The sequence below is a fragment of the Vulpes lagopus genome, chromosome 3 (assembly GCF_018345385.1).
Source record: "Vulpes lagopus strain Blue_001 chromosome 3, ASM1834538v1, whole genome shotgun sequence".
Classification (NCBI taxonomy): Eukaryota; Metazoa; Chordata; class Mammalia; order Carnivora; family Canidae; genus Vulpes; species Vulpes lagopus.
Genome location: NC_054826.1, coordinates 164,157,799 through 164,229,887, shown reverse-complemented (window position 1 = coordinate 164,229,887; position 72,089 = coordinate 164,157,799). Strand labels below are relative to the sequence as shown.

General features: G+C 39.6%; 1 protein-coding gene across 1 annotated transcript; it reads left to right on the top strand.

Annotated features, from left to right (window-relative positions):
* Positions 1–19,507: 19,507 nt before the first annotated feature.
* On the top strand, positions 19,508–29,267 carry LOC121487176. The gene is made up of 3 exons (XM_041748586.1): positions 19,508–19,663; positions 19,721–19,899; positions 28,922–29,267. The coding sequence occupies exons 1-3, from the start codon at positions 19,508–19,510 to the stop codon at positions 29,250–29,252; spliced, it is 666 nt and encodes a 221-aa protein (XP_041604520.1). The 3' UTR covers positions 29,253–29,267.
* The last annotated feature ends 42,822 nt before the right edge of the window (positions 29,268–72,089 follow it).

Below are 72,089 nucleotides of genomic sequence, written 5' to 3'. Positions count from 1 at the left end.
GGCTGATGGATTAAAAAAAAACAAGATCTAGTTATATGCTGTCTGTAAGAGAGTGACTTTAGTTTTAAGGGCACATATAGGCTAAAAGTGAAAAGTTGGAAAAGGATATTCGATGCAAATGATAACCAAAAGAAAGCAGGAGTGGCTGTACTTACATTAGACAAAATAGTCTTTAAGTAAAAAACTGTCACAAAAAGTATTATATAACGATAGCATAGTCATTCATCAGAAGAGATCACAATTATAAACATATTTGAACCCAACATCAGATCACCTACATAGGTAAAACAAACATTGGCCCATCTGAAGGGAGAAATGATAGCAATTCAGTAATAGTAGGAGACTTTGATATCCTACTTTCAATAGTGAGTAGAACATTGAAACAGAAAGTCAATAAAGGGACAGTGGACTTCCATAATATTATAGTCCGAATGAACCTAACAGACATTTACAAAACCTCGCAACCAATAATACAATAGATATTCTTTTTAAGCACACACAGAGTAGAGTTCAGAATAAATCACAAGTTAGGTCACAAAACAAATTTAAGAAGATTGAAATTATACCCTGTATCTTTTCTGACTACAATGGAATGAAACTAGAAATTGATAAAGAAGGAAAACTGGAAAATTCACAAATATATTGAGAATTAAACAACACACTCCTGACCATCCATTTGACCAAAGAAGAAATCAAAATGGAAACTAGATATTACAAAATATCTCAAGATAAATGAAAATGAAAACACAACATACCCAAACTTTTGGGATGTATCAAAAACAGTGCTAAAAGGGACATTCATAGTGATAAATGCCTACATTAGTAAGAAGAAAAATTGCAAATAACAATGAAACTTTATACCTCAAGAAACTAGTAGAAGAATAGGTCCAGAGTTAGCAGAAGGAAGAAAAATAATAAACATTAGAGTAGAAATATGTGAAATAGGGAACAGAAATGATAGAACAAAATGGATGAAACAGAAGAGCTGATTTTTGGAAAAGGTAAACAAAATTGACAAACCTTTATCTATACTGGTTAAGCAAAAGAGAGAGAAGACTCAAAGAAATGACAGAAGAGACATTACAATCGAAGTCACAGATTTTAAAAAGGATCATAGAGACAATTATGCACGATTATATACCAACAAATTGGATCACCTAGAAGAAATGAATAAATTTCCAGAAATATACAACCTATCAAGATTGAATGGTGAGAAGATAGAAAACCTGAGCAGACTAATAACAAATAAGAAGATTGACTCAAAAGCATTCTAAAAAGAAAACCCCAGAACCAGATGGCTTCAATGGTGAATTACACCAAACATTTAAAGAAATAACACAAATTATTCTTAAGCTCTTACAAAAATTTGAAGAAGAAAGTGCAGTTCCAAGCTTGTTTTATGAGCCTAGCATTACCCTAATACCAAACCTAGATAAAGACACCACAAGAGAAGAAAACTCTAGGCCCATATCTTCAATGAAGATAGATGCAAAAATTCTCAACAAAACACTAGAAACCAAATTCAGTAGCACATTAAAATGATCATACATAGGTGATCAAGTGTTATTTATCCCTGTGATGAAAGGATGGTTCAAAAGAGGAAAATAATTTCACACACTGTACTAAGAGAATGAAAGATAGAAGTCTCATGGTCATCTCAATTGATGCAGAACAATCATTTGGCAAAACTCAACACCCTTTCATGATAAAAACTCTCCACTATCTAGTTATAGAAGGAATTTACCTCAATGCTGTAAAAGTCAAATGTAGAAAGCCCCCAGCCAGTATCATACTCAATAGTGAAGAACTCAAAGCTTGTCCTCTAAAATCTGAAAGAAGATAAGAATGGCCTCTTTCGCCAGTTCTAGTCAACATAGTACCGGAAGTCCTAACCAGAGCAATTAGGCAAGAAAAATATACAAAAGTCATCCATATCAAAAAGGAAAAAGTAAAATTTTCTTTGCTTGCAGATAACATGATCTTAAATATAGAAAACTCCAAAGACTACACAATAAAAGTTGTTAACAAACAAACTCAGTACGGTTGTAGGCTGCAAAATCAACGTATAAAATGGTTCATTTCTATACATCAGCAATAAACTTTCAAAAAAGGAAATTAAGGAAATTATTCTTTACAATAGCTTCAAAAAGAACAGGAGACTTAGAAATAAACTTGTACCCTGAAAATCATAAAACTTTGCTGAGGGAAATTAAAGACACAAATAAATGGAAAGACATCTTGTGTTCACAAACTGCAAGACAATATTGCTGAAATGTCCACACCACCCAAAGGGATCCACAGTCTCACTGTGATCCCTATCAAAATAGTGATGGCATTTTAAACAGAAATAGAAAAAGAAATCCTAAAATTCATATGGAATCACGACTGACCTCAAAGAGCCAAAGAAATCTTAAGAAGATCAAAGTTGGAAGTGTTACACTTCCTCATTTCACAATATATTATTAAGCTGTAGTAACTATTTTAGTTACTATTTTAGTATGGTACTGGCATAAAGATAGACATTTAGATCCCTGGAAATTTTTTAGAGAGCCCAGAAATAAATCTATGCATAAACGGTCAGCCGATCTTTGACAGGGAAGTCAAGGATATGCAATAAAGGATAGTATCTTCAACAAACGGTGTTGTGAAAATCAGATAGTCACATGTAAAATAATGAAATTGGATTCTTACCTTACATAATACACAAAAGTCAACTCAGAATGAATTATAGATTTAAACATAAGACCAGAAACTATTAAGCTCTCAGAAAAACACATCTGGGGCAAGCTTCTGGACATCGTCTTGGCAAGGATTTCTTGGAGATGACATCAAAAACACAAGTAAGAAAAACAAAAATAGAGTGGAACCACACCAAACTACAATCCTTCAGCACAGCAAAAGAAGCAGTCAACAAAATGACAACGAGACCTATGGATTGGGAGAAACTGTTTGCAAACCATATATCTTATGATCAGGGGCTCATATCTAACATATACAAGGAACTCCTGCAACCCACAGAAACAAAACAAAATCCCACAAATAACTTGACTTTAAGATGGGCAAAAAGTATTGAGTAAACATTTTTCTAGAGAAGTTACACAAATGGCCAATGGGTGAGAAGATATCACTAATCAGCAGGGAAGTGCAAGATAAAACCACAATGAAATATCTCCTCACACCTGTTCCAAGGGCTAACATATCAAAAAGAGATAAGTGTTAACAAAGATCTGCAGAAATTGGAACCCATGTACACTGCTGGCAGGGATGCACACTTGCGCAGCCACATGGAAAGCTGTACAGAGGTTCCTCAAAACACTCAAACTAAAATTAATATATAATCCAGCAATCCATCTTCTGGGTGTTCAGAAGAGCTGACCCACCTATACTGTCTGTGAGAAACTCACCTTAAATATTAAGTTGCTGAGGGAAATTAAATAATTTAATAAGAAGTTTATTTAATAATTTAAATAATTTTTAAAAATTAAAAAATAATTTAATAAGTAAATTAAATTATTTAATAAATAAATAATTAAAATAATGTAATAATATAATAAAATTAAATAAAATTACTGAGTACAGTACAGGAATGAATAATTACATAATAATATAATTAAATATTATTTAAATATAAACATTAATGATTATTAATTATAATATATAATTATTAATATAATTATACAATATTATTGATATTATATATTATCTATATACATAAAGTGGGGAGAGCAGAGATCAGCAGTGAGCCCGGATCTTGGGTGGCTTCCTGAAGCGCTGCACCAGCCCTGGACTTGGAGGAAACTAATGTTTATAGATGATTCTCTTTAAGGAGATGCACGTATTTTACTTAATCCTCGTACCAGCATCTCAAAGATAAAGAAATGGACTCAGACTTTGAGTAGCTGGCGGAGGTCGCACAGCTGGTCTACAGGGGGGCCTCGGGAGGAAGCCTGGTCTGTAGCATCCATCCTGTCACCGGCATCGTCACTCCGTCACTGCGGGGTTAGCCTATGTACTTGGTTCATTAACATGTTTGCACTGGAAGTGTTTTGCCAGGTCGAGAATAATTCATTACATCATTTTCAGTGACCGTAAATACTTGCTCGTGTTTGTAATTTATATTTTTAAAAAGTGGTGGAGAACAAATAAGCCCTTTGACCTGAACGCTGAAGTCAGAATAAGGTTCGTTGTATTGCTTTGACCTTCATGCATCGTTTTGTGTGTGTGAAGTTCTTTTTTTTTTTCTCCCCCCCCTCCAGAAAAATAGATCTCTGGCTTCTTAAAAAACTTTTATTTCTTTGCTCTGTAAAACTGGTTACCAAGATATGATGCTAAGCACAAGAAATGTACAATTGGGAAAGAATTGGAGAGATTAGATTAGAAGGGAGGGATGTGCATTTACTCAAGGAGAAGCATATCTTGAAGGCTAATAAAGAAGAAAGACATTGCAGGCTATATTTATGTACCGTTTGTCAGGGATGGATGAGTCCAAATGATTTTGTACTATCAAGATATCTTGTACACGTTTCTGGGAGGTATTAAACTCAGGATCCTGCTTGCTTGGTGTTTTTTTTTTTCTTTTTTTTTTTTTTCCCAATCACCTTTGTCTTAAACTTTTAAAGTCAGGTCTGATTTGAGGGAAGTATCATCCATCTGTTTCTGGTTTATTTCCACTTTAATCATCGACTTACTATTTTATTTGCAACATAATTTCTGAAACATGGAGCCTCAGGAGCAGCTAAATTCAATTTTTTTAATCTCTCATAATGAAAAACATTAGAACTCAAGAGTCCAAAAGCCCTAAACACAAGGGTGTAATTGGTATCTATAGGTATCCCTTCAAACTGGCCACTTGATATCAACTGGAGCCATTCAACTGGTAAATTCTTCTTTTTGGAAGATTGTAATACTTTCCCAGTAGAATCAAGGAATTGAATTTTTATTCAACTCTGGAAGAATTTTTTAGAGTTACTTCAATTATTGAGTACTGACAAGGGCTCTTTTGGGAATAAGAAAATTATGTTAGTCACATTCCGGACCCTCAAAGTAACATCAAGATCCATCGGACAGGTCAGACGTAAGTGGCAGGTCGGAGGATGAAAAAGGTGTTACTGGCCTGGCAAGGAGAGCTGTAGACATTTTGCGGGTTTATCAGCGAGGAGACATCAGTTAGGGCCCCAGGAGATGCGTGTGTGTGTGTGTGTGTGTGTGTGTGTGTGTGTGTGTGTGTGTGTGATTTGGGTTAGGGCCTAAGAGATCATTAAAAGGTTTATATATGAATAAAAAGAAGGCCAAAGTTTGGGGGGGCAACAGGTGTAGAGAGCATTTCGTAAACCGTTACAACATCAATATGATAGATATTGGGGAAAGAAGGTCATATACAAGGGAGGTTTGTGGAAGATTTGTGTTGGGGAAGTAAAATTTTATTCTCTCTCTATTTTTGTCTCTCAAATATGACCTTTACCTGGGGATTGGTGACTGCTTTATATCAAGTTCTCTTTTAAAATCATATAACTTTTCTCTCCTGTTTTTACCACCTTCAGTTCCCTTGAGGACGCAGCGAAATTTGTAACCTCTTCAGCATGTCTTGGCCTGGTAGAAACTTTAATTTAAAATAATTTAAACTTTTATCTAAATCAACGTTTACTATAAAAAACAAACACCCTTCCCTCCCCCACAAATAATTTGAGCTTTGGAGTTGCTGCTTGATTGTTATAAAAACTGATTAACTTCTCTCTCGTAGGAGAAGCTCTACAGAAGACTGCAAGGTCATTTAGTTTTCCAGTTTCACTGAACATTTCTGTTGTCAAAATATATTTGGGGTAAAGATGGGCCCCTGAAGGGTACAATTCTGAAAGAATGCAGAGAGGTTCAGAAAATCCAGGATCTTAAAGCTCCCCAGGCTCTGAGTAATACCGTCCAGGGATGAATTTTACATGTGAAATCGACACTTTTGTGCCTAAAGTTTTTTTTATCCACTTGTACAGGGGAAATGTGTGTGGCGTTGAAATTCCCAATTCCCTGTCCCCGCAAAGTAGCTGTAGTCAGAGGAGGGTAGAGAGGGGTGGGGAGTAGTTTCCATCATTTGTAGGACTGCGGGTGTTTAGCAGGATGTAAAGTCTCTAAAATCCCCTCGCTGCAGAGGTAGTGGCAGGTGGACTGGGAATCCATCAATAACGAGAGCTGAAAAATTCAGGAGACTCTGGCAAGGAACATAAAAGAAGTTCCTTGGTTTTCCCTTTATTTATTTTTTCTAAATGGTGAATCACAGTAAATGTATCCTTAAACTTGTTTTAGGATCGCAGGCCTAGCAAGTGCAGAGTGCGGGCCGTGATGTACAAGAACAAATAAAAAAAGCACTCCTCATTAAAAAAAAAAAAAAATTTTATTTTGAACCCCTGTCCCGTCTGCTGGTGAAGATGAAATCTTTGTTTAATCGTTTCGGGGCACTGGCCGTCCTGCTCATCGTCCCTGTACTGTGTGTGGGTTCGGGAGGGCTTCGGGGGTCAGAGAGGGTTTCCCCTCATCCTTGGTTCTTGGTGTCCACGCACAGGACACGAGCTGAGACGTGCGCTGCTTCTCTCCCTGTCAGTAACCAGTGCCCGCGTGTCCCTACTGTGTTCCCGGACACACGTGGGCCTGGGCCACAGGGCCTTGGAGTCGCCCTGGGGGACAGAGAAACTGGAGCTCGGCTGCTGGCCCCGGTGGTGGGCGAAGGGTGGAGGGTCCAGCTGGACAGATCCCGCAGGAGGAGGAAAGACCGTAAGTCTTGTCTGGTTCATGTGAAAACAGGACACAGACCGCCTGTCCCCTCACACTTCAGGGTGTCTCTGCCTCCCCCCCCCCGCCCGCCCCCAGCCTGAAGGCCTCGTTCGCAGGGGGCCAGCAGCAGGCAGCCTTCCTGCCCTCACTGCCTTCTCTTCTTGCTCCCCCTTCCCCACACCCCCACTGTCACAGGGAGGCTTAGGGCCCCGGGGTAGCTCAGCCGGTCCCGCTTCCTCGTCCCAGCTCCGGCCATGACCTCAGGGTGACGAGGTCGAGCCCCAGGCCAGGGTGCTGCGCCCAGTGTAGAGTCTGCTTGACATTCTCTCCCTCTCCCTCTGCCCCTCTCACTCATGCTCTCTCTCTCTCTCGAAAACAAATAAATCCTTAAAAACGAAGGGGTCTTTATGTAGTCCAGACCTTTTCTTTATTCTTTCTAAATTATCATTTAAAGCATACATTTAGTTTATTAAAAGATTTTTTTCCTATTTTCATGTTGCTTACTTTCTTTTTTTTTTTCTGTATGTTGGCAAATTGAACACCAATAAAAAATACATTTATTATTAAAAAAATAAATAAAAGATTTTTAAAATTAACATATTTTTATTGAAGTGCAATTAACATACGGTGTTACATTGGTTTCAGGTGGACAATATGGCGATTTAACAATTCTATCCATTACTCAGGGCTCATCGAGTTAAGGGTGCTTTGAATCCCCAAGCCACCACCTGTCCGGCAAGCATTTGCATTTAAGAATCTGTTTTTTATTTGTTTGCCTCTTTTATCCTTTGTTCATGTGTTCTGTTTCTTAAATTCCACATATGCATGGAAATCATGTAGTGCTTGTCTTTCTCTGACTGACTTACTGCACTTGGCATTATACCTTCTAGCTCCATCCATGATGCTATAAATGGCAAGATTTCATTGCGTTTTTATGGCTGAGTAATATTCCATTGCACACACATGCCACATTATACATTTTATTTTTCACTTTTTTTTTTATTTCTTAAGATTTATTTATTTATTTTAGAGAGAGAGAGAGAGAGAGAGAGAGAAAGGAGAGCACAAGCAGAAGGGGCAGAGGGAGAGGGAGAGAGAATCCCAAGCAGACTCTGTGCTGAGTGCGCAGCTGGAGGCCGTGCTCCGTTTCACAATCCTGAGATCACGACCTGAGCTGAAACCCAGAGTCGGGGGTTTAACCAACTTTGCCGTCCAGGTGCCCCCAGTTTTACATTTTTAAAAGCCCAGGTTTCAGAAACTGAAACCCTTGAAAATTAAATGTTTCAGGTTTTAAAACTCAAAGGCCACAATCACAGGATAATAGAGTGACTATATCAAAATGTATCGGTTAACAGTTGTGCTATTAGCAATATTTAGGGAAATGTTTATTCTTGAGCGTCTTAATTTTAAGAATTGTGAGGACTCTGGGATTTTACCCTCCTTAAAATTAACAAGTTAGCCTGACACAGTCTCATGAGAGACGGTAGAAGACATAAGGCCCTGAGTCAAAGGCCGAGGTCAATTTATTACTCACAGAAATAGCAGTAGCCAGAGTATCCATCAACATTTTTGGGCCATTCCTGGAGCCCCAATTCCTGCAGGATACTGCCAAGAGGGACAGATGACCCTGGATCTGTAGCACATTATTTTACGGGAGAGGAATCTTTAGCTTTGAGCATCTGAATGTTTCATAAAGGGCAGCACACACCTGTCCTTGCTTCAGAGAGGGGAGCTGTCTTTATCTTCCCAGACTGTACGCAAACTTGTCCTTTGCTCTGAACAGAGACACTGTCTGTGTGGCTGTTTGTTATGCAAACATCGTTGAAAATATGTAACAAAGAGCAATCTTAGAAGTGATGACGGAGTGAACTTTAATTTACGTTTTTTAGAGTTTTATTCATTTAAGTAATCTCCCTACCCAACGTGGGCTCCAATCACGACCCCACGATCAAGAGTCACGTGCTCTTCTGACTGAGCCAGCCAGGTGTGTCCCAGGAGTGAACATTAGACGATGAACCTTAAATGACTAATTCCGAATTAGTCAGGAGGGTGAAGGCAGGGAGATGATAAGTCTAGGCTGATGTGAAAACCTTTCCCTTTTCTTTTCTTGTTTCATTTCTTCCTTCCTCCTCTTCCTATCATGGGTCTCACCTTCCAGACTCTGCCTGCGGGAGTCGTGACATCAAGGTCCTGAGTGGCCCCACACCCCTGACCCCAGACACAGACCACGATCGCTTTTATTTCATTGCCTGAAGCAAGGACCATGGTCACGGCTGCCTTTGAGGGGATAGGAAGCATAATTCAACCAAATACTCAGAAAGAGGAAAGCTAGATATCTGAGGAACAAAATAAATGCCTTCGAGGATGATTTATGTGCTTAAGGACTTCATAGTTTTGTATGGGAAGTAGGACCCATTGAGATGTCTGCCATTGAGTTGGTCACACATGCTACTAAGCTCCGTATCATGCTGTTGATCAAGGAGGTGGAATCTGTCATTGCTTCCTGTGGGTGGTCGGGTAAAACCGTGATGACAAGGTGACAGCTGAGCGTCGCCTTGAGGAATAAAAAGGAGACTTCCAGGTGGAAACATTGCACGAGAGAGAGAGGGAGGGAAAGGTGTCCTGAGGAGGGAAGAGAAGATGTCATGAAAAGTCATATTCGAGGCTCAGGAGCTTGGATGCGGCATAGTGCCTAGAGATAGAGCAGGTGTTGAGGCCCGAAGATGAGTAAAAGAGACACGTGCCTGCCCTGTATGTTGTTGAGCACAGATTTCAAAAGAGTGGGTAGAAATCAAGTACGTATGTAGAGAATTCACAATTTAGTAGTAGGCTGGAGGAGCGCTTTGGAAAGAAGCACCGTATGGAAGGACCAAATTCTGAGAACGTGATCTAGGCCGGAAGGTCATGGAATAAAGGTGGTAAGCGAAGCACGCGGAGGGGCAGGGGTGCACCTGGGGACATGGTCCAGACACAAGAGCATGCGCAGAAGTCCCAAGGTTGGGAGGAATGTGGCCCACTGGTGGAGCTGAGGGACGTGGGTCTGCCCTTCAAAGTGGCACCAGATGAAACTGGAGAGCAGCTGAGGCCGGTCGTGAGGGCCTGTAGACACTGTTTAGTTCCGTTTTATCCTAAGGTGAATGGGAAGCCAGCGGCATGTTTTCTGTAAGAGCCACGGGCATTTGCAAAGCTCCCTGTGTACAGGGCAGAGAAGGGATCGGACGCTGTGATACTGTGATCTACAGGAAGAAATACGGGTTTCGTACCTGTCCCATTTCTGGCACAGAGCCCTAGTACCTTTGGAATTTTCTTTTTTTTTTTTAATAATAAATTAATTTTTTATTGGTGTTCAATTTACCAACCTACAGAATAACACCCAGTGCTCATCCCCTTTGGAATTTTCTAAGGGAAGAGAAGAACAGAAGTGTCCTGTTAGGTTAATACGGTGACGGCTGTACAGCATCTAAGGATGGGGGCTGTGCCCGGGAACCAACCAGCTGAGGAACGGCAGGAATTTTCGGCCCCTTTCCCTCTCTGCCCACCCCGACCTGGGGCGCCCTGGCCCGTGTACCAGCACACCCCCGGCCTCCCCATCCCCCCGGCCTCCCCCTCCCCCCGGCCTCCCCCATCCCCTCGGCCTCCGTGGGGGCCCGTCCCGCACCGGCAGGAGGCCCCGCGAGCAGCCCGCAGGGTGGGGGGGCTCGGTGCGCGGGGCGCGGCGGGCAGGGCGGGGGCAGCCCCGGGACCAGGCTCCACGGGCGGCCTCAAGGGTCAGAAGATCCGCGCAACTGGACTGTGGGGTGGGGGGGCTCCGGGCAGGCGGGGCGCCGCAGGACCCTGACGCCGACCAACGGCTCTCTCTGCCCTTCTAGACGCCGGACTTACTAGCTTACACGTTACTAATTTATCTACGTTCGCGATTCCGGGGTCCTGAGCACGGTGTCGTGTTGGTGCGTGCGGCCCGCACGGCGCACACCTGCACGGTTAGTGGGCGCTCGGGGAGGCAGGTGTGCTCGCGGTCCCGTCACCTGCAGCTCACCTGCAGCTCACCTGCAGCATCACCTGCAGCTCGCCTGCAGGGTCGCCTGAAGCGTCACCTGCAGCTCACCTGCAGCGTCACCTGCAACTCACCTGCAGCATCACCTGCAGCATCATCTGCAGTGTCGCCTGCAGCTCACCTGCAGCGTCACCTGCAGCATCACCTGCAGTGTCACCTGCAGCTCACCTGCAGCATCACCTGCAGCATCATCTGCAGCATCACCTGCAGCTCACCTGCAGCATCGCCTGCAGCATCATCTGCAGCATCACCTGCAGCATCATCTGCAGCATCACCTGCAGCTCACCTGCAGCGTCGCCTGCAGCATCACCTGCAGCTCGCCTGCAGGGTCACCTGAAGCGTCACCTGCAGCTCACCTGCAGCGTCACCTGCAACTCACCTGCAGCGTCACCTGCAGCATCATCTGCAGCGTCACCTGCAGCGTCACTTGCAGCATCACCTGCAGCGTCACTTGCAGCTCACCTGCAGTATCGCCTGCAGCATCACCTGCAGGTCACACTGCCCCCCCCCCCCGCCCCGCCCCCGGAACTACCAGTCCATTTTCTTTGTCCCTTTTTTCCTTTGCTCATTGTTTTTGGTTCTTAAATTCCCACCTGTGAATGAAATCATCAGTATTTGCTTTTCTCTGACGCACCTGTCTGGCTCCGCATCACACTTTCCAGGGCCGTCTATGTTGCAAATGGAAAGATTTCATTCCTTCTTAAGGCAGAACAACAGTCCAGCATCTTCTGCACCCACGGAGCTGTCCACGGACACCGGGTGCCTTCAGGTCTTGGCCGCTGTGAATACTGTTTCAAGGGACGTGGGAGTGGGGGTGCGTGTGTATCCTCCATAGGCTGTGCTCACTGCCCTCGGATGTGCACCTGCAAGGGGAGCTGCTGCCCCGGGTGGGGTGGGGGGCTCTGTGCTGTTCGCTCGTGGCCTCTGCGACCTCTTGTCCAGATGACAAGACACCATCTGGGTGTCTTTCGGATGACACCAAGGGGTGGGGGCGTCTCCCCAGCACTTGGATCTGCATTTCCCTGATGATTAGTGAGGCTGAAAATATTTTCATTGTACTTACCGGCCATTTGGATATCTTTGGTGTAAAAATGTCTGCTCCGTTCTTCTGCCCATTGTTAGATTAGACTTAAAAAAAATTGTTATTGAGTTGTGTGATTTCTTTACATATTTTGGATATTAACTGCTTTTCTGGTATATGCTTTGCAAATATTTTCTCTCATTTTGATAGGCTGCCTTTGGTTTTGTTGATTGTGTCTTTTGCTGTGCAGAAGCTTTTATTTTTAATTTTAATTTTAATTTTATTTTTATTGAGCAGAAGCTTTTAGTTCGATGTGGTCCCACTTGTCTATTTTTGCTTTTTTTATTCTTTTTTCTTTTTTCTTTTTCTTTTAATTTCGGTATAGTTAAAATACCGGGTTATATAAATGTTAAGTGTACAATATACGGATTGCACAGTTTCGTACATCATCCAGCGCTGATGACAAGTGCATTTCTATTTATTTATTTATTTATTTATTTATTTATTTATTTATTTATGAGAGAGAGAGAGAGAGAGAACAAGCATGAGCAGGGTGGGAGGAAGAGACAGAGAGAGAGGGAGAAGCAAACTTCCTGCTGAGCAGGAAGCCTGGCTTGGGGCTTGATCCCAGGACCCTGAGATCATGACCCCAGCTGAAGACAGACACTTAACCAACTGGGCCAACCCAGGCACCCCGACAAGTGCACTTCTTAATCCCCATCACCTATTTCCACAACAACCCCACCCGCCTCCCCTCTGGTAACCATCATTTGTTCTCCAGAGTTAAGAGTCTTTTCTTTTCTTTTTTTCTTTTTTCTTCTTTTCTTTTCTTTTCTTTCTTCTTTTTTTTGATTTAGTTATTTATATTAGAGAGAGAGAGAGAGAGAGAGAGCACTCGAGTAGGGGGAGAGGCAGAGGAAGAGAGCATCTCAAGCAGATTCCCCACTGAGTGCAAAGCCCCATACAGGTCTCCATCCTAGGACTCCAAGATCGTGATCTGAGCCAACATCAAGAAGCAGCCGCTCAACACACTGAGCCACCCAGGCACCCCAAGAGTCTGTCTCTTGGTTTGTCTGCCTCTTCTTTTCCCCTTTACTCATTTGTTTTGTTTTTAAATTCCACATGTGACTGAAATATGGTATTTGTCTTGCTCTGACTCCTTTTGCTTAACATTATACTCTCTAGATTTTTGCTTTTGTTGCTTGTTCTTTGGTGTCATGACTGAAAAATCATTGCCAAAGAGCTTCTTTCCTGTGTTTTATGATGTCGAGTCTTATGTTTAACACTTTAATCCATTTCAAGTAATCAACATTGAACACATTATTTGTTAAATACCATGGTGGGCTCTATGGGTACAAATGTGAATTAGATAGGATCCCTTTCATCAAGGATCTTATTGTCCCATGGGTAGGATAGTCACTATACGTGGTAAGTGATAAGATACACACGCAAACACTGGACAGGTTCAATGTTGAGTGAAAACTTCTGCAGGAAACGTGCCCCGGAAGAAATTGAGGGATGAATAGGAGTGTTTGAATCGAGGAGAGATGGGAAAGCAAACTGCATTAACAAGGCATCAAGGTGTAAGATGGATGGTACTCAAGCTCCAACATCACACTTTCCCCTAAAACCTTGTTTATAACTTCCCTTCCCCAAACCTCTTACTTGAAGATGGAAGATTCTATAATAGAAATGATGATCTGTTGCATTTTTCCAAGATCCCAGGAGCAGTCAGCATATATATGATTTCTAAGGTCAATGCTTTTTTCTAGTGTGATGCTTCAATGCAAGAAATGTGCTAAAGCTACGAAGTTTAGTGACTTTGCCCCCCGTGCTTCTCTGATTGCTTGCTTTCTTATCGGAGAGTCTTGTTATATAACTTCAATCCTGGACAACATCAGGATTACTGCAGAGCTTTGGGCCCTCAGATCATCTCACTGGTATTTAAAAACAAAGTTCCTTTTCCTGGAATCTTAAGATGTAGAAACTTTGAATAATGTTTATGTATATTTTCTAAGAGCAAAAATGACTGCAGTTCTTTCTTGAATTACATGGAAATCTCTTTCAGTAAAAATAATTGCCGATATTATCTGTGTCTTTTTTAAGGGCTGCAGTCATGTTTCTATGAACCCTACAGTTTTTCTCTGGAAACATGCAGCAGTTCTGGGAACGATATCAAATGCAGTAAGCTGATTATGTGGCAATCCAGAAAGTTGGTCTCTGTGGTTGTGTGTCTTTACTTTGATAGGCATTCAAGTTACAAAAAATTTATTTGAGGCTTTGTCAGGTCTTCCTGGAAGGCAAGATGCTGGTGCAATGCTTGTAGAGAAGCCCTGTCTTCACCTGTTTGGGCAACTACAGCAGAATACTGTGGACTGAGTGGCTTAGAAGCAACAGAAATTTATTTCTCACAGTTCCGAGGCTGGGAGCTCCAAGATGAAGGCCTTGGCAGGTTGGTGTCTGGTGAGAGCCTGCTTCCGAGTTCCTCCTGTAGTACAAGGTGCAGGAGACCGTCTTGAGGCCTCTTTTGCAAGGGCACAGATCCTATTCGTGAGGCCTCTGTCTTCAGGCAACACATCACATAGGGGACTGTATTTCAACATAAGAGTTTTAGGGGATTACAGTGTATAGCAGTCCCCTTTCCAGGTTCTTGGGTAGGAGTGGGCAGCAGGCGAGAGGCTTTACTAATATCATTTATAGTTCTTTGCACACAGTGGGATCTCAAAATGTTTATTAAGTGACAAAAAAAAAAAAAGAAAGGGTGAATGAAACTCCTATCAGTAGACTGGTGTGTGTGTGTGTGTGTGTGTGTGTGTGTGTGTGTGTGGACCCACACACGCGTGTATTTTCAATAGCTTCTTACCCCATCTTTCTACTTTTGCTTTTGTCTCCGACAGTCCATCCTACATAAGCACACAGAGCGATCCTATTTAAACAGAAGTCAGATGATGTCCCTCCTTGGTTTAAACCCGTTATGGTTTCCCATCTCACTGAGCGTAGAAGTAAAACTCCTCAAGCTGTGAGGCATTGAACGATCTGGCCTGTTACCTCCCTAACTTTATCTAATGTGACCGTCATCTGAGTCACTCCTCTCCAGCCGCACTGGCTTCCTCCTTACTTCTCAGTAAGTAGGATGCCTGGTAGGCTTCTACCTCAGGGTCTTTCACTTACTCTTCCATCTGCTTGAAATGCTCTTCGGACCTAAACTGATAAACACTCTGTAGTCTTTGCTGAAGTGTCATCATCTCCACGAGGAGACCTCTCCTGGCCGTCTGATTTAAAGATGCAGCCTGCCTCTCTCCCCAACTCCTACCCATTTCCTTGCCCTCTTATTATCATCTAACATCCTATGTATTTACTTGTGTTTATTTTGCTTATCGTTTTCCTCTTCCCTAATATCTACCCCTCCAACTTAATAGAATCGATTCCATGGGGGTTGGGGTTTTAATATCTTTTACTTGCTCACGTATTCTTCCTTGCCCAGAACATATTCGTGGCCCAGAGGTGGACCTCAAGAACCCCTGGTTCAACAAATGACAGGATCAGTATGTGTGCGTGGTCTTTAGTAATATCTTTAGATGTTCACAGGCAAAGCTTCTGTCTGAGACTCTTATTTTCTATGTCTTCTTCAAAGCCCAGGGCAGAGCAGGAGACAGGAGGAAAGGAACAGAACCAAAGTGACCCAGTGTTTAGCTGAATGGTTTAAATTAGACCAACTGAGTCATGGGATGAAGGTCAGAAGAGGAACCAGACAGAGGAAGAGAAGGGGGAGGGAGAGCACATGTGCCAGAAGGGAAGAGATTCCTGGCACTCCTGGGGTGGCAATGAGGCAGTGGGAAGGCCGGGGGCTGGGGTGTGAGAAATTGCTCCGCTCAGGTTCCGGCCCTGCTGCTCAATATCTGGGTGACTCTGGGAAGCCCTTACCGGTAAGACAATCCCAAGGCTACCCTGTGAGGTGCTGTGAGGGTTGTATGAGCCAATATAAATCAAAAGCGTGGCATACAGTAGGTTTCAACAAGTGTTTTTACCTTTCACTGAAAACTCCCTCCTGAGGCCCAGGAGTGGTCACTGTACATTCCTAGTTTCAGACTGAAACATACGTAGGAGGCAAGTGGATCATAGGTGGCCCAGCGGGCCTGCCTCAGGCCATGACGAAGTTCCTTCGCAGTTTAGACGTCTGAATATCTCGTCTCAGAATTTGTTGACTTCGTGTTTTATAACTAGAAGTCTGGGAAACATTGGTTCAAAAGATTCAAAGACTGAAGAAAAAAAATGATTTCATCTACTTTTTTTCCTTTCCCCAAACACTAACCGGCGATCTCGGCTCACTGGTTTCACTGCTCTCGGTCTATTGTGCTGCACGTGGTGGCTCGTATATTAATCTCCAGGTATTTTATGGAGCAAAAAATGTTAGAAAATATCATCTTTAGTCTGTAACTTTTTCTTTTTTTATACCATGGGTTTTAGCTCATGGTACCTTGGGAGTTTTGAAAAAAAATTCTTCACGTGTCCCCTGAACGTAAATCATAAAGTAATTAGTAAGTCATTGAAAGGATACATATTTACACATGCGTTCATTCAACAGACACTTATTTATGCCTCTATTCATCCAAGAAACAGTCGTGGAAAATTTCCTATTTCCTGGGCACGATTCTCGGGGCTGGAGTCCAGCGGGGAGTGAAAGCACACTTCCGTGGTACAAGCTTCCTGACAGGTTACTGCAGAATTGTGGAGGTTTTCTGGCTGACAGAGGGCATGAAGCAGAGCAAAATCCTCTAATTTCACAACCAAGCAGGCTGACGTCCGAGAGCTCGGTGACCTCCCACAAGGTCACCCGCTTGATGTCAGAGGTCCACCTGGCAGCCTGACAACCTCCCCGCAGCATCCTACCAGCATTCTTGCAGCAGTGCCCAACGCTACCCCTCTGCGGGCCCTGGTCTGGGAACCGCTGCCCCCCAAGGGCCCGACAATGGGGCTGCACTTCAGACGCTCACAGTTAGGGAAGCTTTCCAGCTTGTTATGTTTTGTGATGGTTTTTACCCATCTGTCCTAAAATACGTTCACGCATCCCAGACCAATTGCCATGATAAAAAAAGACAACACCCACCTCTGACGATGACACACGTGGCACAGAGTGAATCCTGAGTCACCCCGGTTGTCTGCTATCGAATGTCATAGACATTGGGCTGAATCACCCCACACATTTAGCTGCTTGTCCTTCATGAAGCTGATTATTTCTTCTGGAGCCAGTAACTTCCACTGCCCCGCAGTTCCAGCGTCCAGGTGGGAAGTCAGCTGTCCACCTTCATGTGGTGAGGTGGCGCCGCCGGTCCAGGGCTCAGGGCCAGTCCCTCCTGGAAAGTGGCAGCGAGGGCAACTCTGGGGTACTTCACTCTCACCGATCCGACACATCAGCAACCTCTCTGGTGCCTTCCTCGGTCCTGCTGGAAACTTGGGGACAGAGATTGGGAGGAGCAAAGAGGCAAACTGTTGGACCTGGGGCTTCTGTGCTGCTTCGCAGGGAGCCTGTGAAAGCCAAGGGACCCATATGTCACCATTTACTGTAACCGCCCTGGGAAATAGGAGATCCCAGAACACTGGCGTGTCTGGCCCTGAAGGCAGCAGGTGGTTTAAATTCACTGCCTACTTACACTCACTTTGAGGCAGATTTTATCAGGAACTCCTGGAGACCTGCATCAACCTTTATTAATATACAATGAAAGAACTAGCACTTCCTTTCTAAAACCCCATGACAGCAGCATTACTGCAACATCAGTAAATGCTACATGGGACAAGCTGTGTCTGTGGGCTGCATTGCGGCTTGGGCTGGATGGAGGGCCCAGAACCCTCTGCCACAGAGGACCAAGTCATGTTACGGGCCAAGTCAGAGGAAAGGACGTTTCGTCTGCACCAGGCCTCAGATGCCCATATTCCTTGTTGCCCTCGGCCGCCTTTCCATGTCCCTGAACACAGGACACGAGGGAGAGTCAACTCACAGGAAGAACTGATCTCATCTCTGCAAAGTGGGCATCTTTTCACCGTGGTCCTCCCTGGACTGGAGTGGTTTTCTCCCCGGAGCTGCTACAGGCATCTTACTCTGCAACTTTCTCATTAAAAGAAGGAAAAGGAGCTCCTGGGACAGAAGGTAAACTAGCCTCTGACCTTTATTTTTATTTTTTTAAGGATTTTATTTATTTATTCATGAGAAACACAGAGAGAGAGGCAGACACAGGCAGAGGGAGAAGCAGGCTCCCTGTGGGGAGCCCAATGGAGGACTCGATCCTGGGACCCCAGGGTCACACCCTGAGCCCAAGGCAGACACTCCACCATGGAGCCATCAAGGGATCCCCAGTCTCTGATCTTTAATGATGCAAAAAAGCATATCAGAGTTCTTTGATATTAATTAAAAAATATGTGTGTATATATATATATATCATATATATATATATGATATATATATATATTTTCCCCTACATAACCTACTTTGGGAAAATAAGACCTACCATAAAACAAAAAGTGACTAGTGCGTAAGTCTCTGCAAGATGATTTTCCCTTACATCCTGTTTATTTCCTCACTGTGGAAATTAAGGGAAAAAAAAGTCAATCATAAATAGGAATGCCCATCAGAGGCAAACTTAGAATGGGCGAGTCAGCATTTCTAAGTGGCCTGATGTACACTCTCAAGAATCCACTCAGAGTTTCTCTGAACATTGACATTTTTTTGCTCATCTTAAATAGTGGTTTTCAAAACTGATTTGGGGAAGGGGAAATATCTTTGAGGAAAAGTTATATCTACTGCGGACTTCCAGTATATAAGACCTATAGAATACATAAAGCAGTATTGTGTTAATAATAATTTATTTGAAAAATTCAAATTTTTAGCACTTAAAATAAGCTAGTTAATGAGAACAAGGAGACAGTTTTGATGAACTCAACAACTCGAAATCAGGTTTTATGGATGACAATTACCATCTTCTGTGTACTCTCTTTGTTTTGGCTGTAGGATGTGCAGAAACTTTGATGAACAGCACTGACACTCTCGTGGAGCTTACTAGAAGCAAACGTGAAATTCACAAAAAGAATAGAACAAAGACTAATCAACTACACACTGAAAAGAAGGTTGAATATATGCAGAGAGTTGGTGGGAGGTTCAGAACTCTGACCACGAAACAAAGGCAAGTGCGCTCAGCAGCCCATTGTTAAGTCGATCGTCTCTAATGTGTTAGAAACTTGGTGCATAATGTATGTGAATAAGCGTGTCGGAGTTTATTCCAATCTTTAATGTAGTTTAAAAACATATGATGATACTATGTATATAAACCAAATTTAAGCAAATACTTATGTGATGAAGGCAAAAATTATTACGTACACTGGGCCTGATTTGAACTGTGATTTTCATAGGTGTACAGCATGTGTTGTTTTGCTTTGCCAGGGGAGGACATATATTATATATTAGAGGTACATAATTTTGTGTAATTCTGGGGAAAAGCTTTAGAGAAAGTATTCTTAAAAAAAATTGTAGAGGTGCCTGGGTGGCTCTGTCGGTTACACGTCTGAAACTTGATCTCAGCTCAGGCCTCAGTCTCACGTTGTGAGTTCAAGTGCTGCACTGGGCTTCATGCTGGGCATGGAGCCTACTTACAAAAACCCCCAAAAGTGTAGTACTGTAAACCATGGTACTTGCTCCCTGGATCCTGTGCCTGACACATATAATAACGTCAAACAAAGGAATGAAGGTATTCAGGGAGAACCGGCGAGGTCAGCTTGAGGAGCGAGGAATCGTCAGAGATTCTGGAGATTACATAGTGCTGAGACACATTGGTTTTCTGGTAAGACAGACTATCTCAACCATTAATTCTTCTTAATCTCTGGTTGAGGCTGTATAGGAACACATGGCCATAAGGGGAAATGCAAGAAATACAAAAGAACCAAATGGCACTTGTAGAACGAAGAATACAGTCCCCCAAATACAAAATTCGGATGAGCTTGACAGCAGTCTAGGCACTACGGAAGAAGAGATAAATGATCTGAAAAACACAGCAACACAAGCTATCCAAGTTGAAGGGTGAGAAAAAGACTGGAATAATATAAAAAAAGTCTTGATTACCTATGAGCCACCTTTCTTGTCACACAGTCCCTGCTCTCACTTGGCTTAATGTTCCACTGGTGCCTTTTGAAATTCTTAGCAATTTTTGAATGAGGCCTCCCTCATTTTAAGGTTACAAATTATCTAGTTGGTTCTACCTAGAGGATAACACTAAGCAGTATACCATTCTTAATAGCTGAAATTCTAGAACTGGTGGACAATGGGAGTGAGGGGTGAAAAAAAATGTTGGAAGCAATCACGGTTGTAATTATTTCCAAATTCCTAGTGGTCCAAGGAGCTCCATGAAACCAAATCACAAAAAATATGAAGAAATCCACACCATGGATGATCATAATCAAATTACTTTACATCAGTGATAAAGAAAAAGGCTTAAAAGCAGCCACAAAACATTTTACTTAAAAGAAGTAAAAAATAAAAGATAAAGTAAAAAAGTAAAAAGTAAGAAATAAAAGATAAAGTAAAACAGTAAAAAGTAAAAAATAAAAGATAAAAGTTTTTTTCCAGCTTTGTTGTTCTATAATTGCCATATAACAGTGTGTAAGTTTAAGGTGTACATGTGTTGATTTGATTCACTTACATATTGCAAGTGATTAGCATCAGAGCATTGGCTAACACTCCTATCACATCCCATAATTATCCTTTCCTTTTTTTTTTTTCATGACACCTGTGTCACATCACATAATTGTGATTTTTGTGTGGGTTTGTGTGTGGTGAGAGCATTCCTGATCTATTCCCTCAGCAGCTTCCAACTATATCATACATTCTTAACTATAATCACCATCCTGTACATTAGACCCCCAGGACTTAACTCATTTTATGACTGGAAATTCATACACATTGACCACTGTTGCCCCATTTTTCCTGCATCATGGTCCCTGGTAACCAATGTTCTACTCTCAGTTTTACAAGTTCATTTTTTTTAAAAGAGTCTACATATAAATAATAGACAGTATTTGTATTTCTCTGTCTGACTTCTTTCACTTAGCGTAATGCCTCCAAGGATCAATCATGTGGCTACAAATGACAGAATTTCCTTCTTTCTTATGCCTGAACGCTGTTCCGTGTGTGTATTTCACATCTCTATCCATTCACCCATTGGCGAACACTAAGATTGTTTCTATATACTGGCTATTGTGAATAATGCTGTAATAAACAAGGGTGTGTAGATATCTCCAGATCCTGTTTTCATTTCCTTTGGATATACACCCAAAAGTGGGATTGCTGGATCACGTGGTAGTCCTTTTTTAAAATTTTTTGAGGCATTCCATTCTGTTATCTATAGTGACTTGACCAACTTCAATTGCCACCAACTGCGTATAATGGTCCCTTTTCTCCATATTTGAGAAATATGTTATCGCTTGTCTTTTTGATGATTGCCATTCTAACAGATGGGAGGTAATATCTCATTGTGGTTTTGATTTGCATTTCTCTGATGATTAGTAATATTGAGAATCTTTTATGTGCCTGTTGTCCACTTCTATGAAAAAAATGTCTTTTCAGTTCCCCTGCCCATTTTTTAATTGGATTTTTTGCTGTTGAATTAAACATATCACTGGAGGCAAGGGAAACAAAAGCAAAAACGAACTATTGGGACTTCATCAAGATAAAAAGCTTCTGCACAGTGAGGGAAACAACAAAACTAAAAGGCAGCTTATGGAATGGGAGAAGACATTTGCAAGTGACATATCTGACTAGTATCCAAAATCTATAAAGAACTTACTAAACTCAACACCCAAAAAACAAATAATCCAGTTGAGAAATGGGCAGAAAACATGAAGAGACAATTTTCCAAAGAAGACATCCAGATGGCTAATAGACACATTAAAAAGTTGCTCAACATCACTCATCATCAGGCACATACAAATTAAAACCATGATGAGATATCAGCTCACACCTGTCAGAATAGCTGAAGTTAAAAACACAAGAAACAACAGGCGTTGGTGAGGATGTGGAGAAAGGGGAACCCTCTTGTGTTGTTGGTGGGAATGCAAACTGGTACAACCACTCTGGGGAACAGTTTGGAGGTTCCTCAAAAAATTAAAAATAGAGCTTCCCTACAATCCAGGAGTTGTACTACTAGGTATTTGCCAAGGGTACAAAAATACAGATTCCAAGGGGTACATGCACCCCAGTTGATAATGCTGCTCTATCAGCATTATCAGCTCTATCAGCCAAATTATGGAGAGATGGAATTATGGAATATATATATATCAGCCATCAAAAATAATGAAATCTTGTCATTTGCAATGATTTGGATGGAACTTGAGAGTATTAAGTTCAGTGAAATAGGTAAGTCAGAGAAAGACAAATACCATGTGATCTCACTCATACGTGGAATTTAAGAAAGAAAGCAGATGAATATGGGAAGGGGGGATAGAAAGAAAGAATAGAAAGAAACAAGTGACTCTTAATGACAGAGAGCAAACTTCCATTGATGGAAGGAGGTAGGTGGGGAATGGGCTATATGGGTGGTGGATATTAAGGGGAGCACTCGTGATGAGCACTGTATGTTAACAAAATTTAAATAAAAAAAAATAAATGAGGATTTTGGAAGGATAAAAAAATATTTTTTGAATACTGACCCTTTATCAGATGTATTTTGTGGCCTAACATTTCATCTATCCTGGAGAATCTCCATGTACTCTTGAGAATGATATGCGTCCTGCTGCTGTTGGACGGAACGCTCTGTATATCCATCTGGTCTAACGTGTCATTTAAGTCCAACGTTTCCTTATTTTATGTCTTCATGATCCAACCATTGTTGAAAGTTGGGTATTGAGGTTCCTTGCTATTATTTTATGGCTGTCTGTCTCTCCCTTCAGACCTGTTGATATTTGTTTATATATTTAGGTGCTCCTATATTGGGTGCATAAGTATTTACAAATATTATATCTTCTTGATGAAGTGATCCCCTTATCATTGTAGAATGACCCCTGTGTCTCTTGTCACTGTCTTTGGTTGAGGGTCTAATTTGTTTCATATAAGTACAGCTACCCTGCTTTCTTTTGGTTTCCATTTGCATAGAATACCTTTATCCATCTTTTCACTTTCAGTCTATGTGTACCCTTAAATGGAAGTCAATCTCTTTTGGCAATCTCTTCTCTTCTCTTTCCTTCCTTCCTTCCTTCCTTCCTTCCTTCCTTCCTTCCTTCCTTCCTTCCTTCTTTCCTTCCTTCCTTCTTTCCTTCCTTCCTTCTTTCCTTCCTTCCTTCCTTCCTTCCTTCCTTCCTTCCTTCCTTCCTTCTTCTTTCTTTCTTTCTTTTCTTCTTTCTCTTTCTTTCTTTCCTTTCTTTCTTCTTCTTCTTCTTCTTCTTCTTCTCCTTCCTTCCTTCCTTCCTTCCTTCCTTCCTTCCTTCCTTCCTTCCTCTTTCCTTCTTTTTTTTTTCCAGTACATTCAACAGCCCTATGTCTTTTGTTTGGAGATTTCAGTGCATTTACATTTAAAGTAATAATTGATAGATATGGGGTTACTGTTAGCATTTTGTTAATTGATTTATGATTGTTTTTATAATTCTTTTGCCCATATCTCCTCTGTTTTTCTTTTTGAGATTTGATGATGTCCTGTAGTGGAATGCTTTGATTCTCTTCCCCTTATTTTTCATGTATCAACTATAGGTTTTTGCTTTGTGGTCATCATGAAACTTACATAAAACATAACAACCTCACTTGAAATGCATACAAAAGCTCTACATTTTTATTATGCCCCTGACCACCCCCCCCTTTTTTTTTTACAATATCCCTCCCACATTATTTTGTTTTTTTTCTGCATTACCTAAAACAGCCATTTCCCAGTCTTGACAGAGAAGTCCCATGTAGGGGATGAAAGTGAGCATAGGTTATGCCTAGATTAAGGAAAAGGAAACCTGGGGGAGGAAGTGCAGAGCAAAGGTCAAGGGAGGGAAGGGAAATTGAATCATCTTTCCATTCCTACTGTATTGATTTCCTAATCTATTCAATCCCAAAATTACTTTTTAAAGCTTACTATGTAAATGTCACCCTTCCTTCCATAGCCTTGTGGATATGGACACACCGGTTTTAAAGTTTATATGGAGAGGCAAAAGATCACATTGATGGAGAAGAACAAAGTCAGAGGACTGATACTGCCTGAATTTAAGACCGACAATAAAGCCATAGTAGTGAAGACAGGGTGGTATTGGTGAAAGAATAAAAAAATACATCAGTAGAACAGAATAGAGAGCCAGTAATAGACTCACATAAATATCAACTGATCTTTCATAAATGGGCAAAGGTGATACAAGGGAGCAAAGATAGCTTTTTCAACAAATGGTGCCAGAGCAACTGGAAAACTGACATGCAAAAAACAAAACAAAAAATCCCACAAAAAAACAAAAACAAAAGCAAAACTAGACAAAGATCTTTTTTTTTTTTTAAAGATTTTATTTATTTATTCATGAGAGACACACACAGAAAGAGAGAGAGAGAGAGAGAGAGAGAGGCAGAGACACAGGCAGAGGGAGAAGCAGGCTCCATGCAGGGAGCCTGATGCAGGACTTGATCCTGGGTCTCCAGGATCACGCCCTGGGCCAAAGGCAGAGCTAAACCACTGAGCCACCCAGGGATCCCCTAGACAAAGATCTTCTATCCACTACAAAATTTAACTCAAAATGGATTGCGAAACTGTAAAAGTCCTAGGAGATAACAGGAGAAAAGCTAGATGGCCTTGGGTATGGCATGATTTTTTATATACAATACCAAAGGCACGACCCATAAAAGAAATAATCGATAAGGTAGACTTCATCATAATTAAAAACTGCTCTGTTCAGGACGATGTTAAGAGACTGAGAAGACAAGCCAGAGACTAGGAGAAAACATTTGTAAAATACATATCTGAAAAAAGGACTATTATCCAAGACACACAAAGAACTCTTAAAACTCAAAATAAGAAAACAAACCACGGAAAATGGAACCAAGGCCTTAGTAGAATCCTGACCAAAGAGGACATACAGATGAAAAGATGCTCCACCTCATATGTCATTAGGGAGCTGCAAACTAAAACAATAGTGGGATAGCACTACATACCTATTGGAATGGCCAAAATGTGGAACACTGACAACACCCAGCGCTGCTGAGGATGGGAGCAACAGGAGCCCCCATTCATTGCCGGTAGGAATGCAAAATGGTACAGACACTTTGCAAGATAATTTGTCATTTTCTTATAAACCTATCACCCAGGAATCATATTCCCTGGTATTTACCCAAAGAGTTGAAACTTATGTCCATGCAGAAACTTGCACATGGATGTTTATAGCAGTGTTATACAATTGCTCAAACTTAGAAGAAAGCAAGAAGTCCTTCAGTAGATTAATGGATAAATAAGCTGTGATACATGCCTTGGCTTATAGTCCCTTGGGGAAGTCTTCTTCCCCAAGGGAGTCCATGAATCAACAAAGATTAAAAAAAAACCCTATTGCTCTATGACTTTGGGAGGCCACAAAGCATCAGAAGTATTAGTGCTTCTGCTGCAGGAGTGAGGCACATTAACCCAAAATGATCTCAGTTAATGCTAGTTTAGGAAGCTTCTGGAGTTTACCCATTCCCAGTGGGAATGGCAAAGAGGAGCTACAGAAATAGCTCAGATTTAGATTCTTTTTAGGGGATGACTTCATAATGGCAGGTGGTGGATATATATATATATATTTTTTTAAGTCTTTTAAAGATTACTTTAAAACAGTGTTTGGATCATCTGGGGAGCTTTTAAAATTCCCAGGCCCACTTCCAACTCCATATCAATTAAGTTTGATTCTCTGAGGGCTGGGATCAGACAACAGTATATTTAAAAACAAAAACAAAAATCACTTCTCAGGCCATTTCAATATGCAACCACATTTGAAAATAACTGCTTAAAAATAATACTCTGAGTAGTTACCTTATGGAAATCACAGACACTTACATTTAAATAGAAAAAAAGTAATATTATTATGCAATGGTGTTTTTTAATCCCACAATAAAATTTATTGTGAGTGTGTAACAAACATCCAAAAAGTGCTACATCTCAAACAACTCAGAATTTAAGATGTTGGAATGGTTAAATTTATATGTCAACTTGATTGGGGCATGAGGTTCGTGCATATTTGGTCATTTTTCTCAGTGTTTCTGCAACCGTGTTTTTGGATGAAATGAACATTTCAATCGGTAGACTTTAACATTAGACTACATTATATTTTAATCAGTAAAGCAGATTATCCTTTAAAATGTGGGTGGGCCCCATCCAATCAGTCAAGGAGTGAAAAATCAAAAGACTGATTTTTCCCTCCATGAGAAAAATATCTAGCCAATTCCTTCCTGATTTTATCTGCAATATTGGCTCTTCCTGACTGTTAGACTTTCAACTGGAATGTCTCTCTGGGTCTCACCATTGGGCACACCATTGGAATGTCCTACAGCTTTTGGACTTACTGACCTTTATAATTGTGTGAAGCAATTCTTTATAATAAGTCTCCCCTCTCTCAGCATATGAGTGTATATTTTATATTTTATAGAGTATACATCTTACTAGTTCTTTTTTTTAGATTTTATTTATTTATTCATGAGAGAGAGAGAGAGAGAGAGAGAGAGAGAGAGGCAGAGACACAGGCAGAGGGAGAAGCAGGCTCCATGTAGGGAGCCTGATGCGGGACTCGATCCCGGGTCTCCAGGATCACGCCCTGGGCTGAAGGCAGCGCTAAACCGTTGGGCCACCCGGGCAGCTCTTACTAGTTCTTTGGAGAACTTGATTAATATAAATGTTATTTTGGTAAAACTGTTACTTGTCTCAGAAAAGTGACTCCAGTGATCAGTAGGATTTTGGATCTTAAGAGGCATTTGAAGAGTTTGAATAAAGTTGTTTCATGAAATTTGAAGATAGAAGAAAGTAATATTTTTAATGTATTAATTTACAGGATGTGTGACTTAAAATAAGTATGTAAATAGTTAAATATGTACATATTTGACTCTTGAAATTTATATTCTTGTTAGTATACGTGTATTCAATCAGGCTTTTATCCTCATTGCCATTGTGTTTATATTATCATTTGGATCTCAAAAGATCATCTGATATTCTGGGTTGTCTTAGGTTCAGGCATATGTGGCAGTTAATTTCACTGAGACTCAGTTTTCTTATAGGTAATAGGGGATTAAATAGTACCTACCCCTTTGGGCTATTGTGGGAATGAAATGAGGTGATTAACGTAAAGCGTTTAGCATAGGGCCTAGCAGATAGTTATTATTCATTAATTATAAACGTATTTTTTCTTTAAAAGCATATTGTAAGGGCAGAGTTGAAGAAAGAATGGGTAGGGTTAAACTCTTTTTTTTTTTTTTTTTTGTAAGGGTTGGAAAATTGTTAGCATTCAGATAATTGAAGCTAGGTTCTATTATTTTGATGTCATTTGTCCAGATAATTTCACCATGCCACACAAGGACACATTCTTCATCACATATTATTTTTAGGAAAATGAAATTATTGTACCATTCTTCTCCATGGCTAGAAGAAACAACTGGGGTAGTGAGCTTACTACTCTTTGAAGAAGAGACTATTAATTCTTAGTGTAAGCCTGAGAGAAGGAGAGAGGGCTTAAATTTTATCAATTTTGGGGCAACACATTAAATATTGTATAGTTTTTATTTGATTTCAGGAACAAAAAGCTCTCTCTATTAACAGGATAAAGCCTTACTCCTCTTATCGGCCCTACTAGTCAAACACAGAAACCTCATTTCTGCATCGAATTTTTGACCACAAAACTATAGTTTCATTTTTAAATTATTAACAATTATATTCAATTGTATAATGTCTAATTGTATTAACTACATTCATTACATAATTATACTAACAATTATATTTATAAACAACCTATTCTGGACCCAACTTTACTTCTTAAAAATTTCATCAAGATGATTTTTAAAGCCATGGAGGTACACCTGGGTGGCTCAGTGGGTTAAGTGTCTGACTAGGTGATTTCATTGTTGTGGGATCGAGCCCCATGTGAGGCTCTGCACTGAGCACAGAGTTTGCTTGAGATTCTCTCTCTCTCTCTCCCTCTACTCCTCCTGCTTGTGTGTGCCCTCTCTTTCTCTCTCCAATCAATCAATCAATCAATCAATCAACCAATCAATCTTTAAAAAAATAAAGTCATGGAAAACCTTTGTAGTTCCATTTTCTAGAGGAACAATGTATCTTAGCTGTTCACTCATTTACTCACTGGTTTTCAGTGTCAACAACATGGACGATGTTGCATGTGTCACAAAAAAGGCATCCTTATGGTCCCTTGCTTAAAGAACATGAAGATCATTTGAAATCTCCCAGCTGAAGGAGACTGCCTTGTCCACACAGTCATCCTCTATCACATCACTCAATATCTTCCCTCATAATGTACCTGAAAATATGTAAGTTCCCTGAATGCAGATAGTCTTTTCTCCAAGGACAAGCGTTGGACACTAGAAGGTACCCAGCACATACCTGTTTATTGACAGACTATCTTACTAGTGGCTATGTGTGAGGTGGGTATTTTATGGCCACATTTTACAGTTGAGGAAGTAGGCACAAATGTTCAAGTAATTGGCTTAGTAATATGTGGTTGGTGAAATGCTAGAGCTCAGATTTTATTCCCGTTATGCGAAGGTGCACAAATAGTGCTGTAGGGCACAAGGGATTAGGAATGGTGACCTCTTCTTTTTGGTCGCATCGTGGGTTATGAATAGGAAATAATGCTTTTGATGGAAGCTGCTTCACACTCTAGAAGTTCCAAAACATCAAGTTGAAAAGTTTGAACTTGAGGCAGAAAGAGAAAAGGGAGATTTTAAAAGAAGATGCTGCTTGTATTGCTTTGTCTTTGCACATAAGATCTCGTTGGCCCCTTCTCTGCACTTGTTCATCTCCTGTAGTGAGTACTGACGCTGATAATTCACATTCCTGCTTATCCAGGACTGGGTCTCGACCTATTTTCTTGTTCCTACGTTGAATTCCTACGTTCCTACGTTGAAGGAACAATGGCCGTGCCAAGAAGGGCCGCGGCCACGTGCAGCCCATTCGCTGCACCAACTGCGCCCGCTGTGTGCCCAAGGACAAGGCCATTAAGAAGTTCGTTATTCGGAACATCGTGGAGGCGGCCGCCGTCAGGGACATTTCCGAAGCGAGTGTCTTCGACGCCTACGTGCTTCCCAAGCTGTACGTGAAGCTCCATTACTGCGTGAGTTGTGCCATTCACAGCAAGGTAGTCCGGAATCGCTCTCGTGAAGCGCGGAAGGACCGAACACCCCCGCCCCGATTTAGACCCGCGGGAGCTGCCCCACGACCTCCACCCAAGCCCATGTAAGCAGCTGAGTCCTTAACGACTGAAGAAAAAGTATTCTCCGGGAAAAAATAAATGGCGATTATACTTTAAAAAAAAAAAAAAAAAAAACAAGCAAAAAATAACTTTGGGGCTTGCTCTAGGAAGTACATGTTTCTGGAAGATCAGACTATGAACTAGTTAAAATAATTTACTTACCGAGACAGATAGATCCATCATCTAGACTGGCCTCAGGACCAATCCACAATTACGTCATAAAGTCTGCTCATTCCCATCTAGCTCTGTGACCTCCTAGACCCACCTTAAAGCACTGAGCCTGCATCTCAATATCAGCTACCATCCCATGCCTTCACCCTTCTGAGCCATGACTAAGCCTTGGACAAGTGGTGTCACCCCTTACTGCAGTAGGTCTAGTAAGGTTAGCTCCGATCTTCAGATTTTTCTGACTGACTTTTAGGGAGTTGACAGTTGTCAGTTCGTGTCCACTTTTTATTATACTCAGATGAAGCATTATTTCCCTTGGTAGATCTGAGGTGTCCCCTTTAATTCCATGTCCGGGCCCAGTTAATGCTCCCCTCCTGTGCACCTGTAGCTGCCTGACGCACGTCCTCTATCCCATCAGAGCCTGATCTTGCTTCTAGACTGGGATCTCCCAAGGGTAGTGGCCATGAACTTTCATCACTACATGTTCTTAGCACTCCTTGAACACAGAGTGGGCGCTCAGTGATGTTGAGGTGTTGACTGTTGCACCGAACGAGTGAGTAAATGTACAACCAAGTGTGGGTAGAGAGACTTACCATAAGGAGACCAGCTAGAGGGTGGTGGCCGTCATTTATCAATGGGGTAAAGGGCACTGGTGAAAGGACAGGAGTTGCTTCTCCCAAAAGAAATCAAGTTGGGAGAGTCCAGGCACCATTGGGAAAATTTTAGGAACCAAGTGAAGAGAAAAGAAAGCCTTATGTTTTATTAGTGATGTTCAAGGCTTGCTGCATATTAAATTAGGCCAGGATGTTTAAAAAAAATCCAGTACCTTCTTCCTGGGTGCTAACTTCACCCTATCACTCTTATTTAATTTGGTGTGCTATGGGGAAGGGCGTTAGAATATTTTAAATATACTCTTGAAAGCCCCAAGGAGCAAAGTTGAGGACCCTTGACCTCAGTGCTCGAGGTTGCTCTTTCTCTAACATCCTTCTAAGCCCAGGGGTTCTTCGGGAGGTGCAGTGAACAGGAGGACATATGAGAGCCTCCTGCCAGGGAAGCTTCGTGGAATTCTCTGTGAAAGGTATGGGATGATCATGGGTTAGGTAGTTGAAAAAATATGTTCACTATGTTCATTTTTTTTTAATTTGGAAAAAAGAAGAAAATTCCATTGTTTGTGTCATTCAAAGTATGAAAAGTAAATGCCGTTAAGAAAACAGAATACCGTAATTTTCAATAGAGGCATGCTCCTTTGGGAACTTTTTAAAACTGTTTTTTGTTTGTTTTTGTTTTTGTGTGTGTGTGGGGTGGGGAGACTTGAAATGTGAACGTTCATCCAAAGGCAACCTGTGTTTAAAGACTGTAAAGCAGTGGGTTTGCCTCTAGAGTCACAAAAGGGTGTACGTGCCTCTTCTCTGCGCCCCCCTCGCAGCCTCGACCTACCTCTGTCTGCACTTCTCACTAGGCTTGGTGTGGGGCTTCTGTTTCGCTTCCTCTTCTCCTCGTTCAGGGTAAGCATTAGAGAGGAAACAGGGTCATGACTCTCTTGGTTCCCAAGGTTAGTGCCTAGTGACTCCGAATAGGGCTTGATTGATTAGAAAGCACGAGGGCCAATGAGGAATGAAACATCTATCTTCGGCTGGATTTAAGTACAGCGCGATGCAAATGAGGCCATGGATGGGACTGCATGCTGGCTCAGGGCCAGACGGTGACTCAGATACTGTCCCATGACCTCGTAACTGTCCCTTAAACCTAGGCAGCTGCTTAGCATATGTCGGTGCTTCAGAGAAAAATCCTGCCACTATTCACAGCTCAAGGACAAGTCCTAGAACCGGGGGCTACTAAGTGCCACTGTGTATCAAGATCGGATCCGGTTTTTCTTCTCCTCTACAAATTAGAGCACATCACTTCCCGTAGGGTAGTTGTGAGGACTAAGTTACTCTGCGAGAAAATATGTAAGATAGTTATTCTGTTTGTTGGCAAATTGAACACCAATAAAAAATAAATTTAGGGGGTGGGGGTGAGGGTGAATGGGTGACGGGCACTGAGGGGGACACTTGACGGGATGAGCACTGGGTGTTATTCTGTATGTTGGCAAGTTGAACACCAATAAAAAATAAATTTATTATAAAAATAAATAAAAAATAAATTTATTAAAATAAAAGAAGATATGTAAGCTAGTAATTAGAGAAGTTTCACTAACTGCCCTCGATAGAGAGCAAGTTTGCCCCGATGTTGACATTTGGGAGAGATCTTTTATTTTTTTTAATCTTTAAAAATTTTTTCAGTGACTTTTCTTATTTTTTTCACTAGAGATAAAATATCTGTGTGTAGCATTTAACCGTGTCCTCGATATTTGTTCCAGACCACGGTCTTTGTAAGATTTCACAGAAAACAACCTCTTCATTTTCACAGGAATCAAGGGAAAAGTGCTTTAGGACAGAGGTGATTTGCTATAATTCAGTCGATGAGTGCTCCTTTGGGAACTTTTTAAAGTTCATTGGACATCAGTGTGTAAAACGCATACACACCTACCATCCACTGGCCCCCACCCCCAAAAGCCAGAATAACTTGGGAATTGTGATTTAACATTTCTAAACAATTGCATTGGTTTCCCTTATATATATTTTAAGTTTAGTAGTGCATTTTATTGAACTCAACATGGTGAAAAATATTGTTTCAACATATAATCAACATAAATTATTGAGGTATTTTACATTCTTTTTTCATGCTAACTTCTTCAAAATTCAGTGTGCATTTTAATTTTATTGTATTTTTTTAATTGAAGTTTGATTTGCCAACATATAGTATAACACCCAGTGCTCATCCCGTCAAGTGCCCCCCTCAGTGCCCGTCACCCAGTCACCCAGTCCCCCTGCCCACCTCCCCTTCCACCACCCCTTGTTCGTTTCCCAGAGTTAGGAGTCTCTCGTGTTCTGTCTCCCTCTCTGATATTTCCCACTCATTTTCAGGCAGAGATATTTTAGAAAGAGCCAGTGGACTGGATGGATTTTTAGGTCCCTTGCCATCCTGAAATTCTATATTTTAATTGTCATTTCATAGATCCAGAAGGTAAGGTACAGAAAGATAAAAGAATTGCCATAAAACTTCTCTTTTGCTCATCTTTTGGGATTTGGCTAAAGCCTCATCTCTTCAAAGAGGATGTCCCAGACACCACTTCCCTTAACCCGTGGTCTCTGAGTAGTACTGCGCCGTTCTTACCACAAGTTGTAATTTAGTATTTATTTATGTGATTATTTATTGAATTTCTTCTTCCCATTAGACATTGAATAATAATAGACATAACCCCCATTAGATTATAAGCTACATGAGGGAGGAAACGAAGTCTTTTCCCCCTAAACTGTATAGCCACCCAGAGACTTAGCCTGTCGTTCTTGGCTCACAGAAGGTTCTCAAATATTTGTTACTAAATAGATACCAAATTAATCAATTATGTTAATCATTCATTTTAGCTAATTATTTATTAGTTAATGTATTTACTTCTGCCAACTTACAGAAAGGATTTCAATTGTACAAAGGGCAACGTATTATCCGTTCATTTGTTTATTCATTTACCCATTTATTCATGTATTACAATTTTATTTTTATTGAAAAGATGAATTAATATAAAGTTTTTACATCTGATAGGTTGTTTTCTTTTCCACTACCACTTTTGTCATTATTCTTGGCACCTGCAATGCCAATGAAAGTGAGTAGTTCAACACTCTGGCCTCTGACATCTATGGTTTCCTTAATTCTATATTTTAATCTATCCCACGTTAGCTACTGCTGTTGGCCCTATTCGGGACCAGTGTTTTTCAGAATGCAGATTTTGACATATGGGTGGGGCTGAAAATTAATTTAGTAGCTAGAATTTAAAAATGGGAATGGACTGGCATTTAAAATGGAGCTCATTTAAGGATCAGCATTGTTCTGTGAAAATCTGTGTATGTGTAGTGAGTGTCTGTGTAGGACCCTTTCCTTCTGAGGGTTGTCAACAGAGTTGGTGAAGTCCTACCCGAGGCGTCGTCATTGTCAATACCTGCAGCACCTCCAGAGCCTCGGTTCTAAGCAGCCTTGCCTTTTCTCGCTACCATGTTCCTTTCAACGCCACTAGGCCCGCCCGAGCATGTCATCGCCCCATGCAGGCCCCCAATCCACCGACCCCAGGGCCCCTCACTGGTCAGCGTCCCCCCTTCTCCCTCTCATCGCTCAGGTTAGACTCCATGGTCTCTCATGTTCATTCTAAGTGGCCTGAACTCTGTTTCCTTTTCCTCCCAACTCACTTACCTGGCAAAACCCACTCCCTGCCCACTCCACAACGGACCCATCAGCCTGGAAATGTGGCTGCAGTTCTGGGGACACATTTTTGTGACGTGGTCTCACTCTGTATTTATGATTAAAAATCTCAAGCGAGGCCTCAGGACTATCTAACCACCCTCCTACGGCTCCCTATAAATACGCTTTCCAACTAGGAGATGCTTTCACACTTCCTCTCTCCATGGGCCTCCCATATCAGCCATACCCTGTCTGATCCCTGTAGGGAATTTACGAATTTCCTGACAAAGCAAGACAATCACCGTAACGCAACTAAGTCATCTCTCCACTACCAAATTTCTGCCACGTGCTCTGCAGGAGGGGCTACTCCCACTGTTCCCCAAGCCAACCCGCTCCCACTCACCACTTGAGATAGTGCTTGTCAGTGTCCCACACTTGCCCTTCATCTCTCTGCCTCTTAGTCACACACATAATACTCTAGCTGGGGAAAGTATTGGTATTTTGGTTTTGGCTTTTGTTGTTCTTCATGCTCCGTGACTTGCTGGCCTCAATAGCAAGGTTGAGTTGAGGAAGCATGCGGTGGGCTGGATGGGGCATCACAATATGTTGCCTTGAGCAACTAAGAATAACCAATGCCATTTTGTGTCTACTGAGCCTCCATAAAGGGAAAAGTAGATAGCAAGGGAGGGAGGGCGAATAAGAATACACTTATAGGGGTTCCCAGCTGGCTCAGTTAGTAGAGCATGCGACTCTTGATCTTGGAGTTGTGAGTTCAGGCTCCATACTCAGTGTAGAGATTACTTAAAATCAAATCTAAAGGAAAAAAAAAAGGGAATACACTTCTAATTCTTAAATGTTCCGAGAACTGGCCCTGCATCTGTATTATGATTATATGCTTTCTCAGTAAAATTGTCTAGCATTTATGGGAAAGAGTAGCAAGATTCTTCTCCTTGCTCCTAGATCCCCCATTGTCTCTTTAAAATATGCTCTGCACTTCCACTCCTTCCCACAGTTATTATCCTGATGTGAAGGCAGGGAGAGTTTAAAGGTCTTTCTCACTGGGACCTTGAAGTACTCATTTGCAGAGTTTATGGGAAAGAAGATCCTCTGTTTTCAGTCTCTTCTGATGCATGTATTTCCATTCCCTGACCTTTCTAAAAATGACCTTTCAGAAGCAGTGGTTGTCGAGAAATGGGAAATAATATGGACCACTCAAAATTTATGTCACATTCGGTTTCAAAATTAACTTCATGGTCCTCCCTTAAAAGACTCTTCTTGTGACAGGTTCATCCACCTCAGGAAGTTCGTGACTGCCACAATTCTTTGCAAAGCATTGCTTCTTAGAAAGATCTGCCTTCTATCTCGGCTCCTCCTGTATGTGCTAATGATATTTAAGGTGCATGATTTAAAAATCTTTTGAAGTGTTTTCTTATCCGTGATTGCCTTTTGTTCTGGAAGTGACTTCATGAATCGGATAATGGGGTACCTGAGACTTAGGTTATGAATTGAAGTTACTGGGCTGCATTTGGTCAACTTTCCAGGTAGAGCAGGACCTGATGGTGGAACTCAAATTTTAGAAGTTCTAGGGATCCCTGGGTGGCGCAGCGGTTTGGCACCTGCCTTTGGCCCAGGGCGCGATCCTGGAGACCTGGGATCGAATTCCACATCGGGCTCCCGGTGCATGGAGCCTGCTTCTCCCTCTGCCTGTGTCTCTGACTCTCTCTCTCTCTCTCTCTCTCTCTCTCTCTCTGTGACTATGATAAATAAATAAACAGAAAAAAAATAAAAAAAAAAAAGTAACATCCTATACCTAAAATCTTAAAAAAAAAAAAAGAAGTTCTAGCTCTAAGTATTCTTTATTACATGGTTGCACTGCCTCACTGTGCAGGGGTCCATCGATGTTCATCTTCTGCCTTTTTAAGGATACGGATGGGCCCCAAAGCAGCCTTATGTCAGAAGTGTATGTGGTTGGGCAGTAATATTGACTGGGTTAAGTGAGGAGGGGGAGGACCCAGAGTGTTTCCTAGTGCGAAGCTACAGTGTATGAAGACTGGGGAACGAAGAAGAGCTTGCAGGTGATCAAGGAGCTAAAATAGGCTCACTAGGGCTGACGTGAAGAACTGGAAGTTGAAAGCAGCACGCTTGAGCCAAAACAGTGAAGGGGACAGGGAGTCTTTAAGGCACGTTAGGATGTGTGTCTGATGTGTCTTTAGAAAGCTATTGTTTGCTGGATGATCTAATCCAATTCTCTAACTTCGAGAAAAGTAGGAATTCAAGAGGGTAGGTAACTTACTAAAGGCCACAAGTTAAATTCAGAGCAGAGCTGGGGCTAGAATTTAGATCAGATTTCTGACCAAGTATTCATTTCCTTATGCTACTTGGTCTAATTTAGTGGTTCTCAATATTGCCTGTGGCTGCCAGGGTGTTAGAATAATTTGGGAATTTAAAAAACCATAGAGGGCTGAACTCACCCCCCAGAGATTTGATTAAGTTGGTTTGGGATGGGCCTGAGGATGCAAATATTTTAAATGCCCTCTGAGAGATTTTTAAAGTGTGGCTCAGCAGGGAGCCCTTTAACTAAATTGTTGGTCTTTTCTTTCCAAGAAAGTTAATAGAGCTAATGCATATATTCTCCTGTATTTTTAAAATAGAAGAAAAATGCCTGTGATGAGTCTTACATCTTGCAGTTTTCTTGAGCTTGCTTTGCCTTAGTGCACTCATGCACATGGAAGAGCTTTGATCCCTAGGAGTTTAGGGGGTTAGAAGCCGTTCTCAATCCTAAGTAATGGTGATAATGTACAATTTGAAGTAGTTTTCCAGGTAATTCTCCTAGCTCTTTCTCCCCTGTGTCATCTCAAGTTGGTAATCCCTGTTTTAATGCACATAAAGAAGGAGAGTTTGTTTCTGAAATGGTGGGTGACTTAATATTTCTCTAAATCTTCTCGTCAGTCATACTTCTATTATGTGAATGAGGTCCCAGGGACATATGTGTACGGAAACCATTTACCCTCACGTAAAATCACCCGATCATGACGATACACTGAATTTCTCACCTTGGTCAGTCATGTTGCATATGCACCCATCACAGAAGCCAAGGTGGGGGAATACAGGCGCCGCGCCTCCACTCTCAGGGCCCTGTACCAAACTAGAACGCAACCTTGCTATCTGATTCAACATAACCCCACAGGTAGGATGGATGAGTTCTATCTGTCACTTTGGGAACAAACAAAAATGATGCCCAGAAAACAAGGACAGAGATGTCATTTATCTATAAATATAAATGTGAAGTTCTGCAAATACGAGAGCTGTTGATCTCAGGCATATGCTTGCTGTATTATTTGAAAGTGTTTATGCACCTTCCATTCTATTATGCCCCTAGTCTTCCTCCTTCCTTGCTTTTCTTCTTTCCTTCTCTCTCCCTCCCTCTTTCACCAAGTTTCATCTTTTTTCTTTCCTTTTTTTGACTTTAAAAAGTCATAATTGTATTACTTGTGTTTGTGTGTACCACCCTTTTGGTCATGTTTCCTATCTGGGTTCCAGAACTTTTAATTTTGAGCACACAGTCTTCCCTTCCTTCTTGTATGTAATTATCCTGGGATCATTCCTGTGGATTATTCAAAACTCTTGCTAGATACACAAAAACTTAAAATAATATACTTTACTTTCACTCCTGATTTCAGATTTTCTTGATTATATTGTTAACTTGCATGTCTTAATTCTGTCTTCAAATTCATTAATTATTACTATAATCACTTCTTTTCTTGCAGGAATGACTACCTTAAGAATACATGGTCTTGATTTGGAATAGAAAATAAGTTATTTGTGAGGAAGAGGATGCAAGAGTAAGATTTTGGTTCCCAAAGCAGGCTTAGGAGGTATCTGAAAGAAAATCTAAATGAGAAAGAGTTAAATCAGTAAAATGAAATGTTTTTGAAACATGTTGCACTTGGAATTTGTTCATCCTATGTGGTAGATGATAGATAGATTCTCCCTTCTGGTATCCTCCAGGTCAACAAATATTTTTTTTTTCAAAGATTTTAAATGTTTGACTTCAGCTCATAATATTCTCAGTGATGCCTACATTTATGGTCCTTTAGTTTTCCATAGTAATTTGAAAAAAGACAAGAATTAGTATTTTTGCAAGAGCTGCTTAGGATAAAAGTAATGTGATGTTTTAATCTGTATCAAATGTATAAATTAAAAAAAATGATTTTCAAGGGCACTCGGTGGCTCTGGTTGAGCGTCTGCCTTTGGCCTAGGGTGTGACCGCGGGGTCCCGGGATCAAGTCTCACATTGAGCTCCCTGCATGGAGACTGCTTCTCCCTCTGCCTGTGTCTCTGCCTCTCTCTGTGTCTCATGAATAAATACATAAAATCTTAAAAATAAATAAATAAAAAAAATTTTTCAGGGCACCCGGGTGATTCAGTTAGGTAGGTGACCAACTCTTGATTTGGGCTCAGGTTATGATCTCAGGGCTCTGGGATGGAGCCCTGTGTTGGGCTCCGTGCTCAGTGAGGAGTCTGCTTGAGGATTCTTTCTCTCTCTCCCTTTGCACCTCCTCACCTTCTCTTTCTCTCAAATAAATAAATCTTTAAAGAAGGTAATTTTTCAAATTTCAAATAAAACTCTACCTTCTCGTACGGCATTATAATGTGTTTTCCCACCTTCAGCTTTCTTCAAATATAATACAGCTGTTACCTATATTGTTTGACAGTGGTTTAGAGAACATTTGAGAAGAGAAGGTAAACAACCTTGCCTCTACAAATTTCACTCTGTCCTAGGGAGTTTCTTTATGCTTATGGGATCTTATGGTACTTCACCCAATAAACATTTGTGGCTTTCGGGGAGTTGAAAATTTTTAAAAATTACAAAAATTCTGTTTGAAAATATTTACATAAATACAGATAAAATATCCATATGCATAACTTCATTTGGAGATAATTTCAAAAGTCTAAATTTGAGGCCTCTCATACATGTGAAGTTCAAGGTACTCATCCCCCTGTAGTTCTTCCCCCATAATAGATTCATCCCTAAAGCACTGAGGATCAAGTTTTTACTGTATATATTGACACCTGGGTCTCTCACCCGTGTCCACATGCACACTAACGTGAAATATATTCTATATGTCACCTGATAGAAAAGTGAAAAAACATTCTAGGACATTAGATGTGGAGGTGGTTATATTTAAGCAAGTGTAAAGTATACAGGAACAGCATTCTTAATGTCATAATTCCAGAGGACTGGTGCTTAAGTGGGAACTCAATAATTTATGAGTCAGATTGGAACCATCCAAATTCTTTGGCATAGCTGTGAGTAGCACTCGGTATCTTTTATACTTGCATTTTTCTAACTATTCCAAAATTCATTAGACAGATTATTATTTGATTTTTAGGTATAAAGAAGAAAAGAAGTTGTTAAAATATCAAAGAAAGGTATGATTTAGGACCCTGTAAAAACCTGGCATGACTCTCTTCTCTCTGCTAGGTCTGAGATAATTTTCAGGGACAGAGAACAAGTAAAGGGTTTTCTTCTGTTTTCCTTCTACAACCCCAAAAGCATTAAATAATATTTAGATAACATCTGTACTACCTCTCAGTCCTCTGGCGGTGAGCTTTCTATATCAAATGCCTGAGAAATTTTGGAATCCCCGAGATAAAAAGCAGATGTGGATTTGCCTGCAACCTATTACCAAGCCTTAGGGGCTTGACAGGACAATGCTTCAAAGAGGGAGAGGTATTCTGTGCTCTTTCATAACTTTCTCAGCATTTGAAAATATATAGTCATTAGAATAACTGTGGCAAAGAATGTTTATTTTCCTTGTGTTTACTTCCCTCCTCGTCCTTTTGGTGACTAATTCTTCTTACTCAAATTGGCAGTACCCTGGAAATTACATTTCTCAAGCTCTTCTTTACCTCTCTGTGGTCATGTGGCCACGTTATATCCAGTGGGATGTGAGTGTGAGTGGCACATCCACACCATATTCTTAAAGAAAACTTCTTTCTACTTCTCTTTCCCTGTTTCCATGGGCTGTGCATGGTGGCAAGCTAGCCATCACCATGCAGATGAGGGAAACAATGTACAAGGACCTACAAGAACAATAAGTGGAATGAGCAATAAGAATGGGTGAACCTGAGTCATGAGTGGCTTTGAAGGAAGAAGTCCTATCTTAGATAAATGGCAAGGTAGATGATGATGATGATGGTGGTGATCTTGTTTGATTTACTAATATCTGGATTGCTATGAGATAGATACTCTTGTTTTAGTCATTGCACTTTTGGGTCTCTTTGTTGGTAGGTAAACAAATAGAAATGTTGAGATTTCTGTACCTCATTGGAGAGTCCAGAGAATAGTTTCCTCCCATGCACCTTCCTTATTCTCTAATAGAAACATTAAAATGACAAGGAAGGGAAATTTTGGACACGGAATTTTTTAATATTATGTGTTCCTTTACCTTCCTTTATCTTATTGCAGTATGTATAGATATGTTCCTTTTGGGAAAATATATTTGGAGTGAGAGACTGAATATACAAACAGGCAATGGCCAGATCATATATAGAAGTAGAACTCTGATCTATAACCAACCAGGTTATCCCCTTTTATCTACAATAAACAGTCCAGGAAGCCAACCTGCTGTATCAGACTTGGGAAGTCAGACAGCTGTCTCTAGTTATAATGCAGAAAAGCAAAAAATGAATTCTGTAATAATCATCCTCCTTGGCCAGGAGTTGATTAATAACTGACAGCTTCTCTAATTCTTGTCTCTGCTTCCAACTTAGGACCAACCAGAAAAAGCCAAATACACTCTCTAGTCAATCACATAGGACACCCACTTCTAGTTAGCCCTCTACAGCTTCTCCATCCCAACAGAACTCCAGTCAGGACATACTTGATGCTTTCCCTTTTTAAATAAGTTTTAAAATTTGAGAAAGAGAAAGAGCACAATAGCAGGGGGAGGAGGAGGAGGAGGAAAGGGAGGAGGAGGAGGAGGAGGAGGAGGAGGAGGAGGAGGAGGAGGAGAGAGAGACAGAAGCAGACTCTGCGTTGAGCATGGAGCCTGACATGGGACTTCAGGCTTAATCCCACCCTCCAAAATCATGACTTTTAGCTGAAATCAAGAGTAGGCTGCTTAACTAACTGAGCAAGCTGGGCACCCTGCCTCCTGCCCCCCTTTTTTCCACAACAAAACTTTCCAACTCCTTTGCCTGCTTTTGAGTCTCTACCAGAACACAAGTGATGGTTGACTTCCTTGCTATATAACAAGCTCTAAATAAATAGCTGTTGCCCTTCTCATTTCATTGATCTCTGTTTATTTCCCCAAAAGGCTTATGCAGTCATGCTGTTGAAACAGTTTGTGTCCAGACTTACAAAAGCTCCAGAAGGGGAATTTCTCAACGGTCTTCTGATGGTTCTTGAAATGTTTCCTGGAACTTCAGGAGTCTTCTGAATCCTGATCCAATCACAGTTCCAAGCGTCTAGAATTTGAATCAGCAGTCATGAAAGTAAGCTCTCTGGATTCACAGTGGGGACCTTTGGATTGCTTGGTCATGTCTCCATTGTTACTGACCAGGGCAACTTTCACTAAAAAAAAAAAAATGACCTAAGATACAACAAAACTATGTTTCCAGACTCATAAGCTATGTACATATCTCTAAGTGAAAACTTGCCCTAGGTCCTGTTAATTTGATCAATATAGACAGACAACAGAATAATTTAAGCCAAAATCAAAATAGACATTGGAAGTCTGATTTCGATGTGATTTTTAAACTTATTCAACTATCTAGTACCAGATTTCTATTTTGTTTTGTGCTGACTAGCCAAAGATTCCAGATCTTTACTAGATTTGATACTACTTAGGGTGGTGAAATGAACTTCTGTTATACTATAATTTATGGTATATTTATATTTCTTCCTTTTGATGGAATTATAATGCTATTATAAGTACCACAATGACCATCACCACCATAACTTACCACTTACTTACTAATTGATATGCAAAATCCAAGGATAGAAACTAAGATGGGTATAGAGTGAGGGTAGATGTTTTGATTATCTATAGATTGGGATGGATAAAATACTAATTTATAAGCTAAGTCTGTCCTCTTGATCCCATTAAGTTTATTTTTTCCCTAGATTTTAATGGAAAATTATACACTATTTCTCCTAAAGTAATTCAGATGTGTCCATTTTCTACAAAATGAAGAAAGTATTTGAGTGAGAGTTCTGGAAACTTTACTGTAGGAAAAATGGCTCAAATTTATTTAGTTCATTACTGAGTTAAATTAAATAAAAATGATATAGAAGTAGGGGAACCCACAGCATCCTTTGCAGAGGAGAGACCTATCAGTGCATATGATTGTGGAAAGAAAATATCATTTGTGTATCTTGTGCATAAGGGAAATGATTGTTATAATCTAGGTTGAGAGTATATACGATGCTTTGCACTTCATTGTCTCTCAGGAAATGTCACAAGGTATTTTAGAGAAAATTCTTAGAATGAAGATAAATGGCTAAACCTAATTTAGTGAACTGTGCCAAGTTGTAGTCACTGCAGAGCTTGTTGTGTTATTCAGATTATTATTAACTTGCTGAATGCTCTTCAATGCCCTGTATAAACTGTCGTTTCGGGCTGGCCGTATGATCTCTATTCTAGATTCGGGTCCTGGCCACCCACCTCTCTGTGCATGGCGCTTCTCTTTCCCTCTCCCCTCACAGGTGGTCAGTGTTTATAGAAATCATCATTTCGGTTTGACTTATTTGTATTAGAGTAGTTTTACTTACCATTGAATGCAAAGACTGAAGTGACTGAGCAGCTTACACCTCCTGATCTCCCTTCTCTAAGGGTCACCTTACCCATGATAGAGAGAGGAAGAGTCTCCGGAGATTCTCTACCCCGCTGGCAACATAGTCTCTCAGCTTTCCTGGAAGCTGTTGGGGAAAAACATAATAAGGAATTTTTAGAGAAAATAAGGTTAGAAGTAGAAAAAAGGAGAGCATCTGAAAAACGAAAAGTATTTACAAGTGTTTTTGCATTTACCTTATACACAATGCCTGTCATATGTTAGTTCTTCTCATTTTTAAAATATCTGCTTCTGTATCCATCCCCCCAACCATCACTTACACAAAGAATATTTTCCCTGCACACGACCTGCCTTTTTCTACTTTGTATACTGCAGCAACTGAATATTTTTCTACTTAATGATTAATGGGAGTTAATATATATCCTCTTTTAAAATAAATTTGGATAAATCTAGGACTGTTAAGAGAAGGTATTAGTTGTCTTACCCTCTTGTGAATTAAATGATATTATATACTTATCTAGGTTTGCTTTGTGCCAACTACTGTTTTAAGTCTATTTTATATATGAACTTGTTTAAACCGTGGGGCAAATGAATGAGATTGACACCATAATTATCATTCCTCTATTACAGATATTGAAACTGAGGCTCAGAGATGTTTGGAACCTTGTGCAAGTTTAGACAGTAAATTGTAGAGTTTTGATTTCGGCTCAGAAGACACATTCTTGATTACCATACTACATAGCCTCTTAACCAGGGTGTTTTCCTCCAACATCAGACCCACAGGCTAAAGTAAAGGCTTAGGTTCTAATAGGGAGGGGAGAGGATTTAGATAGTTTCAGACCCTAGACCTTCAGATAAGAGGACGTGTGGGAATTAAAGTTTGGATCAGGTATTTATATATAGTCAAGGTGTTAGAAATCGCTGATGGGAACCGTGAGGGCCCAAGAAAAGGGGTGCCAGGTGAAGGATAAAAGAAGTGGAGGAAGTAGATAAGGAAATTTCTTATTTAAAAAAGTTGTCTAGATCTTGTACGCAGGACGTAGAGAAGAGCTCCTTCTCCTGCAGCAACTCTTATTTCTTTGCCATCTCTCTTTTTTGCTTTTCTTGCAGTTCATATTCCCTTTTCCTTAGGACCCAGAAGCTTGTTGTATCTCGCTCTAGGCCACTTCCAGTCCAAGCACGAAATGTCTCCATGTCATGCAGCCTTGCTCAGCAAGCTGAACCATCTTGCATCGATGGTTCTTTTGCCAGCCATTTCTGTCTATGTATGGAAGTCTCAGGAATTTCCCGGGAGAAGAGGTGGCTTGTTGAGGACAAGATGGGAAGGTTCTTGGGTCCTCTGGACAAATTCTATTGTAGTCATCCTCACAACAATTGAGAACCTTTGTATTCAGATAAATCTGGGTTCAACTTAGGGTTTTGCATGTATTGTGTGACCTTGGACTCGACCTCTCTAAACATTAAGTTGATAAAGAAAATCCCTATTTAAGAAAGTTGTCCAGACCCTGTAGATAAAAATATCATTTATACTGAATTCCTCTTATTTCTTTCCATTCTCTGCCTTCTTTCATCTTTCTTACCTCAAATATACTATTTCCCAGGATCCAGATCTAGGAGCATGTGCTTTAGTCTGTATCTTTATCTGTAAAATAACCTATGGAATCATTGTGATTAGATGATGCAGTAGGAACACTCAGAATCTAGTATGTACTCAACAAGTGGCCATTCCTATAATGATAACATATATGCGACATATGGGCATACACACACACATACAACCAAAATAAAATGAAACAAAATATGAATAGAATCCATAAATATAAGATTGTTTTACTTAAAATGACCACATTCTGTAAACATTTGCTCTAGTTGTTATTGTTGTTTTGGCTTGAAAGTTAGTGTCATATATAAATTATCTTTAAACTTAAAAAAATTCTTCTTTTGTAATTTTGGAAAGAAGAAAGCAGGACCCTGGGAATGTGGGTCAGGTGAGTGTTTATTGAGGAGAATAAAGGCACTCTGTTGCAGGAATCCCTGGACCATCAAGGAGCAGTAACAGGTGCCCAGGTTAAAAAACGCTAATAGTGTTCAGAAAAAAAAAAAAGGAAATATTGTGCCTATTCCACAAATAGATTGAGGATCGGTCCTAGCACCACATTTCTTATTGCTTGAGGTTTTCACAGCTGTCTTTTATACCCTTTATGAATGATGGTTGGGATTTAGAGATCCACCATTGTCTTATTCCATTCATTGTATTTATTTATAAATGATGACATGGAAGACTTTCTTGAACCAAACTTTTTATTTCTTTGCTTTTTTATTTATCAAATATCTTCCTTAAAATAGCCACATTGCCAGGTGTAAAAGAAATAAATATCTTCAATTATTTGGTCTTGTCTTTCTGAAGACACTAGAATGACCAATTTCCCACTGGAATTAAAAAAAAAAAAAAAAAGAAGAAGAAGCTAAAGGTGAAAACAGTCTGTGGTCTCAGGGAGAGCCAAGCTTGTGTTGCCCAAGATTTTCAGAACTGCCATGACAGCTGACCTTCAAAAATGTCCTCTTCCATTGTTGATAGGAGATGGCCATCTCTGCTCCCTACAGGTGGCAAGTGGTGCTTAGAAGATTGGTTTCCCATCTGGCCTAACTCCAAGTCAGTGGAGGCGGCCACTGCACCTGAATATTCCTCAGTTCTGGTCCCTGTCTTGCTAACCTTAATTTGTTGCTGTGCAGTTAATGGCTTCCTGTCATTACTGAAGGTCTGGGAACAGTTCATCAGTTAAGCATATGCTTGATAACTTGTAATGGTTTTATGTTACAGCCAGATGCCAGGTAGGATATTTCAACTTCCTCTAGCAGCCAGGTGTTAAATGGCTTTATTTAAGATTATTATGGGTGGATGGAGGCAAATATTGCATGGATTTTGTGTGTCCTAAGAAAAGGTGATAATGGTGCTAATTAAGAAGTCTCTTGGAAGGGCTTCTTGGAAATTATTATAAGGACATAGATGACATGCATTAAAGTTATTATCAAAGCTATGAGTTTTGTAGTTTTTGTTTATTTGTTTGTTTTTTGGCTGATAGTAGGACGTATTAGGAGTGCAACCTTTGGAGAATGGATTTTCAAGTTCTCAGCCATTCAGCCAAGTTGCTACCATTAGAGAAGGCCATTCACTGTCCTTGGTGCTATAGGAAAGGTAAAATCATAGTTACTCTAGGAGAAAGTAATAATGACACTCAGAGTTTGTCAACATTAGAACACAAGCAGCTCCATTCCTTTCTTCCTGGGAAAGAAACTGCTCAATAAATATCTAACACTGCAGTGTGAATTCTAATGCTAGTCCTATTGATGTCTAAGTTGTTTAACCTGCAATATGCACATTTTAATCCTAAAAAATTTCTGATAAAAATTTAATGCTTTTCATTGACCATTAAGAAAATGAGCAAATAAATTTATACATAGCCATATCTCAAAGTCATGGGATGGCAGGTCTAATGTTTGTGGTAATTTAACATAAGGGGGCCGGTGGTTCCAGACACTGGGGTAGTTCATAGTGTTGGATAAAAACAACTTTCTAGTAAAACAATTTGATGTTCTAGTAAAACAACTTTCTACTAAATCTACTAAATCTTCCACTTTTGCTAAATCTTGTCCATTACTTAACATGCCATATCACTGTCAGAAAAGCAGTTGATACAGGCTTAGAGAGGGAAAAATTTCATTGAATTTGTCAAGGATTCAGATAATGATTGAAAAGAAGATAGAAGTAAGAAATAGGAGTTGAGGTTAAATCAGCAGGAATTTTAAGTCATACGGGAGTGTAAAACTTTTATCTGTATCTGGCTTTTAACTCAGGAACATTGAATTTTTATAAAGAAAAACCAGCTTTTGGACTCTCCCCAATGAATGACTGTATTTATTCAAATTTTAAGGTTACTATTATTAGCATATTAAGAAACTTTTAAAAATATTTATTTATTAGAGAGAGAGAAAGAGTGAAAGTGAGAATAAGAAAGATGGAGAGCGCAGGAGTGCATACAATGGAGAGGGACAGGGGAGAGGGAGAGAATCTCAAGCAGACTCTGGGCTGAGTGCAGAGCCTACCTTGGGGTTCGACCTCATGACCCTGACATCACAACCTGTGCTGAAACCAAGAGTCAGATGCTCTTACTGATACATCAATGGCTTAGGGGAAATCCACATGAATTCCCTGAAATTATACATAAATGCACACATGTATTTTTTATGGAGAGAAGATCAGTACTCTCAATAGATTCTTAAAGATATTTATGATCCTTCAAAGTTTAAGAAACTGCTCCCAAATGATTATTTGGAAAGTTGTTCCAATCTTTCGATTGTAAGGGATTCGCTTTGATTTTAATGTTCCACAAATGGTGGGTGGAAGAAATGTCAGAACATTTTAAATGACAAACATAAAAGAAATTAAGGAGGTAAGAAGATAGCAATGGGAAGATCAGATTGGCAAAAAGTACTTGAAGATAACATTCAAGAAAGAATGGTGCAGAGGGTCAAACAGAACAATAAAATCCTTTCCTGGATTTTAGTAGTGAGCAGGAGTTATGCAATTTAGGATTGACTTCTTGATAGGCTATAAGTTCCTCGTTTCACTATGTCTGTTTCCTTCTCTATGAAATGGGGACATTAATATATCATTAGTTTGACTTCATTCAAAAGAGAAATTCCATATAGGCAGATTTTTCAGATAACTGAAGCACACTTCTTTTAGCCCCAAGTGATATATATTTTAGCCACTTGTGATAAAATGCTTTCTAAATATGTCATCTTCTAAAAGCAACTAAACTAAATAATGATAACACTAGCAATATTTATTGGATTTCTACTGTATCCCAGGTAACTTTCTAAGCATTTTAGGTATATTATATCACGTAATCCTAACAATAACTCCATAAGATGGATTCTATTATTATACCCATTTCAAATATGAAAAAAATTGAGGCAAGTCATAAGATAACTTTATGTTATTATTAACTGTAACCCAGGGCCTAGCTCCAGAGCTGTGCTCTAAACCACAATGTCAAGATGAATATCATCTAATCCCTCTGTGATACCTTGAGGCTCTCATGATCTCCATACTTTTGAGAAATATAGCGTTAATTATGGCGAAATTAAATAGGTCAAATTAATTCATAGATTGAGTTATGCTTTTTCTCTTTATAATACTTTTGCATTCTCCTCTATGTCTGATTCCATGTGTAATATATTGTTACTGTCACTTTGCCTAATGATCCTGTGTCATCCTCACTTAGGTCACAGGTCTTCGGATAAGAAGAATACTAAGCAATCTACATCCAAAGGACCATGCACAAGTATGAAGTAACCTCGTTTTCCTGGAGTGAATTTAGATGATAAGATCCTAGATCTTGAGCCTGATGCCATAAAATATGAAACTTTTGAAGAATTTTGGAGAAAGTGAGCTTATTTTGCATGTGGTTTGATTTATTATGCAATAATAGACAACTGGAACCTGGACAATAATCTTTGGGGAGGCTATACTATATAGATACAAGCAGCAATATAAAATAATGCAGAAGTAGAGCTGATAATCAAATTATGCATGGCATGGTGTACCGGCATATTGATTGGATATCAATCCTGATTAGTGAGTGTCTTTGCAATGCTGGTCATTAAATATTTTAAATATAACTCCTGTGTATAAGTATGTTTATGGCAGTACAGGTTGCAGTGGCGACTCTTTTCCCTCTACTTGCTGCTATACTGCCCCACCTACAACCCCAGAGACAAACCCAGGAAATTATAGAAGAAAGTCAATATCTATCAACAGGGGAATTGTTGAAAACATTTGTTTCATTCCTACAATGAAATATGAGATCACTATTTAAAAGAAAGAATTATGACTATATCTGCTGTCTTTGAGGGATATCTAGCATCTATATTTAAGTAACAAAAGTAATTATATATAAAACTATGGGCCGCATTTATTTTGAGAAAGGACAAGGGTTAAGCTGTCACAATCCCATGTTTCAAGATATAGTACAAAGCTATAGTAATCAAAATAGTATGGTCCTGGCACAAAAAATAGACACATGGATCAATAGGAGACAATAGAGCCCGGAAATAAACCCATGTTTATATGGTCAATTAATCCATACTTACAATGGGGAAATATATACAACAGAGCAAGAATATATAATGGGGAAAACAGAGTCTCTTCAATAAATGGTGCTGGGAAAACTGGACAGTTAAATGTCAAAAATGAAACTGGACTACTTTCTAACACCATACATAAAAATAAATTCAAAATGGATTAAGGCCCAAATGTGAGACTTAAAATCATAAACATTCCAGAAGAAAACATAGGCAGTGATCTCTTGGACATAAGACTTAGCAAAATTTTTATGGTTATATCTCCCCAGGCAAAGGAAACAAAAGGAAAAACAAACTATTGGGACTATACCAAAATAGAAAGCTTTGCACAGGAAAAGGAAGCCATCAAAAAACCCAACCCAAAATTCCAAAACAAACAAAAAGAAGACAATTCCACTGAGTGGGAGAAGGTATTTGCAAATGATATGTCCAATAAAAGGTTAATATTCAAAATATATAAAGAACTCATTCTATTCAACATGAAAAAAACTCCAACAAATCTGACTTATAAATGGGCATAGGACCTGAGGAGACATTTTTCCAAAGAAGACATATAGATGGCTAACAGACACATGCAATCATGCTCAGTGTCACTAGTAATTAAAGAAGTGCAAATCAAAACCATAGTGAGAAAAAACAAAAAACAAAAAACAAAAAAAACCAAAAACAAAACCATAGTGAGGTATCACTTCATACCGGTCAGAATGGCTAATATCAGAAAGACAAGAAATAAGAAGTTTTGACAAGGATGCAGAGAAAAGGAAACCTTCATGTTTCGTTGGTTGGGAATGTAAATTGGTGCAACCACTGTGGAAAACAGTGTAGAAATCGCTCAAAAACTTAAAAATAGAAATAACATATAATCCAGTGATTATATTGCTAGATGTCTATCCAAAGAAAACAAAAACAGTAATTGGAAAAGATACATGCACCCATATGTTTATTGCAGCTTTATTTACAATAGCCAATATATGGAAACAACCTACGTGTCATCAGTGGATGAATGGGTACAGAAGATGTGATATATAAGAACAATGGAACATTACTCAGCTATCAAAAGATTGTGATCTTGCCGTTTACAACAACATGAGTGGACCAAGAGGATATTATGTTAAGTGAAATAAGTAAGACAGAGAAAGACAAATACCATATAATTTCACTTATATGTGGAAACTAAAAAACAAAACAAATGAACAAACAGGCAAAAAAAAAAAAAAAACAGAAACAGACTCATAAATACAGAAGACAAACTGGTAGTTGCCAGAGGAGAGAGAAATGGGGGGAATGGGTGAAGCAGGTGAAGAGGATTAAGAGGTACAGATTTCTAGTTATAAAATAAATAAGCCACAAAATGAAAAGTATGCTATAGGGAATAGTCAATAATATTGTAATAACAATAAAGGGGCAGCCCCAACACCTATCGCGGTGAGCCTTGAGGAATATGTCGGATTGTTGGATCACTCTGTTTACCTGAAACTAAGAGAACATTGTATGTCAGCTCTACTGTATAATATAAAAATACGGACTATGTTTCACAGAAAGTAAAAAAAAAAATTCTATTCGGTTGTTTGAGCACAGGGAAGATTGGAAGGATATACTACTAACATGGCTGATCCCAGGAGGTGGGATTAGGAGGATCAAAGAGTATTATCTTCATATATTGTTGAATTGGTGTACTTGTTTCAAGAAGCGTGTTTGACTTTTATAATTAAAAAATCTAATAAAGTGAATTTTGAGAGTGAAAAGTAATAAGTTTCAGTTGGTTGTGGCTGGTGAGAATTAGGAAGACTAAAGAAAAGATGATTACTTTAAAAAAATCTATTTGTATTTTTTCAAGTTTTACAATGAACTTTGATATTTTGGGGGTACTTTTATTAAATGCATTCTTATAAAACCATTTTATTTATTTATTTATATTTATTTATTTATTTATTTTTTATAAAACCATTTTAAAGTAAAATAAAAGTTTAACACGGTGATTTTCTTGCTAAAAATAATCTGTGTTAAACCACAGACTGATAAAGTGTGACTACTTACTGTGTTAATTGCATAGCAAAGACTTGCTTGCTGATTGAAGAAAGCATCAATAATGAAGAAGAAAGATGAGAAAAATACCCAAATGGTAAGGAACATAACGAACAATATCCAGGAAGAAGTCTCTAGCAGTGTGCATAAATGTCCATACCCTTCTAGGAGACTTTTTTCTTTCCGAAAGTCCCTAGGATTTGAAACCAAGAGACTTTCTTGTCCAGGGCAGGTGCATAAATTCAGTTCCCGGCCGTGGGTATAGAGCGATGGGAGTGGCAGTCTCATGAAGGTGATAAAAATCAGTCACGCTGCTTACTATGCTGATACACTCCAATAATACCCAGTTTACTGATAAAAAGTCAAGTCAAAAATACAGATCCCGGAGCATATAAGTGTGCTGAAGGAACACCCTAAGCCCGACACAAACCTAAAGTGTCAGTGGCTTAACACGGTAAAGGTGGATTTCTTGCTCGTGTCCCAGGCCGGTGTAGATCGGGGAAGGGACTCTGCTCCATGCAGCTTCCAATTCTGGAACACAGATGCCTTCCATCTCATGGTACTGCCACTTCCAGGATCTTAATCCTTATAGAGTGAGAAGAGTGCGAGCGGGACCTTGGGTATGGAAGATTTTCTTATAGGCCAGGTTTAGAAACAGAATATATCACCTCAGTCCACCTGCCATTTCCCCAGAACTTGGTTCCACGAGGCTGAGCAATCAGCAGGGAGGCCAGGGTATGGGATCTGGCTGTCTGCCCAGGAAGCAGAGGAGAGAAAGAACGTTGGTGGCCTCTAGTAGGCTCTGCTGCAGAGGACATCTTGGGGCGGGGGGCGCTCCTCGACCTCTACCATGGGGTGAGAGGGGTAGAGAGGAAGAAGCGGGAAGGAATGGAAATGTAAAAAGAGTGAGAGATGAAAAACAGAAAGGGATATGTGTTTGTTCATGTACTTCTTTTGTGCCAGATAGTTTTATGTGAATTTGTGGGTTTTTTTTAATACAATCTGCCAGGTGGGCATGTTTTGGGAAAATTGTTAAAAATGTATTCTTGATAGTACAGAAAACACTATTATTTTCTTCCTGCAGAGTTACTTGTGAATCGGGCCTTAGCTGCATCTGACTTTGATTATTAGTTTGTTGTACAAATGGAATCAGACAGCTTGACTTGGAATGACTCATTAGTCCTTCCTCCTTCTTTGTTAATATTCTCCAGATTTACTAGCCGTGCCGTGTCGTCTATTGTAGGGGTGCTACCAGACAGACTTAGGAGAGGCCACTTGACGATGCTTTCTGGAGTCGCAAATGACTGTATTTTGCCATTTGGGAGCCAGAGGATTTTCTGATTATCCTAGTGGCACTGTGCCTCGTTACAGCTCCGAACAAGGACAGGGAGAAGAGTCAGTGCCCAGAGCCTGTCTACGTTGCCTTTACACTCCACCGTGGACCAGCGATAGGAGAGGGCTACGACTTCAAGTGAAATGTCTGTCTCCCCTTCAAGACACAGCAAATCTTCCCCTTACCTGTATCTTCCACGCGTCTTTCCCCCAAGTCCCAACTCTGAACTCCTTTAGTAACTGTTGCGCTCCTTTTTTATTCCTAACCTTCTGCCCTGGGTTGCTGTGGATCTCTCTAGATATAAGGTAACTTTCTCTAGAGAATCTCCAAGCTCCTGTGGGAAGGGACAATTGCTTTATTTTTATTTTTAAAATTATTTTATTTTTAGAATTACAAAGGCTGTTGGAAATTGATGTGGATCATTTAGACTTAACATGATTTGGAGAAATTTTTTAATTCGAGAAAGTTTTGTGTCTTCTTACACGTTTCCTCATACCCAGCAGGAACACTCAAAGTAAGTTCTGAAAGTTGAAATTATTATTTAAACACACACACACACACACACATTACCCAGTCTGAATATTTTAAACTTTTACAGTTTTATTTATGAGAGTATCTTTGTATCTCTGGTATTTTCCAAACTTCAACTAAGTGCTAGGAGCTTTACGTACATTACCTTGGATGTGGCTTTAAGCCTGTGTTGCCCAAATTGGGGTACCAGAAATCCTTGGGAGAACTTGAATTTATATCAAGGGAACTTAAAAACCTCAGAATAAATATGGGATAGGTAATTGTTAAAAAACAAAACAAAACCCCAAACTCCCCAAACCAACTAATTCAATAGAAATAATCCCTGACTCACATAAAAGTTTGTACAGAAATATTTACAGCTGATTTAGTCATAATCTCCAAAAGTTGCAAACAACCCAACCAGTCAGTGAATGAGCATACTGTGGTATGTCCACACAACAGTCCTCACAACAGTCCACACAATAGTCCTCACAACAGTCCACACAACAGTCCTCACAACAGTCCTCACAACAGTCCATACAACAGTCCTCACAACAGCCCACCCAACAGCCCACTACTCCACTATAAAAGGAGCAGACTACTGATTCATGCAACACTATGGAAGAATCTCACATGCCTTTTTTTTTTTTTTTTAAGGATTTTAATTCACGAGACACACTGAGAGAGGCAGAGACACAGGCAGGGGGAGAAGCAGGCTCCCTGTGGGGAGCTCCACGTGGAACTGGATCCCGGGAGCCCGGGGTCATGACCTGAGCCAAAGGCGGACACCCAACCGCTGGGCCCTGCAGGTGCCCCTCACATGCCTTATGTTAAATAAAACAAGGTAGTTTCAAAAGACTTTGTGGAGTTTATGCTCAAAGATATGACATTCTGGAAAAGGCAAATGGTAAGAAAACAGAGTAGATCAGTGTTCCCCGGGCAGAGTGGGGAGAGGACTGACTAGGAGGGGCAGTCGGGGAGGAATGGGCCTGTCCTGTGCCTTGACTGTGGCCTCCTTACGTGACTGTATACATTTGTTTATACTCAGAGAACATATACCAAGGAAAGTGCATTTTACTGTATATTAAATCATAAAAACCATTTTAATCCCAAGAAGCTAACACTGGCAGGATGCTAGGAAATGTTACCTTCACTAGAGTAATTGGTTACATTTTTCAGAAGTAACTTAGCTATATATTTCCGAAGTCATAATGTCGCTCATAGCTTTTCATACAATGATCCCATACTGAAAATTTTATCCTAAGAAAATTTAAAAGTATGGGAAGTGTATATGCTTAGGGAGGTTTGTCATCTTTTTAATGATGAAAATGCTGCCTTATTGCTTTTATTTTCATTTCTATGTTTGCTAGAAAAATTATAGATTTTTCACATGCTTATTGACCAGCTTTGTGGGAGAGACTAAGATTAATATCCTCCAGCGGTTGAAGAGAACAGAACTTCTGTTCTTCTCTATTCAATAACCAAACCAAGTCATCCGTTTCTGTGAAATAATTAGAAACAGTTAAAATTTATACTGTCGGTACTGTAGATGAATAAACACATTTTAATAAAAAAATTATGGTTGCAAACGGGACTCTTTAGGGGATTTTTGGTTTTGCGTCTTTCAGTATATCTACCTCCTCTGTACAATGTTCTCCATTCAGTGACTTAGCTGTGAGCAAAGCAGACGATAGTTGCTTCTCTCATGGAACTCACATTCTAGTTTATTCTGAAATTAGAACAGAGAGTTTAGTTCCTCATTCAGTGTTTTCACCCCTGTGTGAATTACATAGGCCTTATGTAAAGTTAATGATTTGGGCAAAACACTGAAATGTAAAGCTAACTCCGCTTTCTAAGAATGCGTTTTCCTACATTTTCCTCTACTCTTTTCTATATTTTAATCACTGTCCCACTTCCAGAGACAACTTTTTCTGTTCTTTTTTTTTAATTTCTTTTTTTATTTTTTAAAGATTTTATGTATTTATTTGAGAGACAGAGAGAGAGAAAAAGAGAGAGAGAGAACACGAGGTGGGGGGCAAAGGGAGAGGGAGAAGCAGACTCCTGGCTGAGCAGGGAGCCCGATGCAGGGCTGGATCCCAGGACCTTGAGATCATGACCTGAGCCGAAGGCAGACACTTAACTGACTGAGCCACCCAGGAGCCCTGGATCTTTCTGTTTGAACCTTTGCTTTTCCTCTGACATTCTCAGTAGGTGAACTTGCTTTGGATTTCTTTCTTTTTTCTTTTTTTTAAGCAGTTTTTAAAATTTTAATTTAATTTTATTTTTTAATAATAAATTTATTTTTTATTGGTGTTCAATTTACCAACATACAGAATAACACCCAGTGCTCATCCCGTCAAGTGCCCCCCCTCAGTGCCCGTCACCCATTCACCCCCACCCCCCACCTTCCTCCCCTTCCACCACCCCTAGTTCGTTTCCCAGAGTTAGGAGTCTTCATGTTCTGTCTCCCTTTCTGATATTTCCTACCCATTTCTTCTCCCTTCCTTTCTATTCCCTTTCACTATTATTTATATTCCCCAAATGAATGAGACCATATAATGTTTGTCCTTCTCCGATTGACTTATTTCACTCAGCATAATATCCTCCAGTTCCATCCACGTTGGAGCAAATGGTGGGTATTTGTCATTGGGAAATATAGAAGTAATACAAAGAAAGTGTCCTTATCCCATCACCGAATTCACTAACCTGCGTCCTTCCGAGCTCATATCCAATCCTCCCTTCCCATTGTTCTGGAGCAGTCAGTGTGCCTCTCTTAGGTCAAGCCATCCCCTTGAGCACTGCATCTAATCCTGTCTGCCCAGTCATGGAGTTTGCTTCTATAATTATCCATAGTCATTCCTAAATTATCAGTTTCTACCATCAGCATAAAAACATGATACAACATTTCTAATCTTAAAAAAACATCTCAAGATGCCATGGCTCCTTCTAGCCGTGATCCCATGTTTTTCCTTTTATAGAAAACTTCCTGAAGGAGCTGTTTATAGATGCTATCTTGTGTTCCTTCCCTCTTAATCTCTAGTGGAATCAACAATCAAGTTTCCATCCTTATCATTCCATTCACCTCTTACAAAGATCACCAAAGATCTCCATATTGCTGAAGTCAATGTCAATATTCAGTCTTCATTTCAAGAGCCTATGATAGAACTTTTTCTTTCATCTCTTGAATCCTTCCTTAACTTGACTTTGGAGATATTCACACGAATTTCCTCATGGACGACTATTACTCTCCCTCTGTTCCCATAGTATCCACCTTGTCTTTTCTTTCAAATGTTGGAGAATCCAGGACTCTGTCCTCAGTTCTTTTCTTTTCTCTACCTATACTCACACCCTAGATGATTTTGTCCCAGAACTTGAATAAATACAGGCTGATTGTGCCCAAATTATGTTTTCAGCCTGGAATTGCTTTTGAACCATAGGGTGCTCCTGATATCTGGCTACATGTTCTCTCTAGCATCTCAAATTTAAAGTGTCTAGAAAAGTGAGCTCCTGAGTTCTCACTCTGCCAATCCTACTCCTCCTATAGAGTCCCCATCATAGCAAATAGCATTTCACTTACTGAGTTACTCAAAAATCTTGAATCATCTTTCACTCCTTTTTCTGATGTCCCAGACTTAATCAGGAAATGATGTCCCAAAGCTGACTATGGCTTGCCTCCTAAGGTTTAAGACACCACCTTCTCTTGACTGATACCTGCCTCCTAACTGGTCTCCCTGATTCTCTAGCCACATTGTGTCACTCTCCTTCTTTGAGCATCCAATGGTTCCCCTTAACATTTAGACTAAAATCTAAAGACTACTATGGTCTACAGATACCTGTATGATCTGTCTCCTGATTGCTTCTCTAACCTCATTTCCTAACACTTCCCTAAATTATTTGTCTGAAAACTGCTCCTTAAGTATTTCAAGATTATATACACTCCAGGAATTTTTACACTTGCTCTTTTATCTCCCTGGAACACTCCTTCCTCAGCTATTTGCTTGTAGGACTGCCATGCTGCCTGCCTGGACTATAAATTCTACTTTTATGATCATCATTTATTTCTATGTCTCACCACCTCATTTTCTTCATTACTTATCTCTACCTTATGCATTATTTACCAATAATAAAAATCCTCCAGCTAGAAAACAAGCTCCATGAGGGCAGAGGCTTATTCTCTTTGGTTCATTGTTATAGTCTAAGGATTGGGCACATAGTTAGGCCCCAAGAAATACAGGTTGAACTAATAGAGTTGCCAAAAATAGCAAATAAAAAATAAAGTTAAAAATGTCTAGCTAAATTTGAATTTTAGATAAAAGTATTTTTTTAGTATAAATATATTTTAAATATTGTATATATTTTATCTGGCAATCCTATGAATTAATGAATTATGAACATTGAATAAGCTCATTATCCAATATTTATTAAATATTAGTAGCCATTATCTAGATGAAAACCAATTGTTTCTACAGGGTAGGCATTCAAATGCTTGACAACTAAATTTGAAAATGAACATTTCTGTCCTCAGGTCTGTATTGTGAGATGCTAGCAAATAGGTCTATTTAGGGGTAGATTTTTGATGTGTGCTACTTGGATACCATGAAGACTATTAGAAGAGTCATCTATATATCTGTATAACTAAAATTCAAGAACGTAATACTGAAGGATTTTCATATTATTTAATATTATTTAAATGGCATGATGTAGAGGAGAGAAGACTAGAGTCTGGAGAGTTTGGAGATACAGGTTGTGGCCTCTGCTTGTCAAATCAGTTACATGACTGATTGTATCACATGACCCTGCTGCGCCCCATTTCTGCATCTGTAAATTAGTAGTGTTTGACTCTTTAATTTCTCAAATTCTTTAAAGCTAAAATCTCCTTTGCTATATATTGAAAATATACATTTCTTAGTTGATAAGACATCTGCTAAAATGTTGTGTAGTTTGCTATGGTTGGAGGACTATGTGGGCAGGTCTTGGGAAAGTATAAACTTAAACATTATTTTGGATATTTATGCTTTGAAGTTCATTTCTCTTGCAAAATGAGATTTGTTTCTTTATTCAATCAAAATTATTCAGATAATTTCCAGGTATGACTATTTTTGCTTTTGGAGATACTAAATGACTATAGGATTGTCTGTACACTTCAAGGAACTCATGATCTGGTCCTGAGAGAAATATACATGGCACATAAATGCAAGGCCAGTAAGAACTGTTATGAGAGAAGTAAATACTAGGTCACATGAGGGCAGAAAAGAAGAAGAGAAGAGATAAGTGTCCTCCTCTTAGTAGAGGTTGAAGTGAGAATAAGGAGAGTTTAGAAAACATCTAACAGACATATATATCTTGGAAGTTGAGATAGACATGACATTGTAGAAAGAGTAGATACAGTGTCGATGTGTGAGTTTGTATAATTGTTTTTTTCATGGTCGATGTCCATGTGTGAACTTGTATTATCAGTCTATGACTATGTGTGAATTGGTGTAACTGCTTTTTTCATGATCAATGTTCATGTGTGAATCTGTATAATTGCTTTTTTCTTCCATTGCCACTTTCCTAATCTACACAATGGAGCTAATACTTGCCTCTAAGGATTTGGGGCAGGGTTGAATGTGAAAATGCCTGACACACTGAGTTCAGTGTAATTTCCTGAATTTCAACTGCACTCTTAAGAAATACTCGAATGGATTTTGCATTGATAATGATTAGTAACTTTAAAGGCTTTAGCACAAAAAGTTGTTGGTGGATCAGTGCCAGTACCTATCAAAGATTACAATCCTTTTTGGGAATTAGAGAAAAATTAGAATAAAGTCACAGAGTTGTGTTAATGTAAGATGACTTATTATTCTTTTTTGGGAAGTCTTGTCTTTTATTCTGTGAATAAGCCCCGCCTCGTTCTTTGGCTGTAAGATATTCTTTCTTTTAGGAAAGGCTGATTAAGGAGATAGTTGATTGATTGATTGGTTTTAAAAATAATGTCTATATTTTATAAAATACAAAGTCAGCAGTAATATGCCTGTCATGTAAGTATTTTGAAAATTTAACATTTTTTGAATTTTGCTAAAATGAAAATTTACAGTAATCATTGAATAAAACTATTTTCCTTATGATAAATGAGGTTCTACATAATGCTTCATTAAGTAAAAATGAATTCTCATTAAAGGTATATTTAAGGGACTCCTGGGTGGCACAGTCAGTTGAGTGTGCAACTCTTGGTTTTGGCTCAGGTCCTGATCTCGGTCTTGGGGGATCGAGCCCCGGGTTAGGCTCTGTGCTCAGCTTGGCGTCTACTTGGATTCTTTCTCTCTCTCCCTTTGCCTCTCCTCTCTCCCTCTCTCTCAAACAAATAAATCTTAAAAAGAAATAAAGATATATATTTAAGATACATCCAATATTCTCTGACATTACTAAAGCTGTATGTTTGCAAGGGGTGGCATTAATTATTTAAGATAAAAATTTGAAATAGTTCTAAAAATTTTTTAAATCTTGATAGTATATCATTCATTCATTTGCTCTCTCACTCAACAACTCGTGAGCACCTCCTCTGTGGCTGGAATGATTGTAGGGGCTTAATTCAGCTCTGAGCAGGAAAGACTAGATCTCTGTCCTTATGGAACTGATTCCCCAGTGAAGGAGATACACAATAAACAAATCATATTCAGTATATTATCATCATTGCATCAAGTTACTTGCACAAGGGTACTTGGCCAGTGTGGGACTTAGCTCTAATAATTCTAATATTCTCTGTACAAATTGTTCACAGGGTTTTAAAAATTGCTCAACTTACTAATGAAATGATGAAAGCCTAGTTCCAGGAGAGTAAGATTGCTTCAGTTTCAATCTCTCTGGGACACTTTTTAAGTGTCCAACTTTGGAAAAGTCTGCAGCTTACTTTTCTCCGTCTGTAAAATGGACGTAAGAGAACATTGAAAGATAATGATGAAATGAAATAAGGTAGGGAAAGTACAACTTGGTTAGTGCTTAACAAATCTTAGATGCTTTTACCATTATCATTAAATATTAGTCTATATTTGTGCTCGAGAACCAGAGTAGGGTAGCTTAGCAGGCACGATAAGAAAGTTCTGGCACTTTTGTCTTTTAAACTACTTACTGGTTGCTGACTCATAAGAGACTTTTGTTGCAGGCAAAGGTTAAGTTATCTGTTTTGACTTCACAGTTATGCATAGATCAGATGAACTCCAGTGAAGTTCACTTTTGTTATTTGATAACTTAGGGGAGACCGTATAAAAAGCCGGTACTGTTGACTGGGTAGCTAATTAACCTCTCAGCAGTGTGCCTTATGTCTACACGAAGTCACTGTCACTCTGTCACTCTGATTACTTGGTGGACTCTGGACAAGGAGCTATAATATATATGAAAGTGCAATTTGCATCAATGACTAAAATAATCTTTTTAAAAAAAGATGGATAGGATATCCTATGTACTTTCTTTTTCCATTTTGTGATCCCTGCTTCCAGTGTAAATATAAAAGCAAAATATTTATTTTCTTATTTATTTAGTATATTTTGGATGAATATTTAGAATGTCTACCCTGGGCCAGGCTCTCACTGAAATTCTGAGCTTTATCTGACGAACAAGGTACGCCTGATAACTTTACAACCTGGAATCTGCAAGTAGCATGTTTTATTTTATAGTTAATTCTTCGTTAGAAAATTTTAAAAATTTTTCTTAAAGACAGAAAGACGGAGAGTCCGAGGACCTAAGGGGGTAGGGAGGGGCAGAGGAGGAGGGAGAAAAAGAATCATGCCCAGCGCAGAGCCTGACGCGGGCCTTGATCATGACCCGGGCCAAAGTCAAGAGCTGGACGCTTAACTGACTGAGCCACCCAGGTGCCCCTCTTCATTAGAAAGTCTTAAAAAAATTCATAAAAATTAGAGAAGCCATATGAAGCAGTTTCATGGAAAAAGTAGGACGTTTGGCACCAGATAGATCTACAACCAAATCCTAATTCTTTTACTTACTACCTATGTATAAATGACCTCTCTGTCCTTCACTTTCCTCACTGACAAAATGACAAGGATGGTATCTAGCTCATGCTACTGGATGAAATAGGTAGATGAAGCTACTACCACTCGGTAGGGATCAATAAATGTTCATTTTTCTTTCTGTTTTTCTTATACTACAAGAGACACTTTTAAGTATAGGTGTGGATGTGCTTGATTTTTACCCATTCCTTGGCTTGTTCATTCAACAATTTTTGAATGATTCCAATGAGGTAGGAAATACGGACATTTGAATGGCCACACTGGAAGGGGACCTACTCTGCTCAGGCGTTGTGACTTCCATGAGGCCTGGCCAGTTCCTCAGAAATTGGGGAAATCCATGCCATCCAGTCCAGGCAAATAGCAGCTAAACATTGCTGTCCACCAAACATTGGGAAGGTTGGAGCAACTGGACATTCTTATTGTGGGCAAGGCTGAAGGAATGAAAATGCTTATTTATTAATAAGGAAATACATTAAAGTGATTCTTTGAATGTGATTTTTTCAACATTTAAAACATTTATGTAAAACACTGTATATCAAAATTTTTTTCAGGTTTTTAGATAGGTATGGCTGTTTACTTGCAATGTGATATTCCTTTTAATTTACTTTATCATTACTTTTTAGTTATAGCAGTTGATATAAATACTACATTTATGTAAGGGACAAGCGTTTTTTAAAGTAAATTTAAAAGTTAATTTTTTAAACTACAAAATAAATAACAGTCATGTAATTAAGCAGACATCTAAAAAGTGGCATACAAATGACTAAAATTTGGAAACCACTGAATTCATTCTTTCTTTTTTTTTATTTTCTATAAATTTATTTTTTAATTGGTGTTCAGTTTGTCATCATACAGAATAACCCCCAGTGCTCATCCCGTCAAGTGCCCACCTCAGTGCCCGCCACCCAGTCACCCCCACCTCCCGCCCACTTCCCCGACTCCTAACTCTGTATATCAAATTTTATACAAGTGCTGTGGAAACATAGTAAATTGGATTTTGGGGTGATAGGTTAAGTAGTGAACTGTGCCTATAGCCTGAGTGATTGATAAAATGTGATTGCTAAATATGGATAACAAAAGTGTGTCCGTGTGTATGAATGTATGTATATTTGTTTGTTTGCAAAGGAGATCGGCTCCCCAGAAACTGCACGGGATGTAGGGACTCCTTTCCCTTTTGCTGTTGCTTGGAGGGCAGGACACCTTGGAAAGAAGAGCTGCTAAGCATGAAGAAGTTTTTTAAATGAACTAACTACTGTGTCACCTGTGGGAAGTGGGCAATGTCCTGTGTTCTATTTCCCCAGTATCTTGAAGAAAAAAAATCCTTGACCTGGTTAACAATTCTGGTTCACGACCATGACAAAGATGGTTCATAACATCAAAAATAAACAGTCTATTTCTACTCCTGTTATTCTAAGGATCATGCTAGATGCTGGGGGTACATGAATTAAGAGAGCCCCATCTCCCTTCCGTGCGCTGCACAGAGGTTGGAGGGGGGCTGTCGATACCGGGACACGGAAATACAGCGCAGTGGCACGGATGCCATCACCAATGCCTCTAGGTCATAGCGTGGGCCTAAACGTGGGAGTGCTCTGCTCGCTTTTCTTCCTGTCGGACAAGGCTAAGTCAGAAAAATAAAAGTTACTCTGAAAAGTTCCACTTTGAGAAATTAAGGCAAAGAATTAGAGGCTTTGTATCTTTGGAAGAAATGAGGGAATCATAGTTTATAAAAACAGCCACCAATGTTTTTAGCCTACGTGACCAGAGTATATAGTTTTTTTGGAATTCATTGGGAAGCCATTATAATATTCCGTGATTTGTGGGAAGCTCCCCTCAACCACCTCACTCACAGCCGTGAGGTAGGTGACTCTCAAAAGCATTGGTGGTTTTCAAAACCCTCGTCCCTTACCAGCTCTCTCCTCCACCCCAGAGTAAATATATTTACATACTATCTACCTTACGTTGATTCCTAGTTTTCTTTCTTTCAAGGTTTTTTTTCCATTTTCTTTTCTTTCTTATTTTTTTTTTTAAAGATTTTATTCATTTATTCATGAGAGAAACATGGAGAGAGAGAGAGAGGCAGAGACCCAGGCAGAGGGAGAAGCAGGCTCCATGCAGGGAGCCCGATGCGGGACTCGATCCCGGGACTTCAGGGTCACGCCCTGGGCTGAAGGCAGATGCTCAACCCCTGAGCCACCCAGGGATCCCTATAAATTTTCTTTGCTTTCCTGTTCTTTGGGATGTGACTATGGTAGTGGGCTCTCCAAGACCCCTCTGGACCATGAGCAACCTTGAGAGTGAAATATATAAAGCTCAGAGGTGGGAAGGATGAAGATTGTGGAGTCACCAAGCAAGCCCTGGACCGACTACCTCTTCCATCTTGCTTAAACTGATATCACTTTGAGTTATGTATCGTTAAACCAACCCTGAGACCTGTATCCTTGGGAAAGTGATTCATCTTGTCTTTTGTTTACTCTCTGTCTTGTGAAACTGTCCTACTTCACAGGAACTCACTGGCCGAGCTTAAATGAAAGTCTTCCATTTCAGTCTGGGTCTATTTCTCTCCTACCACATAGATTCCACGAAGCAGAGGGAAGTCCTTTTCTGGTCATTTTGTAAAGCCAGAAACTATTGAAATTTTCCTTCAGTTCTTTAAATATCAAGGGCTTTGTATCATAACAAGCTCGAGGAAGTCTTGCGAATGCTTTACTAATTTTGGTTTCCAGAGAGATGACTATCTCTCAGCAGGAGAGATACTGCTTTTCATCTTCATTCCGGCTGTCTCCTGAGCTCAACCTCTTTTCCTTCACTTTGCAGCTCGCCGAGACTTTCTGGTACCCTTTAAACTCAAACCCATCTCTTAGAGTCCTTTCCGGACTCCAGAAAACCTCCTATAATGACAGTAGTATATTGTCAACACATTTTTTTTTTTTTTTTTTACATGCTACGTACCTTACAGTGATTATTTCTAATGCTTGTGGCCATTTGGGACCGCAGCATGATTACTATCTCCATTTAAAAAGGAAGAACTCAAGCCCTGGAACTTTGCTCAGGGTCACAGAGTTCAAAAGTGGCTAAGCATGGATCCAAATCAGGCTCAGAATGACCCCCAGAGCCAGTGTTCTTTCCACTTCGCCTACTCTTACAGTCCACAGAGATCTTGCTGGACACTGTTCCAGTAGAAAGTATAAATATGGATCGAAAATTACGATGTAATTGCCAGATTGGCCGACTCAGCATACACAGTCTTGGGAATCCATCTGTCTACATTTTTTTTCTTAATAGAATTTGTTGAAACCAGATCAGCACATCCTTGCTAGTGGGAGTCGTTGGCCAGGATGTAGAAATCACTTCATGAAATGAATGTTTATTTAAAATAGACTTTTTTTTCCCCAGAGGGTAGTGTTTTAAGTGAAAACTCTCAGTGGTAAATGTTTAGACCTTGCCCACCTCTCTGCTCACCTTCTCCTCAGGTCCCAGCAGATGGGCAAGGGCAGCCATGGAAACCACAGAAATGCCAGGTATGGAGAAGGCTGCAAGAAAGGAGGAGGATGGAAGAGAAAGAGATGGTAGGAACATTCACATATATTTCTATCTAGCATGGCACATTTTTTCATTATATAATTTGGAATAATATTTTGTTTAACTTTCACATAGGTTTTATTAATCATATTTTACAAATGGAGAAGCTGGTGGTCAGAGAGCTTAAGGTCAACAGAGTTTGAACTCAGAGTTGTCTGACTCCAAAACTCATGCCCCTTGTGGTATAGCACGTTACCTCTTCACGAACAGTAATATCAATAAGATTGTTTTTAATCTTGATTTATATTTCACATGTATTCTCTCATTTACTTTCATAATAATTTCATGACACAGTTGTGATAGTTAATTTTATGTCAACGTGGCTAGGCCACAGCGCCCAGGTGTTTGGTTAAATATCATTCTAGATGTTTCGATAGAGATATTTTTAGATTAGATTAACATTGAAATCAGTGGACTTTGAGCAAAGCAGATGATGTGGGTGGGCCTCATCCACCGAGTTCAAGGCCTTAATAGGAAAAGAATGATCTCTCCAGGGGAAGGGGCGTCTCTGCTAAGACTGCCCCTGGACTTGAACTGCAGCTCTTCTCGGAGTCTCCCGTCTGCCCACCCTGCGGATTTTGGACTTGCCAAACTTCCCCAAATGTGTGAGCCAATTCCTTAAAATATACCTTCTTTCCTTCCTCTTCTTTCTTTCTTTCTTTCTTTCTCTTTCTTTCTTTCTTTCTTTCTTTCTTTCTTTCTTTCTTTCTTTCTTTCTTTCTTTCTTTCTTTCTTTCTTTCTTTCTTTCTTTCTTTCTTTCTTTCTTTCTTTCTTTCTTTCTTTCTTTCTTTCTTTCTTTCTTTCTTTCTTTCTTTTCTTTCTTCCTTCCTTCTTTTTCTTTCTTCATCCTGCTGGCTCTATTTCTCTGAATTCTAATACAGCAGTTCATTATCACCCTTTCTGAGGATGTGTAAAGAGCTCCAGAGAGGTCTCATAATTTACCTCATAAACTGGCCGACTCGCCAAGATCACACGGGTAATAACCAGAGGACCTGATACTCAAACCAGCTCATTTGCTCTTTTTCTGTCTTCTTTGAAATTAGCCTTTAAAAATGAAGACACTGTACGACTCCATTTATCAGTTTCTATGGCTGTGCTAACAAATTACCACAGACTTGGTGGTTTTAAATAACCAGATTCATTCTACGTTTCCGGAGGCCTCAGGTCTGAAATCAGTCTCACCGAACTGAAGTCGAGGTGTGGGGAGGGCTGGAAGGGGGCTCCTTTCAATTCTAGAGCTGCCTGCCTTCCTTGGTCTCCACCTTCAGAGTCTGTCACTCCAGCCTCTGCTTCCCTTATCACCTCGCCCCTTCCTTGTCTGTGGTCGAGTCTCCCTTTGCCTCTGCCTTAGAAGGACACTGTGAGCACCTGTGGCTCAGCTGCATAATCCAGATAAGCTCCCCATCTCAAGATCTTCATTGCAATCATATCCGCAAAGCCTCCTTAGCTGTACGGAGTAACATTCACATGTTCTGGGGATTAGAACCCGGGCTTCTTTGGGGGCCATGAATCAGCCGGCAACACTCAGATTTCTTTCCATCCCCCCCCCCCCCACTTTCTGTAAAATATCAGTTGGTTGTAGTTTGCTTATACACATGTGCTTACTTCTTTACTTTCTCCTTTACCTTGCTAATTCTATTACGAAATAGAGTCACATAAGAGCTCTGAACAGGAATGATTAGAAATCCCAGAATGAGAGATCTAGAAGATTGGTGAATTGGAATAAATACATTACATCTGTCCTCAAAAAGTTATGATTTAGGGATGCTTGGGTAGCTCATTGGTTTAGGGTCTGCCTTTGGCTCAGGGCGAGATCTGGGCTCCTCCGTCCCTCCCGTTGCTCGTGCGTACTCTCCCTCTCCGACTCAAATAAATAATTTCAATCTTTATAAAAAGATGTGATTGGACTGCTTGAATAGTTTGGTGGGCTGTCAGGGAACTGAAACTTGTTATTGAAAGGAGTTGCACTGGCCACCTTGGTAAGGAGGATTGTTTGGCTGCAGGACCTCATCCATGGGAACAGTGTGGAGAGGGAATTTTAGGCCTAGGGGGCCCTCTGGTTTCTCCAGATGTTTAGACAGTACATGATATTTGGCCTTAATTTTAGGCCACGCACCCTACTGAGTTGAGAGGAGTGGGGATGGGGAGGGGAGAGAGAGAACCATTCTTTCTTCTCTTTGGATATTGTCATGTGTGAATGTGGTGGTTGCAGTTAGAAGCGTCACATCAATTGTGCAACCATGAAGAGAAACGTTGTAGATATTCCATGAATGGGGAAGAGAAAAGAGAGAACAAGACTGAGTCCCTGGGTTCTTTGAAGTTGCTCAACTTTCCTTGAAATCTCTACTACCAGACTTCTCTCATATGACGATAGACCTCGACTCTTGAAACACTTTTAGTCTGTTATTTTGCCTCTTGTGGCTAAAGTACCCTGACGGGGAAGGGCTAGATGCTTCGATTATCTGCTAGGGACATGTTTCCTGTGATTTTATATGTCTTTTTGTTTGTTTGCTTGTTTCAAGTTTTTATTTAAGTTCCAGTTAGTTAATATGTAGTGTATTAGTTTCAGGAATAGAATTTAGTGATTTATCACCTCCGTATAAAACCCAGTGCTCGTCACAAGTGCCCGCCTTAACATGTATGTCTTTATATATATATATATATATCTTATATAATGTCTTCTCGGTGACTAAAGCAGTGGTTGTGTTATAGTGTAATAGTTACAGTTATACTGTAAGGGTGGTGCAGAGTCTATCTTGGGCCAAAGTGAAGGACCAGAAAAACCAGCGAGCAAACTCCAATGGAAAGCTATTAAGTCCCTAAATCTGCTGCCTACATCAAAAAGAGAATCTGACTTTATTTGCCTCTTAGGCAGAATTTTCACAAAATTTAAGTCATTGCTAATTCCTTTGTCAATCTCTAGAGTATAAATTTATCCTCAGGCCACTGAGTACCCTCAGGCTGCCTTATATGTGACTTGCAAAAAGATGGGGCTGCCAGACTTTATTTTTCACCTATTTTTTCAGTCCATGAAAAATATATAGTTAACTTATCTACCTTAGAAATATGACAAAATAAGCTGAAAATCAAGTGAGGATCATGTCCTAGAATAATAGAGAAGACCAGTTTCAGATTCCTATCTTCTTTGCATATATATATACACACACACACACACATATATATACATATATACACACACACATATATATTTAATAAAAAAATAGAATGATGCTGCATTTTTCTTTTGTGGAAAAATAGGACAATTTGATTATTACCAAGACTCCTACCATATTACCAAATGATTTTATTTACTTAAACCTTGACTCAAATTGTTTCTGAGCCTTTAAGTGTTCTTTGCTGCCATTTTGAAAATTATCTATATTAAAACTTATGTAATAAAATATTTTAAAGTCTTCTTAATAAATTTTCAACAAAAGCTTAACAAACTCTACAACATGTCAGTTTCAAGTATTAGAATATAATTTTCAAAATACTCTTGTGCTATATCTTTTCTACTAAAGCATTATAAGTTATTGGATTTTGGAGACTGAAAAAAATCTCAGGAATGTGCACTTAGTAGAAAAAAAGTTTATGCTCTGAAAATAATAAAAAAAAAACCTTTAATCAATTTAATTCAACCAATTGAAGAATTATTCTAGGTCGAGAAAGAGCAGCTTTTCCTAGGCTTGTTGACTCTTCACCTTCTCACAGTTGTCTGTGAAGACTAGACATTGAGGAGTCTCTGAAGGTCACTCACCACGTTGGAGCTCTGTGCAAAGCCAGAGGCCATCGCCTCTCTTGGCCATACCTTGTGAACATGTCTAAAGGGTGCTCTCAGCCCTTATTTGCTCTCCTTCACTTGGTCTCTAGGTAGCAGGGGCTAGTGAATGAAGAGCCTTGAATGCGACACTAGTGAATGAAGAGCCTCAATTCTGTAGTAATTGGGAATCCTTCAAAGATGTAAGCCAGATTTGGATATGATTCCCTTAGCTTTATAGCAGGACCACCTTGGTGAAGGATATCTGAGAAGAGAATTGAGACTGGAAGAGGGGGTTACCATGGTCAGGAAAAACAGAATGAAAACCTGAGCTTACACGGAAGCGCTGCAGATGCCAAAATATCCAGGGAGGTAAAACCACAAGATCCCAAATGAATGTGTGGGAAAGAGAGGGGAATAGAACAGTAGGGGGATGAGGCAAGCTGGTCAGAATTATGTCTACTGTAACATGGGATTGACTCTGAGGTTGGAGGCGACCAGGAGCATAGCCATAGGATTGTAGCACCAATTTTAGCCTCCTAAAGAATGATAGATACAATCTAAGGACTTTTTGCTTTCTTTCTTTTTCTTTTTCTCTTTTCCTTTGTTTTGTTTTTTTCTCTTTTCTTCCTTCCCTCCTTTCTTTCTTCCTTTTTTTTGACTTTCAGTCTTTAGCTTTGTTTCAGATAGCTGATGTGCCAATATAGATGACCCCTTGATTACATATTTAAGTGATATATAGTGACTAAGAAGTGAATCATGTTGCTTTCTGTTGTAAACTCTCAAAGATCAGGGACCAGCCTGAACTTTTTCTAAAGCTCATTTTAGGTGCTTCACAAACCATAAAAATGGTAGTATTTTCCCCATAAAAGACTCTAGAAGGAGAAGCATAGAGCATAATTAGAAAGATTTTAGCTTTAAATAGAAATAACTAAACAAAACTAAATAAGTAGAAAATCAGAAAAGAAAGCATTTTATCATATCTGTTATAATCTGAAAAGTTAAAATAATGTATGTAATTTGTTTAATTTCTCAATAGTCAGTTGTTAATATATTACTTATTATTTATGAATATGTTCTATGTGCAAAGCATAGCATGAATAAAAAATTTTACTATACTGTTTGCTAAAATTAAAGATACTGTTATCTGAGATGGGGGCAGCTGTATTAAAGGGAGGATCGATTATTTGTTAATAAATCAGAAGACACACACAAGCCAAATAATGGTTTCTGAAATGAAAGTAAATTCTTAAAAATATTAATTTCTTTAAGTTAGAAAGTTTAGTCATGTTTGCAACATAGCAAAGTGTTTTCAATTTCTTAATGAGATTTTTGTGAAATTTTTGAAAATGTTTAAAATGTCAATTTATTTAAACTGAAAAATATGCCAGATGACACTTAGAAGTGAGTGGGGGAAAGGGATGCTGCTGGGAAATCAAATGATTATACTTATTAATTGAAATACATTTTCCAAGTTATGCCATCAGGTAAATTGAATGTGTACCCAGAGAACTGGGTTCAATATTCCTGCTCTGCCATTTCTTAGTTGTGTTACCTTCAAGTTATTTCATTTTTACAAGCTTCAGTTTCTTCACTTGTTAAATAGGCTGAAATTCATTTTTTTTTTTCACAAAATCATTGCTAGCATCAGAAAGAGCATAAGAAATCATCCAGCATGACATGAGCACTTGCCCGAGTAGCTTTCATTAGTTTGCAATTACCATTTTAAGACCAAGAGCAAGAATTAGGAAGATCACTTTGGTAATCCACTATAATTTCTTTACATGAATCATGGGCATGTACAAGTTTTCTTAAGAATTTCCAAAAAGATGCAAATGAACGAAATACGTCAAAAATCAGTCCACTCTAAAGAAATGGAGTAAAAGAACATCAGAGACTACACTTGTTACTTGATCACAACTGTTACGCAATGTTTGTATAGCCTCAAATTTTCACCAGGCACATAGTATAAAAGTCTGGCCAGTTCAGAATTATCAGTATTAAATAATTTAACTTGCAAAAGGAAAATGAGATGGACAGCAATGATTTTTAAGTTGTGCCTCATGTATCTTTTCATGGAATTTTTAAAAAGATTTGTTTTAGAGAGAGAAAGAAAGAGAGAGTGCAGGCACACGAGTGGGAGAAGGGAGAGAGAGAGAAGAAAGAAAAAGAGAGAGAGAGAGAGAGAATCTCAAGCAGGCTCCCTGCTGACTGTGGAGCCCAACAGAGGGCTCCATCTCATGGCCTTGAGATCATGACCCCTCTGAAATCAGAGGTTCAGGCCCTTAATGGACTGCACCACCCCCTTTTCATGGAATTTTATGTACAAAAGTAAATTTGCTGTATGTACAGGTAATGGAACTAAACCTAATTGTTATCAGAGTCAGATATAAGGAGGGAAAAATTCAGGGCATGGTTGCAAATATGGACATTGACCTGCATTCCCTAAAGGGAATAAAAGGCTAATTGCCTAAGGGGTTGCTTTTTTTTAAATCTGGAAACATCTGTTGGTTCGTCCATAAACTTCTACCTGTGTTTTATGTTCTTGATGGAAACAGTTTTTTCACAAGAATTAGATTTCCCTGACATCTACTCAAATTTATTCTATCTTCTCATGCTAGCTCAAATCCGGTTACCTACACAGTACTTTGTGGCCAGCAGGGTCAGGCATATGGGAATATGTGCAAGGTGGTTAATGAATTCTTCACCTTTCGACAACAAGCCTGCCTCCAGAGCCATGTGTGCTTTAGGGCTTTACACTAATGTTAAGGCTCTACAAATACTGCGTGGCTGTGAATGAGGCAAAATAAAAGCCCTTTTGTAAAAATGAAACCACTACATCTTAGAAAGGAAAGAAGGAGAAATAAAGTAGAAATGATGTAGAGAGTTTTGAGACGGAGTTGAAATAGACCATAAGCCCACGTATTGACATAAATTAGCTACTTCTCAGTAATCCAATATGGCCACAGAAGCCCCAAAATATTCTCTATATATGTAGAGTTATTCTGCTGTAAGAAGAGGATATTTCTTCTTTTTATTATTCTGAGCATTGTCTATATGAATATTATTATTCTTCCTTTCTTTTTTTTTAAATTTTATTTATATATTCCTGAGAGACACACAGAGAGAGGCAGAGACACAGGCAGAGGGAGAGGGAGAAGCAGAGGGAGAAGCAGGCTCCATGCAGGATCAGGCCCTGGGCTGAAGGCAGTGCTAAGCCGAATGACCTACTGTTATCTTGAGCACTGCTGATGGTGGGTGTGATGGTTATTTTAATGCATCAACGCAATGAGCCCTGGGGTGCTCAGGTATTTGGTCAAACATTATTCTGAGTGTTTCTGTGAAGTTGTTTTTAGATGAATTTAACATTTACATTGATTGAGTACATCTGATTGCTCTCCCTAACGTGGATGGGCCTCATCCAATCAGTTGAGGGCCCGACTAGAACAAAAGGCTACTTCTCCTTCATATAAGGGGATTTCCTAATGCCTGACTGTCTTTGAGCAGGGGCATTGGATTTTTTTACTCTGAGTTTGGAATCAAACCGTAGCCGGTCCCCAACTATGATGGTTCTACTTACGATTTTTCAACTCTATGATGGTTCAAAAGTGATATGCATTCAGTAGCAACTGTACTTCACATTTTGAATTTTGATCTTTTCCCTGGCTTGTAATATGCAGCTCGATATTCTTTTGTGATGCAGGGTGGCAGCAGGGAGTGGCAGCTCCCAAATGTTACCAGATCCTAAGGCAAACAGCCAATACACTTACAACCATTTTGTACAGGTACAACCGTTCGGTTTTTCGCTTACAGCACAATACTCAAAAAATTACATGAGATAAGTAGTATGAGGAAGATACTAGGTGTACTGCTATGAAAATTCTCCAAGGTTTAGCATATGATAAGCTAGAATATATCATAAGGCAATGTTCACAAAATATTTTATACGGATACTAGTTTCCCCTTTTGTAGGAAAAGGAAAGTATTTCAGTTTTGAAGAAGTTGCAGAAAACCCATCTCTTCAGAACTTTTTGCAGCCTTCTTATGTTAATGTTAATGTCTCTAAAATAATCTAATCTAAAATAATGTCTCTAAAATAATAATCTAATGTCTCTTATGTTAATGTTAATGTCTCTAAAATAATACAGTATGGATAATGTAATATGCAGTGCTTCTCAAACTTAGTCGAAGTTCTTTTTATTATGAAGCATATTGATAATTATCCATACAA

Excerpts from the sequence above, each read along its gene's own strand:
- LOC121487176 (XM_041748586.1), top strand. The coding sequence starts at position 19,508 with ATGGTACTTGCTCCCTGGATCCTGTGCCTGACACATATAATAACGTCA. Across the intron at positions 19,664-19,720 it reads TGAGACACATTGGTTTTCTG|GAACACATGGCCATAAGGGG; the intron begins GTAAGACAGACT and ends GAGGCTGTATAG. Across the intron at positions 19,900-28,921 it reads CAAGCTATCCAAGTTGAAGG|GAACAATGGCCGTGCCAAGA; the intron begins GTGAGAAAAAGA and ends CCTACGTTGAAG.